We start from the raw sequence: 72,089 nt of genomic DNA, 5'->3' as shown, positions 1-72,089 counted from the left end.
GACTCGTCTGAGTCTTCAGCTTCCAATTGTGACCCCTTGTTTCTGTGTTCCCTCTCTGGAACATCCTGTCTCTATCCACCTTGTCTATTCCACGCATTATTTTGTATGTCGTTATCATGTCTTCCCTGACCCTCCTGTCCTCCAGTGTCGTCAGTCCGATTTCCCTCAACCTTTCTTCGTAGGACATTCTCCTGAGCTCTGGGACTAGCTTGTTGCAAACCTTTGTACTTTCTCTAATTTCTTGACGTGCTCGACCAGGTGTGGGTTTCAAACTGGTGCTGCATACTCCAGTATGGGCCTGATGTACACAGTGTACAGTGTCTTGAACGATTCCTTACTAAGGTATCGGAACGCTATTCTCAGGTTTGCCAGGCGCCCATATGCTGCAGCAGTTATCTGGTTGATGTGTGCCTCCGGAGACGTGCTCTGTGTTATGGTCACCCCAAGATCTTTCTCCTTGGATGAGGTTTGCAGCATTTCCCAATCTTCATGACTTTGCATTTGGCAGGGTTGAAATCGAGAAGCCAGTTGCTGGACCACGTGTCCAGCCTGTCCAGGTCTCTTTGTAGTCCTGCATGATCCTCATCACATTTAATCCTTCTCATTAGCTTCACATCATCTGCGAACAGGGACACTTCAGAGTCTATCCCTTCCACCATGTCATTCACATATATCAGAAATAGCACTGGTCCTAGGACTGACCCCTGTGAAGCCCCGCTCGTCACAGGAGCCCAATGTGATACCTCATCACGTACCATGACCCGTTGTTGCCTCCCTGTCAGGTATTCTCTGATCCATTGCAGTGCCCTTCCTGTTATACGTCCCTGATCCTCCAGCTTCTGCACTAATCTCCTGTGAAGAACTGTGTCGAAGGCCTTCCTGCAGTCCTGGAAAATGCAATCAACCCGCCCCTCTCTCTCGTTTCTTACATCTGTTACCTTGTCATAAAACTCCAGAATGTTTGTGACACAGGATTTGCCTTCCATGAATCCATGCTGGTTGTGGTGTTCCACCACTCTCCTCCTGATAATCTTCTCCATGACTTTGCATACTATACAAGTCAGAGACACTGGTCTGTAGTTCAGTGCCTCATTTCTGTCTCCTTTCTTAAAAATGAGGACTACATTTGCCGTCTTCCATACCTCAGGTAGTTGCCCAGTTTCAAGGGATGTATTGAAGATTGTGCTTAGTGGCATGCACAGTGTCTCTGCTCCTTCTCTAAGGACCCATGGGGAGATGTCCGCACCTCTCGCCTTTGAGGTATCGAGGTCACTTAGCAGCTTCTGCACCTCCTCCTCCATTGTTTGTATATCATCCAGCACCTGTTGGTATGTTCCCTGTTGGTGTTCCCCTCCGTGTTGTCTTCTCTGAGCCATTCCTGTCTCCACTGTAAATACTTCCTTAAATCTCATGTTGAGCTCCTCGCATCCCTCGTGATCGTTACTTGTGAGTTCCCCACCTTTCCTCAGTCTGATCACCTGGTCTTTGACTGTTGCCTTCATACTGTTGCTGGGCCTCCCTCCTTACCTGTGCATACTCGTTCCTGGCTCTTCAACTAATCTCCTTATTTTCCTGTGTTCTTCACCTTCTGTACTCTCTCCATTCTCTATTGCACTTGGTTTTTGCCTCCTTACACCGTCGGGTAAACCAGGGGCTCGTTCTGGTCTTCCCATTATTTTTGTTGCCCTTGGGAAAAAACCTTTCCTCTGCCTCCTTACATTTTGTTGTTACATATTCCATCATTTCATTTACCGACTTTCCTGCCAGTTCTCTGTCCCACTGAACCTCCTGCAAGAAGTTCCTCAAACCTATGTAGTCCCCCCGTTTTTAGTCTGGCTTTTCCCATTCAACTCCTGTTACCCTCTCCACTTGCAACTCTACTATGTATTCAAAGCATAGAACCACGTGGTCACTAGCTCCTAGGGGCCTCTCATATGTGATGTCCTCAATGTCTGAACTGCCCAGGGTGAACACCAGGTCCAGTCTTGTTGGTTCGTCCTCCCCTCTCACTCTGGTAGTGTCTTTACATTTTGATGCATGAGGTTTTCCAGTACCACATCCATCATCTTGCCTCTCCATGTTTCGGGTTCCCCGTGTGGTTCCAGGTTTTCCCAATCGATCTTCCTGTGATTGAAATCGTGTGTACTCACCTAATTGTGGTTGCAGGGGCCGAGACTCAGCTCCTGGCTCCGCCTCTTCACTGATCGCTACTAGGTCCTCTCCCTCTCTGCTTCCTGAGCTTTGTCATACCTCTTCTTAAAGCTATGTATGGATCCTGCCTCCGCTACATCACTTCCCAAACTTTTCCACTTCCTGACACCTCTGTGACTGAAGAAATACTTTGCAACATCCCTGTGATTCAGCTTCCAATTGTGACCCCTTGATGCTGTGTCCCATCTCTGGATCATCCTGTCTCTGTCCACCTTGTCAATTCCTTTCAGTATTTTATATGTAGTTATCATATCCGCCTATCTCTTCTGTCCCCCAGTGTCGTCAGGTCGATATTCCTTAACCTCTCCTCGTAGGACATGCCCCTTAGCTCTGGGACTAGTCTTATTGCCAACCTTTGCACTTTCTCTAATTTCATTACGTGCTTGGCTAGGTGTGGGTTCCAGACTAGTGCTGCATACTCCAATATAGGCCTGACATACACAGTGTACAGGGTCCTGAACGATTCCTTATTGAGATACCGGAATGCTATTAGGTTTGCTAGTCGACCATATGCTGCAGCAGTTATTTAGTTAATGTGCGCCTCAGGAGATGTGTCCGGTGTTATACTAGTTTTACAAACCTCATTAACAAACAATTAAGTGATACAGTCTAAAACCTTCGACACTAGACACGTGAAAGTACTAATATCTAGAACTGATTTTGGTGCTAGTGAAACTTTAGAATTGTTTATGTTAAAGCAAACTGTACGAGTATACTAATCAAAATATCGCAGCTGCGTCCTTTAACGAATGAATTTCTTAAACATACTGACGCTGTTATTTAGAAATATGACTAAGATTGGACAATGTTCGAAAAATCCTGACCTCGTGTAAATGATATTTTTCAAGGAAAAAAAAACGAATCAAATTGGATTCAGTTAAAAAAATATCAAAGACTTTTTGCAAGGTTTCGGTTAATGCAATTACAAGTTAAACTTAAGTTTCGGTCCGACTTGGACCATGTACAAGGTCGCACAGTGTGACTGTGCCGGTTATTTGTGTATTGTTCCAGTGACGGTATTGTGCCTTTTTGTTCTCTAGCTGACAGTGAAATTCTATATAGAAAGTCCCTGGTTATGCAGAATATTTCAAGCAATTTAGGTTAGGGTTGTCCCCAGGATGCTACCCATACTAGCCGGCTATCACCCAGGTGAACAGGGAGAGCAGGTTTCTTTAGGAAACATCCCCAAATGTTTCCACCCATGCTGGGGATCATACCACGGACCTCAATGTGTGGGCTGAGTGCGCTACCAACCGAGCTACGGGACACCTAAGTCAACATACTAGTCTACAATAAATCACAGTCCATGCATGGAATTCTACCTAAGTTGATGTAGAGTAAAGACTCCTATAGTTGGACGTGAATGATGGGACAGATGAAGAGAAGAACGTTTGTGAGAGAAGAGTAACTAGTGGTAGAATGATGGGACAGATGAAGGGAAGAAAATTTATGAGAGGAGAGTAACTAGTGGTAGAATGATGGGACAGATGAAGAGAAGAAAGTTTGTGAGAGGAGAGTAACTAGTGGTAGAATGATGGAACAGATGAAGAGAAGAAAGTTTATGAGAGGAGAGTAACTAGTGGTAGAATGATGGGACAGATGAAGAGAAGAAAGTTTATGAGAGGAGAGTAACTAGTGGTAGAATGATGGAACAGATGAAGAGAAGAAAGTTTATGAGAGGAGAGTAACTAGTGGTAGAATGATGGGACAGATGAAGAGAAGAAAGTTTGTGAGAGGAGAGTAACTAGTGGTAGAATGATGTGACAGATGAAGAGAAGAAAGTTTATGAGAGGAGAGTAACTAGTGGTAGAATGATGGGACAGATGAAGAGAAGAAAGTTTATGAGAGAAGAGTAACTAGTGGTAGAATGATGGGACAGATGAAGAGAAGAAAGTTTATGAGAGAAGAGTAACTAGTGGTAGAATGATGGGACAGATGAAGAGAAGAAAGTTTATGAGAGAAGAGTAACTAGTGGTAGAATGATGGGACAGATGAAGAGAAGAAAGTTTATGAGAGAAGAGTAACTAGTGGTAGAATGATGGGACAGATGAAGAGAAGAAAGTTTATGAGAGAAGAGTAACTAGTGGTAGAATGATGGGACAGATGAAGAGAAGAAAGTTTATGAGAGAAGAGTAACTAGGGGCAGAGAAAGATCCTGGGTTCGACGCAGCTGCTTGCAGTTTGTTGTTCCTGTGATTTAATTACAATTACAGTATATGATGACGTGGACTGGACAGGCAGCAGAGGTCAAGAAGGAAACAATGGCCTTCTTGTAGTAGCTAAGCTAGCGATAATATAAAATAACAAACACGGAGATGTAGACAGTATTGTGGTAAATATTTATTTTCCTAACAAGTTCATATAATTTGAAATATCTTGTGAAGTATTATTATACCTAAATCATTTACTGTATACTAAATTATTATTCACCAAGATGTGGCTTATATAACAATCCCATAAGAGGTTAATTTTAAGAAGCAAGCTATATCTTAAAATTTTTAAAATACATGATTTAATTAAATAGATAAATCATTCCTTGTTAAAGTTATTTATTGACTACAATAAATAATGTATTAAAATAGTATTTAAGTTGTAAATGAATATACATAACAATACGATTTCAAGTAGTGTCATAATATGAACAAGATATTTGTGAAGCATAACCTGAAGAAAGGAAGAGGAGAGTGAGTGTGTACAGTGATTAACCCTCAGCCTCCACGATAATATCCTTGGTGTGCCGCTCCAATAATTAATACTATCTGACAGGCGACAGCAACAGTCTTAGACCTACTAGCAACAATGTAAGACTTTTCCAAGACACCCAACAAGAGGTGTCCCATAATACTGGGTTCATCGCCTAATTAAAGTTCAGAGTGTTAGAGTACTGATGGCTTAACTAAGTAATTTGTAGATCCTAGGAATTATGCTGGATTCACAGTCGAGTGTTGGGAACGAATCCTCGTGTTCTTAACTGTTCGTGGTCACGCCTGACCTAAGAGCCGCCACTAACAGGTCATCTTACAGCTTTGTCCAATAGAGACTGCAATCCATATCTCGTTCTAAGTAGGTAGGGATCAGGGTGGTGTAAGGTTCAGATTATATGGAGTAGAATTAGCCAAGGTGTCGACCACATGGCACAAACACGAAGTATATGTTTCAGTCCACCAGAAACTGAGTGTACTGGGTGATCACTGCGTCGACAATGGACCAGGTGCCAGGTGTCATCAGAGACATCAGACTGGCAAGTACTCAGTACTCAGTATGCCTAGTAGAATAGCTGTCATGTCATAGGGAAGCTCACCTGTTTGGATTTGAAACGGCTGGAATATAAGTGGGCTGGACTGACGTGTGATTAATTAATGCCAGTCAAAGTAAAATCTCCTAATTAACGTCAGCAACCGTGATTGGTGCTACACAGTGACTTGTGCTATACAGTGACTGGTACTATACAGTGACTGGTGCTACACAGTGACTGGTACTATACAGTGACTGGTGCTACACAGTGACTGGTGTTACACAGTGCATGGTGTTACACTGGAATTGGTGCTACACTGAGACTCGTGCTACACAGTGACTGGTGCTACAGTGTGTAGTGCTATACAGTGACTGGTGCTGCACAGTAATTGGTGATATACAGTGACTAGTGCTACAATGGGACTGGTGCTACACAGTGACTGGTGCTACAGTGTATGGTGCCACACAGTGACTGGTGCTACACAGTAATTGGTGTTATACAGTGACTAGTGTTACACTGGGACTGGTGCTACACAGTGACTAGTGCTACAGTGTATGGTGCTATACAGTGACTGGTGCTACACAATAACTAGTGCTATAGTGACTAGTGCTACACTGGGACTGGTGCTACACAGTGACTAGTGCTACACTGGGACTAGCCCTGCACTGTGTATGGTACTACACTGGGACTGGTGCTACAGTGTATGGTGCTACACTGGGACTGGTGCTACACAGTGACAAGTACTACGCAGTATACCACCTGTGGCCGGTGCTAAACGCTGCTGGTACACAGTGACTGGTGTTACACAGTGACTGGTGTTACACAGTGACCAGTGCTACTCAGTATACCACCAGTGACCGGTGCTAAACGCTGCTGGTATAATTACTTCTACATAGTGACTGGTTGTTACACAGTGACTGGTGCTGCATAGTGACTGGTGCTACACAGTGACTGGTGTTACACAGTTACTTCTGCTACATAGTGACTGGTGCTACACAGTGACTGGTGTTACACAATGGTGTTACACAATGATTGGTGTTACACAATGGTGTTACACAATGACTGGTGTTACACAATGGTGTTACACAATGGTGTTACACAATGACTGGTGTTACACAATGGTGTTACACAGTGACTGGTGTTACACAGTTTATATATGACGGTTTAAAAGTTACTTCAGCCATCTCTGAATCTATATTTATATTACAATAACAAAATATTCCTTGAATATATATCACTAAATCACGTAGTTAACTTCACTTGAATGAAGTGACTTAACAGATCTAATATAATATTTAAGAAAGAGTATATAAAAGCACTTTTTTTATAAAGACTTCTGAAAGGGTCTTTAAGGAAGCATATAACCTACTCAGTGTCGCTTTAATGCCTAAATCTGACTTAATAGTGCTATCCAGCTTAGTCTTTTATTAAATATAATAACAACTAATAGTATCTGAGCTGACTATTCATCCAAATAATTACATAAATTAACTTTTCATATATACAAGCAAAGAATACTTATATCAAGACGGTTACAAATCTCATTTTGCCAAAAACACAGAAATGTGTTGGTTTACCACTTTCAGAAACTCTAGAAAATATATCTCATGTTCTGGTAATATTAAACATCAATTAGATATTTAAGAATGTTCGCGTTGTGAAACTTTTGTTAATAAAAAAGACACACAAGTGCTTCTCTCCGTCTTTTTTTTTTTAGCTCAGATTGTTAAAAAATTAGCGAAGTGTATAAAGACGAGTTACCAAGAAGTGAGTGTTATGGTCTTGTGAGTAACAGGAGCCATTGTTTCCTTCTCGACCTCTGCTGCCTCTCCAGACCACGTCATCATATAATGTATTTGTAATTAAATCACCTGAACAACAAACTTCCCAACAGCTGCGTCGAACCCAGGATCTTTTTCTGCCCCTAGTTACTCTTCTCTCACAAACTTTCTTCTCTTCATCTGTTCCATCATTCTACCACTAGTTACTCTCCTCTCATAAACTTTCTTCTCTTCATCTGTTCCATCATTCTACCACTAGTTACTCTCCTCTCATAAACTTTCTTCTCTTCATCTGTTCCATCATTCTACCACTAGTTACTCTCCTCTCATAAACTTTCTTCTCTTCATCTGTCCCATCATTCTACCACTAGTTACTCTCCTCTCATAAACTTTCTTCTCTTCATCTGTCCCATCATTCTACCACTAGTTACTCTTCTCTCACAAACTTTCTTCTCTTCATCTGTCCCATCATTCTACCACTAGTTACTCTCCTCTCATAAACTTTCTTCTCTTCATCTGTCCCATCATTCTACCACTAGTTACTCTTCTCTCACAAACTTTCTTCTCTTCATCTGTTCCATCATTCTACCACTAGTTACTCTCCTCTCAAACTTTCTTCTCTTCATCTGTCCCATCATTCTACCACTAGTTACTCTTCTCTCACAAACTTTCTTCTCTTCATCTGTCCCATCATTCTACCACTAGTTACTCTTCTCTCACAAACTTTCTTCTCTTCATCTGTCCCATCATTCTATCACTAGTTACTCTTCTCTCACAAACTTTCTTCTCTTCATCTGTCCCATCATTCTATCACTAGTTACTCTCCTCTAATAAACTTTCTTCTCTTCATCTGTCCCATCATTCTACCACTAGTTACTCTTTTCTCACAAACTTTCTTCTCTTCATCTGTCCCATCATTCTACCACTAGTTACTCTCCTCTCAGAAACTTTCTTCTCTTCATCTGTCCCATCATTCTACCACTAGTTACTCTCCTCTCAAACTTTCTTCTCTTCATCTGTCCCATCATTCTATCACTAGTTACTCTCCTCTAATAAACTTTCTTCTCTTCATCTGTCCCATCATTCTACCACTAGTTACTCTCCTCTCAAACTTTCTTCTCTTCATCTGTCCCATCATTCTATCACTAGTTACTCTCCTCTAATAAACTTTCTTCTCTTCATCTGTCCCATCATTCTACCACTAGTTACTCTCCTCTCACAAACGTTCTTCTCTTCATCCGTCCCATCATTCACGTCCAACTATAGGAGTCTTTACATCAACTTAGGTAGAATTCCATGCATGGACTGTGATTTATTGTAGACTAGTATGTTGACTTAGGTGTCCCGTAGCTCGGTTGGTAGCGCACTCAGCCCACACATTGAGGTCCGTGGTATGATCCCCAGCATGGGTGGAAACATTTGGGGATGTTTCCTAAAGAAATCTGCTCTCCCTGTTCACCTGGGTGATAGCCGGCTAGTATGGGTAGCATCCTGGGGGCGAACCTAACCTAAATTGCTTGAAATATTCTGCATAACCAGGGACTTTCTATATAGAATTTTACTAATGTCAGCTAGAGAACAAAAAGGCACAATACCGTCACTGGAACAATACCGTCACTGGAACAATACACAAATAACCGGCACAGTCACACTGTGCGACCTTGTACATGGTCCAAGTCGGACCGAAACTTAAGTTTAACTTGTAATTGCATTAACCGAAACCTTGCAAAAAGTCTTTGATATTTTTTTAACTGAATCCAATTTGATTCGTTTTTTTTTTCCTTGAAAAATATCATTTATACGAGGTCAGGATTTTTCGAACATTGTCCAATCTTAGTCATATTTCTAAATAACAGCGTCAGTATGTTTAAGAAATTCATTCGTTAAAGGACGCAGCTGCGATATTTTGATTAGCATACTCGTACAGTTTGCTTTAACATAAACAATTCTAAAGTTTCACTAGCACCAAAATCAGTTCTAGATATTAGCACTTTCACGTGTCTAGTGTCGAAGTAGCTAAATGTTTATAACTGACCATAATTTTTAAAGGGGTTGACCGGTAATCCAGCGGAAGGCCTCAGTCAGATGACCAATAGCTCCACTGGTGGGTCATGACTAAGACCCACGTTAGTAAACACTTGTCCTGTTTCCTGACGAACCTTACCTAAGTTTTAGTGTCGAAGGTTTTACACTGTATCACTTAATTGTTTGTTAATGAGGTTTAAAAACCTAGTTACTACACGGGGGTTATTAACGACACTTTTATCCAGTGTTTACAGTATTTACATTTAGTTGAAGAAACTACATTCTTGTCAATATGTTTTATATTACTTTCTACTCATATTTTCATTGCTTGTAAACATTTATCATCGATATTAAACATCAAATCTCGTTCAGAAGAATAATGTTTGTTTTGAAAAAAGTTGATTCTGTGTTCTTAGTCAAAAATTAAATTATGAATAAAAAACCCAAGTTCTCATTTGCATATATTCTGCTTGATGGAAGCGAGTCTAAAATAATTAACAACTTACATCTCTTGATGTTCATGTTCACTTTCTCTTCGTAGCTTCTCATTTCCCATCTACCACATCTTTATGTAGAGAATATACTATACTTTTATTAACTTTCCTAACATTCTAGATCCGTTAAAAAAATCTTTCTCATTTCTTTCCTTTGCATCAGTAATCCTCAGTTTCATAAACTCTACCTACTCTACTCTCTTAAATCATCTTTTTCACTGAAAATATATGTACATTGTCTTCCCTGTGATTTGTAATTCACAAAATCTTGATAACTCCCCCGATGATGTCCATGAGAGATGACTGCCGGAGATGAGACATGTTCTGTCACAGCAGCAGAGTGGTGGGGAAACTTACTGCGATCAAACCAGGAAATTATTAAATAATTTGATCAGGCAAACTGATAAAAGATTCTGTGAGTCCATACTTTAATGTCAGTGTAAGAAGACAAAGTCCAGAATCACAAGTGCGTGAAAATATATAACCAATCAGATTCCAACGAACAAGGAAGCTAGCAGAAGAATTAGAATTAATTATCTTTGAGTGAAAATGAAGTTAAAACGCAATTTGAAATGGACATATCAGCAAAGGCAAATACAAAAGTAAAGTCTTCAGAGCAGCAAAGATGGCACTGAAGAATCAGTTGACAGCATAGAGAAAACAATAGGAACACTGAAAAGTAGATGTACAATGAGATCAACAAAATCTTAATATCCCTACGAATAAACAGTCATTGACAGGGAGGAATATTAACCAAATAAAATGCTGAAACATTGAAGGTGCCAGTGAAGACGTGAGGAACCACTAGTGAAAGTTGGCACATCAGAGACATCACAACCAGATCCTGAATACCGACAATTATTAAGAGATGGATGTAGCATGGCAGTTAATGTTGACAAGTATGGAAGAGAGAGTCCGTGCGTACTAAATCTTTATTGCTGATAATGTTAAGATAAGATTTTCTTCGGATTTTTAAACACGAAGGGTTAGCCACCCAGGATAACCAAAGAAAGTCAGTGCGTCATCGAGGACTGCCTAACTTATTTCCATTGTGATCCTCATTCTTGTCCCTCAGGATGCGACCCACACCAGTCGACTAACACCCAAGTACCTATTTGCTGCTAGGTGAACGGGACAACAGGTGTAAGGAAACGCGTCGAAATGTTTCCACCCGCCGGGACTCGAACCCGGGCCCTCCGTGTGTGAAGCGTAGAGCATTATCAAGTGATGCAAGAAGTATTATGAGAGAACATTATACACAGGTAAGATGAGTGAGGCGATGATGTAGATGTTTGTGTGTTATATGCATACCTATGATTCTTTAAATTGTAATGAGACAGTCACTCGGCGATGTCTGGCTTTCATAATGAAATATTTCTTTAACTTACCAGTTAAAAAATAAAATAAGTTGAGCTATAACAGAGTGAAAGAAAACTCTATTCAGGGATGACTCATAATGACACGTTTGCAAACAAACCATACCACGAGCGGGGATTGAACTCGCGCTGGCCTGGAGTTTTGCGACTCACTCGCCACGAGTTCAGTCCTCGCCCGTGGTATTGTTTCCATTCATAGGCTTATAAACAGATATGACAAGGCCGGACCCAGAGCTGGAGATCAACCACCTCGAATTTATAGATACACACACACACACACACAGGTGTTTACTCACTCATTAAAAGATATTGACACTAGGAAAGCAGACACAGAAAACACCAGCCATTCGTCTCACAGTAACAAGGAAACAAAATATCACCTATGATACTATATGTATCACAGGTGATACATAAACTTTTCTCTCGCTGAGAGAAACATCACGTTACAATGATTAACGTATCATCCACGTGATATAAGACACGTGTCCTCCACGTGATGATAGTATGAGAGACGTGTCCCCCCAGTGGCATGAGACACATGCCCTCAGAGTGGCATTATGTGACACATCTCCCAGTGGCATTATGTGACACGTCCTCCCAGTGGCATTATGTGACACATGTCCTCCCGGTGGCATTATATGACACATGTCCTCCCAGTGGCATTATGTGACACATGTCCTCCCAGTGGCATTATGTGACATGTCCTCCCAGTGGCATTATGAGACACGTGTCCTTCGAGTGTTGTTAGAATGAGACACGTGTCCTCCATATGCTATTAGCATGAGACACGTGTCCTCCTCATGCTATTAGCATGAGACACGTGTCCTCCACATGCTATTAGCATGTGACGCGTGTCCTCCACACACTGTTAGCATGAGACACGTGTCCTCCACGTGTTAGCATGAGACACGTGTCCTCCACGTGTTAGCATGAGACACGTGTCCTCCACGTGTTAGCATGGGACACGTGTCCTCCATGTACTATCTACATGAGAAACGTATCCTCCCCAATATGATGTGAAATATGTGATCGATGTGAAACACGTCTCCTTGACGTGATATTAAATACGTATACTCGACAAAATGTGACACACGTGTCCTCGACGTGATGTTAAACACGTGTCCTCGACGTGATGTTCTTGACGTGATGCAGGTATGCTGGGAGGCAGTTAAACAGTCTTGGGCCCCGGACACTTATTGTGTTGTCTCTCAGTGTACTCGTGGCGTCCCTGCTTTACATTGGGGTAATGTTGCATCCCCTGCCGAATCTTTTGCTTTCATAAGGAGTAATTTTCGTGTGCACGTTTAGTACTAATCCCTCTAGGATTTTCCAAGTATATATTATCATGTCTCTCTCTCGCCTACGTTCTAGGGAATACAAATCAAGGAACTTCAACCGTTCTCAGTAATTTAGGTGCTTTATCGTACGTATGTGTGCCGTGGAAGTTCTTTGTACACTCTCCAAGTCAACAGTTTCGCCTGCCTTAAAGGCGGCAGTTAGTGTACAGCAGTAGTCCAGCCTAGAGAGAACAAGCGATTTGGATAAAATCATCATGGGCTTGGCGTCCCTAGTTTTGAAGGTTCTCATTATCAATTCTATCATTTTTCTAATAGATGCGATAGATACATTGTTGTGGTCTTTGAAGGTGATGTCTTCTGACATTATCACTCTCAGGCCCTTCACATAACAGTTTTAATTTCCTCAGGTTTTCCATATCTGAGTAGTTGAAATTTTTCTTCATTGAACTTCATATTGTTTTGGGTGACAAATTTGAAGATTTGGTCGATGTCCGCTTGGAGTCTCGCGGTGTCTGCGATGGAGGTCACTGTCATGGCAATCCGGGTGTCATCGGCAAATGAAGACACGGAGCTATGGCTTACATCTCTGTCAGATATGAAGATGAGAAACAGGATGGGAGCGAGTACTGTGCCTTGTGGAGCACAGCTTTTCACAGTAGCTTCCTCAGACTTTTCTCTGTTTACTATTACTTTTTGTGTTCTATTTGTTAGGAAATTATAGAGCCATCTATCATATACCAAATCTAAGGCCAAAACAGCATCCAGTATTGGACTCCTGCTTAAACGAGATGAGACTTACACTGATGACAGCAAAGAAATGAGTGAGATACTAAAGGAACAATATAACAAACTGTTCAGTGAGCCGTTAACCAGACTAAGGGTCGACAGCTTAAATTATTTTTTTATGACCGAGGCTCAAAATTTGGTTAAGTCAAGAATTTTAGATATAATCCTAATACTACAAGATTTTGAAAAAGCAATGAATGACACGCAAATGCACTCTGCCCCAGGCTCAGATTTGTGCAACTCTGTGTTCATGAAAAACTGCAAGAAACCCCTTTCAGGTGCCATAAATATTGTATGGGGTAGGGAGCACGGACACAGGGGTCATCCCAGTCACTAAAAACAACAAACATAGCGCCACACCACAAAGGTGACAGTAAAGCAATTCCAAAGCATTGCTTTACTGTTCTAAGAAAAGGTTCTAAGAAGCAAGATCGCCACTCGCTTAGATACCCATCAGTTGTACAACCCAGGGCAATATGGGTTTAGAGCAGGTCGCTCCTGCCTCTCACAACTACTGGACCACTATGACAAGGTCTTGGATGCTCTGGTGGCAAAACAAAATGCAGATGTAGTATACACAGACTGTGAAAGCCATCGACAAGTGAGACCAAGGTGTAACAGCACAAAAAATGCGTGACAAAGGAATAACAGGAAAATTGGTTAGATGGATTTATGACTTCCTAACAAATGGAACGCAAAGTGTAATAGCAAACAACAAAGGCTGAGGCGTCTATAGTGAAAAATTCTGTTCTACAAGGTACAGTCCTCGCTCCCATCCTGTTCCTCATCCTAATATCTGACATAGATAGGAGCCACAACACCCCGTGTCCTCCTTTGCTGATGAGACCCGAATCTGCATTACAGTGTCATCCACTGAATACACTGCAAACCTCCAAGCGGATATCAACTAAATCTTTAATTGGGCCCCAGAAAACAATATGAAGTTCAATGAAGACAAATTTCAATTACTCCGCTGTGGGAAAACACAACGAAATAAAAAATGAATCCGAGTACAAAATAAATCCCAATCACACAATAGAGCGAGGAACTAATGTGAAGAACCTGGGAGGGATAATATCAGAGGATTTCACTTTCAAAGATCACAACAATGTATCTACCACATCTACTAGGAAAAGACGGATAATGAGAACCTTCAAAACTAGAGATGCCAAGCCAATGATGATTCTCTTCAAATCGCTTGTTCTCTCTAGGCTGGAATATTGCTGCAAACTAACGGCCCCTTTCAAGGCAGGCGAAATTGTAGACCTGGAGAATGTTCAGAAAACTTTCACGGCATGTGAAAGCATGTTACTGGGAGCCCAAGACTGTTCAGTTGCCTCCCAGCATACATAAGAGGGATTACCAATAGGCCCCTGGCTGTCTTCAAAAAGGCGTTGGACAGGCACCTAAAGTTAATACCTGACCCCAATAGAAATAAGTCACTGTCTGACTTTTTTGGGTTATCCCAGGTTCTCTACACATATGCTGCTATGTATGATAATCTATGTAACTGTATTTGTGTATACCTGAATAAACTTACTTACCAGCCGGGCTGTTTATCGTATTCCAGTTTATGTGCGGCCAGCAGTAACAGACTGGTTGATCAAACGCTGATCCACCTCGAACCTTAGTCACAGGTATACTCTTGGTATACTCCAGGTATACTCTTGGTATACTCCAGGTATACTCCAGGTATACACTAGGTATACTCCAGGTATACTCTAGGTATACTCCAGGTATACTCCAGGTATACTCTTGGTATACTCTAGGTATACTCCAGGTATACGTGTCCACGCCGCAATGATGTGAAACACGTGTCATCTACGTGTTGTGAAACACGTGTCATCTACGTGTTGTGAAATACGTGTCATCTACGTGTTGTGAAACACGTGTCATCTACGTGTTGTGAAATACGTGTCATGTACGTGTTGTGAAACACGTGTCAGCTACGTGTTGTGAAATACGTGTTGTGAAACACGTGTCTACGTGATTCCATCTTAAGACTCTAGTAATGTGCAGTAATATCTGGAGTGTAACACCTAAGAGAGCACGTAAGCGACACCTAAAAGAGCACACAAGTGTCATCAAACAGCACACTGGTAACACCTTAGAGAGCACACAGGTGAAACTAAAGATAGAACACCGTAACACCCAGGAGCACACATGTGACACCTAAGAAAAGCACAAAGGTGACATCTAAGATATCACACACCTGACACCCAGGTATCACACAGGTGACTCCTAAGAGCTGACATTGTTGGCACATAAGAAAGCACAGGTGACACCTTAGAAACCATAGCTGGCATAGGAGAGAACACACATGTGACACAGTCACACATTACCTGGGCTGTAACACATATGAGCACACAGCTGACACATGAGTGAGCACTTAGGTGATACATGAATGAGCACATAAGTGAAGCATGAGTAAGCACACAGGTAACACATGTGTGAACACACAGGTCATGTGAATGAGCACACAGGCGATACATGACTTCGCTCACTGGTTACAAATACCTGAACACACAAGTGACACATGAGTGAGAACACAGCTGACATATGAAAGCACACAGGTGACACATGAGTTAGTTCACTGTGACACATGAGAAAGCACACAGGTGACACATGAGTGAACACACATGTGATACATTATTGAGAACACAGGTGACACAGGAGTGTGCACACATGTTTGATGTTCAGTACCTGGTGTGTAGCATATGAGAGCACACATAACACATGAGAGAACACACGTAACACATGGTAGAGCACACACAAGACATGAAGAGCACACATAACACATGGTAGAGCACACACAACACATGAAGAGCACACTTAACACATGGTAGAGCACACATAACACATGGTAGAGCACACATAACACATAAAGAGCACACTTAACACATGGTAGAGCACACATAACACATGGTAGAGCACACACAACACATGAAGAGCACACATAACACATGGTAGAGCACACATAACACATGGTAGAGCACACACAACACATGAAGAGCACACTTAACACATGGTAGAGCACACATAACACATGGTGAAGCACACATAACACATGGGAGAGCACACATTACACATGGTAGAGCACACATAACACATGGAAGAGCACACATAACACATGGTAGAGCACACATAACACATTGTAGAGCACACACAACACATGGTAGAGCACACATAACACATGGTAGAGCACACATAACACATGGGAGAGCACACATTACACATGGGAGAGCACACATAACACATGGGAGAGCACACATTACACATGGTAGAGCACACACAACACATGGGAGAGCACACATAACACATGGGAGAGCACACATTACACATGGGAGAGCACACACAACACATGGGAGAGCACATATAACACATGGGAGAGCACACATTACACATGGGAGAGCACACACAACACATTGGAGAGCACACATAACACATGGGAGAGCACACATTACACATGGGAGAGCACACACAACACATGGGAGAGCACACATAACACATGGGAGAGCACACATTACACATGGTAGAGCACACATAACACATGGAAGAGCACACATAACACATGGGAGAACACATATCCCACATGGGAGAGCACACATAACACATGGAAGAGCACACATAACGCATGGGAGAACACATATACCACGTGGGAGAGCACACATAACACATGGAAGAGCACACATAACACATAGGAGAACACATATACCACATGGGAGAGCACACATAACACATGGGAGAACACATATACCACATGGGAGAGCACACATAACACATGGAAGAGCACACATAACACATGGGAGAACACATATACCACGTGGGAGAGCACAAATAACACATGGGAGAGCACACATAACACATAGGAGAACACATATAACACATGGGAGAACACATATAACACATGGGAGAACACACAGGTAACTTACCTTGTGTACTCTCAATGTTGACTCGAAGCTGAAGTCGCAAGACAAGAGGTAATAATTTAGGAGGAAGAGGAAGAAAGTAAGAGAGAGGAGGAGGAGGAGGAAGATGGGTGGGGGTGAGGAAGGGAATAATCAATAATCTTAATTATTTATCACTTCTCAATTCATCCAAAACGCTGGTTGAGTCTTGTAAAACTACCTGGATTATCTCTCCCTCTCTGTGTGTCTCAGCGAGACACTGCGAGACAAGAAGCTCGTGCACATCAGAGGTTAAAAGAGGAGGAGGCACAGGAGGATGAGAGGAGTGAGCACGTGTGTTCAGTGTTCACAGTGTGTGGGAGAACACGGGAAGCAGCAACAACCTACACTCATCACCTTCCACACCAACACTGAGCTGCCACCTCGCCTCTCACAGGTATTTGTATGCTCCATACAGGTGCTACCTGGCAACCATGGCACCCTCCATGGTCTTGTTGTAGTGACCATGGCAGCCTCCATGGTCTTGTTGTAGTGACCATGGCACCTTCCATGGTCTTGTTGTAGTGACCATGGCACCCTCCATGGTCTTGTTGCAGTGACCATGGCACCTTCCATGGTCTTGTTGTAGTGACCATGGCACACTCCATGGTCTTATTGTAGTGACCATGGCACCTTCCTGGTCTTGTTGTAGTGACCATGGCACCCTCCATGGTCTTGTTGTAGTGACCATGGCACCCTCCATGGTCTTGTTGTAGTGACCATGGCACCTTCCATGGTCTTGTTGTAGTGACCATGGCACCCTCCATGCTCTTGTTGTAGTGACCATGGCAGCCTCCATGGTCTTGTTGTAGTGACCATGGCACCTTCCATGGTCTTGTTGTAGTGACCATGGCACCCTCCATGGTCTTGTTGTAGTGACCATGGCACCCTCCATGGTCTTGTTGTAGTGACCATGGCACCTTCCATGGTCTTGTTGTAGTGACCATGGCACCCTCCATGGTCTTCTTGTAGTGACCACGGCACCTTCCATGGTCTTGTTGTAGTGACCATGGCACCTTCCATGGTCTTGTTGTAGTGACCATGGCACCCTCCATGGTCTTGTTGTAGTGACCATGGCACCCTTCATGGTCTTGTTGTAGTGACCACGGCACCCTCCGTGGTCTTGTTGTAGTGACCATGGCACCCTCCATGGTCTTGTTGCAGTGACCATGGCACCTTCCATGGTCTTGTTGTAGTGACCATGGCACACTCCATGGTCTTATTGTAGTGACCATGGCACCTTCCTGGTCTTGTTGTAGTGACCATGGCACCCTCCATGGTCTTGTTGTAGTGACCATGGCACCCTCCATGGTCTTGTTGTAGTGACCATGGCACCTTCCATGGTCTTGTTGTAGTGACCATGGCACCCTCCATGCTCTTGTTGTAGTGACCATGGCAGCCTCCATGGTCTTGTTGTAGTGACCATGGCACCTTCCATGGTCTTGTTGTAGTGACCATGGCACCCTCCATGCTCTTGTTGTAGTGACCATGGCAGCCTCCATGGTCTTGTTGTAGTGACCATGGCACCTTCCATGGTCTTGTTGTAGTGACCATGGCACCCTCCATGGTCTTGTTGTAGTGACCATGGCACCCTCCATGGTCTTGTTGTAGTGACCATGGCACCTTCCATGGTCTTGTTGTAGTGACCATGGCACCCTCCATGGTCTTGTTGTAGTGACCATGGCACCCTCCATGGTCTTCTTGTAGTGACCATGGCACCTTCCATGGTCTTGTTGTAGTGACCATGGCACCTTCCATGGTCTTGTTGTAGTGACCATGGCACCCTCCATGGTCTTGTTGTAGTGACCATGGCACCCTTCATGGTCTTGTTGTAGTGACCACGGCACCCTCCGTGGTCTTGTTGTAGTGACCATGGCACCCTCCATGGTCTTGTTGCAGTGACCATGGCACCTTCCATGGTCTTGTTGTAGTGACCATGGCACACTCCATGGTCTTATTGTAGTGACCATGGCACCTTCCTGGTCTTGTTGTAGTGACCATGGCACCCTCCATGGTCTTGTTGTAGTGACCATGGCACCCTCCATGGTCTTGTTGTAGTGACCATGGCACCTTCCATGGTCTTGTTGTAGTGACCATGGCACTCTCCATGCTCTTGTTGTAGTGACCATGGCAGCCTCCATGGTCTTGTTGTAGTGACCATGGCACCTTCCATGGTCTTGTTGTAGTGACCATGGCACCCTCCATGGTCTTGTTGTAGTGACCATGGCACCCTCCATGGTCTTGTTGTAGTGACCATGGCACCTTCCATGGTCTTGTTGTAGTGACCATGGCACCCTCCATGGTCTTGTTGTAGTGACCATGGCACCCTCCATGGTCTTCTTGTAGTGACCATGGCACCTTCCATGGTCTTGTTGTAGTGACCATGGCACCTTCCATGGTCTTGTTGTAGTGACCATGGCACCCTCCATGGTCTTGTTGTAGTGACCATGGCACCCTTCATGGTCTTGTTGTAGTGACCACGGCACCCTCCGTGGTCTTGTTGTAGTGACCATGGCACCCTCCATGGTCTTGTAGTGACCACGGCACCCTCCATGGTCTTGTTGTAGTGACCATGGCACCCTTCATGGTCTTGTTGTAGTGACCATGGCACCTTCCATGGTCTTGTTGTAGTGACCATGGCACCCTCCATGGTCTTGTTATAGTGACCATGGCACCTTCCATGATTATATAGTGACCATAGCACCCTTCATGGTATTGTTGTTGAGACCATGGCACCCTTCATCGTCTTGTTGCAGTGACAATGGCACCCTTTATGGTTTTGTTGTAGTGACACTGGCACTTTCCATAGTCTTACTGTAGTGGCAATGGCACTCTTCATGGTCTTGTTGTAGTGACCATGACACCCATCATGATCTTACTGTAGTAACCATGGCACCCTTCATCGTCTTAGTGTAGTGACCATGGCACCTTCCATGTTCTTACTGTAGTGATCATAGCACCCTCCATGGAATTGTATTGACCATAAGGATATCATGGCCTCTGAGGTCACCAAGGTCACCAAGGTCACCAAGGTCACCAAGGTCACCAAGGTCACCAAGGTCCCTATGAATAATATATCTTTATTTCTACCCATACATGTACAAGGTATACAGACCATAAATGACATCAGTGACATACTGCTATATGGAAAGTCGCTTGTTATGTAGAACATTTCCTGCGAATTAGGTCAACTTTGTCCCAGGATGCGACCCACACCAGTCCACTAACACCCAGGATGTGACCCACACCAGTCCACTAACACCCAAGATGTGACCCACACCAGTCCACTAACACCCAGGATGCGACCCACACCAGTCCACTAACACCCAGGATGCGACCCACACCAGTCCACTAACACCCAGGATGTGACCCACACCAGTCCACTAACACCCAGGATGCGACACACACCAGTCCACTAACACCCAGGATGCGACACACACCAGTCCACTAACACCCAGGATGCGACACACACCAGTCCACTAACACCCAGGATGCGACACACACCAGTCCACTAACACCCAGCATGCGACCCACACCAGTCCACTAACACCCAGGATGCGACACACACCAGTCCACTAACACCCAGGATGTGACCCACACCAGTCCACTAACACCCAGGATGCGACCCACACCAGTCCACTAACACCCAGGATGCGACCCACACCAGTCCACTAACACCCAGGATGTGACCCACACCAGTCCACTAACACCCAGGATGCGACCCACACCAGTCCACTAACACCCAGGATGCGACCCACACCAGTCCACTAACACCCAGGATGCGACACACACCAGTCCACTAACACCCAGGATGTGACCCACACCAGTCCACTAGCACCCAGGATGTGACCCACACCAGTCCACTAACACCCAGGATGCGACCCACACCAGTCCACTAACACCCAGGATGCGACCCACACCAGTCCACTAACACCCAGGATGCGACCCACACCAGTCCACTAACACCCAGGATGCAACCCACACCAGTCCACTAACACCCAAGATGCGACCCACACCAGTCCACTAACACCCAGGATGCGACCCACACCAGTCCACTAACATCCAGGATGCGACCCACACCAGTATACTAACACCCAGGATGCGACCCACACCAGTCCACTAACACCCAGGATGCGACCCACACCAGTCCACTAACACCCAGGATGCGACCCACACCAGTCCACTAACACCCAGGATGCGACCCACACCAGTCCACTAACACCCAGGATGCGACCCACACAAGTCCACTAACACACAGGATGTGACCCACACCAGTCCACTAACACCCAAGATGCGACCCACACCAGTCCACTAACACCCAGGATGCGACACACACCAGTCCACTAACACCCAGGATGTGACCCACACTAGTCCACTAACACCCAGGATGCGACCCACACCAGTCCACTAACACCCAGGATGCGACCCACACCAGTCCACTAACACCCAGGATGTGACCCACACCAATCCACTAACACCCAGGATGCGACCCACACCAGTCCACTAACACCCAGGATGCGACCCACACCAGTCCACTAACACCCAGGATGCGACCCACACCAGTCCACTAACACCCAGGATGCGACCCACACCAGTCCACTAACACCCAAGATGCGACCCACACCAGTCCACTAACACCCAGGATGCGACCCTCACCAGTCCACTAACATCCAGGATGCGACCCACACCAGTCCACTAACACCCAGGATGCGACCCACACCAGTCCACTAACACCCAGGATGCGACCCACACCAGTCCACTAACACCCAGGATGCGACCCACACCAGTCCACTAACACCCAGGATGTGACCCACACCAGTCCACTAACACCCAGGATGCGACCCACACCAGTCCACTAACACCCAGGATGAGACCCACACCAGTCCACTAACACCCAAAATGCGACCCACACCAGTCCACTAACACCCAGGATGCGACCCACACCAGTCCACTAACACCCAGGATGCGACCCACACCAATCCACTAACTCCCAGGATGCGACCCACACCAGTCCACTAACACCCAGGATGCGACCCACACCAGTCCACTAACACCCAAGATGCGACCCACACCAGTCCACTAACACCCAGGATGCGACCCACACCAGTCCACTAACAGCCAGGATGCGACCCACACCAGTCCACTAACACCCAAGATGCGACCCACACCAGTCCACTAACACCCAGGATGCGACACACACCAGTCCACTAACACCCAGGATGCGACCCACACCACTCCACTAACACCCAGGATGCGACCCACACCAGTCCACTAACACCCAGGATGCGACCCACACCAGTCCAATAACACCCAGGATGTGACCCACACCAGTCCACTAACACCCAGGATGCGACCCACACCAGTCCACTAACACCCAGGATGCGACCCACACCAGTCCACTAACACCCAGGATGCGACCCACACCAGTCCACTAACACCCAGGATGTGACCCACACCAGTCCACTAACACCCAAGATGCGACCCACACCAGTCCACTAACACCCAGGATGTGACACACACCAGTCCACTAACACCCAGGATGCGACCCACACCAGTCCACTAACACCCAAGATGCGACCCACACCAGTCCACTAACACCCAGGATGCGACCCACACCAGTCCACTAACACCCAGGATGCGACCCACACCAGTCCACTAACACCCAGGATGTGACCCACACCAGTCCACTAACACCCAAGATGCGACCCACACCAGTCCACTAACACCCAGGATGCGACCCACACCAGTCCACTAACACCCAGGATGCGACCCACACCAGTCCACTAACACCCAGGATGCGACCCACACCAGTCCACTAACACCCAGGATGCGACCCACACCAGTCCACTAACACCCAGGATGCGACCCACACCAGTCCACTAACACCCAAGATGCGACCCACACCAGTCCACTAACACCCAGGATGCGACCCACACCAGTCCACTAACACCCAGGTTCCTATTGTACTGATGGTAAACAGGGACGCCCAATGTTTCTGCCCTCGCCGGGAATCGAACCCAGACACACAGCATATGAAGCGAGGACTTTTCCTACCAGGCACCGGACCTGGTCACCAAGGCACCTATGAAGGTCACCAAGGTTCATATGAAGGTCACCAAGGCCCACGTGAAGGACATCAAGGCCTCTGAGGTCACCATGGGCCCCTATGAAGATTATTTTAGCCTTCGTAAAGGTCATCCAGGCCCCCATGAAGGTCATCCAGGCCCCCATGAAGGTCATCCAGGCCCCCATGAAGATCATCCAGGCCCCCATGAAGGTCATCCAGGCCCCCATGAAGATCATCCAGGCCCCCATGAAGATCATCCAGGCCCCCATGAGGGTCATCCAGGCCCCCATGAAGATCATCCAGGCCCCCATGAAGGTCATCCAGGCCCCCATGAAGCTCATCCAGGCCCCCATGAAGATCATCGAGGCCCCCATGAAGGTCATCCAGGCCCCCATGAAGGCCATCCAGGCCCCCATGAAGATCATCCAGGCCCCCATGAAGGTCATCCAGGCCCCCATGAAGATCATCCAGGCCCCCATGAGGGTCATCCAGGCCCCCATGAAGGTCATCCAGGCCCCCATGAAGATCATCCAGGCCCCCATGAGGGTCATCCAGGCCCCCATGAAGGTCATCCAGGCCCCCATGAAGATCATCCAGGCCCCCATGAGGGTCATCCAGGCCCCCATGAAGGTCATCCAGGCCCCCATGAGGGTGATCCAGGCCCCATGAAGGTCATCCAGGCCCCCATGAAGGTCATCCAGGCCCCCATGAAGATCATCCAGGCCCCCATGAAGGTCATCCAGGCCCCCATGAAGGTCATCCAGGCCCCCATGAGGGTCATCCAGGCCCCCATGAAGGTCATCCAGGCCCCCATGAAGGTCATCCAGGCCCCCATGAGGGTCATCCAGGCCCCCATGAAGGTCATCCAGGCCCCAATGAAGATCATCCAGGCCCCCATGAAGATCATCTAGGCCCCCATGAGGGTCATCCAGGCCCCCATGAAGGTCATCAAGGCCCCCATGAGGGTCATCCAGGCCCCCATGAAGGTCATCCAGGCCCCCATGAAGGTCATCCAGGCCCCCATGAAGATCATCCAGGCCCCCATGAAGGTCATCCAGGCCCCCATGAAGGTCATCCAGGCCCCCATGAAGATCATCCAGGCCCCCTTGAAGGCCATCCAGGCCCCCATGAAGGTCATCCAGGCCCCCATGAAGGTCATCCAGGCCCCCATGAAGGTCATCCAGGCCCCCATGAAGATCATCCAGGCCCCCATGAGGGTCATCCAGGCCCCCATGAAGGTCATCCAGGCCCCCATGAGGGCCATCCAGGCCCACATGAAGGTCATCCAGGCCCCCATGAAGGTCATCCAGGCCCCCTTGAAGGCCATCCAGGCCCCCATGAAGGTCATCCAGGCCCCCATGAAGGTCATCCAGGCCCCCATGAAGGTCATCCAGGCCCCCATGAAGATCATCCAGGCCCCCATGAGGGTCATCCAGGCCCCCATGAAGGTCATCCAGGCCCCCCATGAGGGTCATCCAGGCCCCCATGAGGGTCATCCAGGCCCCCATGAACGTCATCCAGGCCCCCATGAAGATCATCCAGGCCCCCATGAAGGTCATCCAGGCCTCCATGAAGATCATCCAGGCCCCCATGAAGGTCATCCAGGCCCCTTGAAGGCCATCCAGGCCCCCATGAAGGTCATCCAGGCCCCCATGAAGGTCATCCAGGCCCCCATGAAGGTCATCCAGGCCCCCAAGAACGTCATCCAGGCCCCCATGAAGATCATCCAGGCCCCCATGAAGGTTATCCAGGCCCCCATGAAGGTCATCAAGGCCTCCATGAAGGTCATCAAGGTCCTCCATAAAAGGCATCGAGGTCCTCTATGAAGGGCATCAAAGCCCTCCATGAGGAGTATCAAGACCCTCCATGAGGAGTATCAAGACCCTCCATGAGGAGTATCAAGCCCCTCCATGAGGAGTATCAAGACCCTCCATGAGGAGTATCAAGACCCTCCATGAGGAGTATCAAGACCCTCCATGAAGAGTATCAAGACCCTCCATGAGGAGTATCAAGACCCTCCATGAGGAGTATCAAGACCCTCCATGAGGAGTATCAAGACCCTCCATGAGGAGTATCAAGACCCTCCATGAGGAGTATCAAGACCCTCCATGAGGAGTATCAAGACCCTCCATGAGGAGTATCAAGACCCTCCATGAAGAGTATCAAGACCCTCCATGAGGAGTATCAAGACCCTCCATGAGGAGTATCAAGCCCCTCCATGAGGAGTATCAAGACCCTCCATGAGGAGTATCAAGACCCTCCATGAGGAGTATCAAGATTCTCCATGAGGAGTATCAAGACCCTCCATGAGGAGTATCAAGACCCTCCATGAAGAGTATCAAGACCCTCCATGAGGAGTATCAAGCCCCTCCATGAGTATCAAGACCCTCCATGAGGAGTATCAAGACCCTCCATGAGGAGTATCAAGACCCTCCATGAGGAGTATCAAGACCCTCCATGAGGAGTATCAAGACCCTCCATGAAGAGTATCAAGACCCTCCATGAGGAGTATCAAGACCCTCCATGAGGAGTATCAAGACCCTCCATGAGGAGTATCAAGACCCTCCATGAAAGTATCAAGGCCTTCGTGATGGTCATGAGGAGCCTCAGTGAAGGGAAGGATTCCCTTAAGTGATCATTCTACATGTAGTGCGATCATTCTACATGTTGTGTGATCATTCTACATGTTGTGTGATCATTCTACATGTTGTGTGATCATTCTACATGTTGTGTGATCATTCTACATGTAGTGTGATCATTCTACATGTAGTGTTATCATTCTACATGTAGTGTGATCATTCTACATGTTGTGTGATCATTCTACATGTTGTGTGATCATTCTACATGTTGTGTGATCATTCTACATGTTGTGTGATCATTCTACATGTTGTGTGATCATTCTACATGTTGTGTGATCATTCTACATGTAGTGTGATCATTCTACATGTTGTGTGATCATTCTACATGTTGTGTGATCATTCTACATGTAGTGTGATCATTCTACATGTTTTGTGATCATTCTACATGTTGTGTGATCATTCTACATGTAGTGTGATCATTCTACATGTTGTGTGATCATTCTACATGTAGTGTGATCATTCTACATGTTGTGTGATCATTCTACATGTAGTGTGATCATTCTACATGTTGTGTGATCATTCTACATGTTGTGTGATCATTCTACATGTTGTGTGATCATTCTACATGTAGTGTGATCATTCTACATGTTGTGTGATCATTCTACATGTTGTGTGATCATTCTACATGTAGTGTGATCATTCTACATGTTGTGTGATCATTCTACATGTTGTGTGATCATTCTACATGTTGTGTGATCATTCTACATGTAGTGTGATCATTCTACATGTTGTGTGATCATTCTACATGTAGTGTGATCATTCTACATGTTGTGTGATCATTCTACATGTTGTGTGATCATTCTACATGTTGTGTGATCATTCTACATGTTGTGTGATCATTCTACATGTTGTGTGATCATTCTACATGTTGTGTGATCATTCTACATGTAGTGTGATCATTCTACATGTTGTGTGATCATTCTACATGTAGTGTGATCATTCTACATGTTGTGTGATCATTCTACATGTTGTGTGATCATTCTACATGTTGTGTGATCATTCTACATGTAGTGTGATCATTCTACATGTAGTGTGATCATTCTACATGTTGTGTGATCATTCTACATGTTGTGTGATCATTCTACATGTTGTGTGATCATTCTACATGTAGTGTGATCATTCTACATGTTGTGTGATCATTCTACATGTAGTGTGATCATTCTACATGTTGTGTGATCATTCTACATGTTGTGTGATCATTCTACATGTAGTGTGATCATTCTACATGTTGTGTGATCATTCTACATGTTGTGTGATCATTCTACATGTTGTGTGATCATTCTACATGTAGTGTGATCATTCTACATGTTGTGTGATCATTCTACATGTTGTGTGATCATTCTACATGTTGTGTGATCATTCTACATGTTGTGTGATCATTCTACATGTTGTGTGATCATTCTACATGTAGTGTGATCATTCTACATGTTGTGTGATCATTCTACATGTAGTGTGATCATTCTACATGTTGTGTGATCATTCTACATGTAGTGTGATCATTCTACATGTTGTGTGATCATTCTACATGTTGTGTGATCATTCTACATGTTGTGTGATCATTCTACATGTTGTGTGATCATTCTACATGTTGTGTGATCATTCTACATGTTGTGTGATCATTCTACATGTTGTGTGATCATTCTACATGTTGTGTGATCATTCTACATGTTGTGTGATCATTCTACATGTTGTGTGATCATTCTACATGTTGTGTGATCATTCTACATGTTGTGTGATCATTCTACATGTTGTGTGATCATTCTACATGTTGTGTGATCATTCTACATGTAGTGTGATCATTCTACATGTTGTGTGATCATTCTACATGTGTGATCATTCTACATGTTGTGTGATCATTCTACATGTTGTGTGATCATTCTACATGTGTGATCATTCTATATGTTGTGTGATCATTCTACATGTTGTGTGATCATTCTACATGTAGTGTGATCATTCTACATGTTGTGTGATCATTCTACATGTTGTGTGATCATTCTACATGTTGTGTGATCATTCTACATGTTGTGTGATCATTCTACATGTAGTGTGATCATTCTACATGTTGTGTGATCATTCTACATGTTGTGTGATCATTCTACATGTTGTGTGATCATTCTACATGTTGTGTGATCATTCTACATGTTGTGTGATCATTCTACATGTTGTGTGATCATTCTACATGTAGTGTGATCATTCTACATGTTGTGTGATCATTCTACATGTGTGATCATTCTACATGTTGTGTGATCATTCTACATGTGTGATCATTCTACATGTTGTGTGATCATTCTACATGTGTGATCATTCTATATGTTGTGTGATCATTCTACATGTTGTGTGATCATTCTACATGTATCATTCTACATGTGTGATCATTCTACATGTTGTGTGATCATTCTACATGTGTGATCATTCTACATGTTGTGTGATCATTCTACATGTGTGATCATTCTACATGTTGTGTGATCATTCTACATGTGTGATCATTCTATATGTTGTGTGATCATTCTACATGTTGTGTGATCATTCTACATGTAGTGTGATCATTCTACATGTTGTGTGATCATTCTACATGTTGTGTGATCATTCTACATGTTGTGTGATCATTCTACATGTTGTGTGATCATTCTACATGTAGTGTGATCATTCTACATGTTGTGTGATCATTCTACATGTGTGATCATTCTACATGTTGTGTGATAATTCTACATGTGTGATCATTCTATATGTTGTGTGATCATTCTACATGTTGTGTGATCATTCTACATGTAGTGTGATCATTCTACATGTTGTGTGATCATTCTACATGTTGTGTGATCATTCTACATGTTGTGTGATCATTCTGCATGTAGTGTGATCATTCTACATGTTGTGTGATCATTCTACATGTTGTGTGATCATTCTACATGTAGTGTGATCATTCCACATGTTGTGTGATCATTCTACATGTAGTGTGATCATTCTACATGTTGTGTGATCATTCTACATGTTGTGTGATCATTCTACATGTAGTGTGATCATTCTACATGTTGTGTGATCATTCTACATGTGTGATCATTCTACATGTTGTGTGATCATTCTACATGTGTGATCATTCTATATGTTGTGTGATCATTCTACATGTTGTGTGATCATTCTACATGTAGTGTGATCATTCTACATGTTGTGTGATCATTCTACATGTTGTGTGATCATTCTACATGTTGTGTGATCATTCTACATGTTGTGTGATCATTCTACATGTTGTGTGATCATTCTACATGTTGTGTGATCATTCTACATGTAGTGTGATCATTCTACATGTAGTGTGATCATTCTACATGTAGTGTGATCATTCTACATGTTGTGTGATCATTCTACATGTGTGATCATTCTACATGTTGTGTTATCACTCTACATGTTGTGTGATCATTCTACATGTTGTGTGATCATTCTACATGTGTTCTGATCATTCTACATGTTGTGTGATCATTCTACATGTTGTGTGATCATTCTACATGTTGTGTGATCATTCTACATGTTGTGTGATCATTCTACATGTGTGATCATTCTACAATTCAAAAGTAGAGTTACAAGTGGAGAGAGTAACGAGAGTTGAATGGGAAAAGCCAGACTATAAAAGAGGGGACTACATAGGGTTGAGGAACTTCCTGCGGGAGGTTCCGTGGGACAGAGAACTGGCAGGAAAGCCAGTAAATGAAATGATGGAATATGTAACAACAAAATGCAAGGAGGCAGTGGAAAGGTTTATTCCCAAGGGCAACAGAAACAATGGGAAGACCAGAACGAGCCCCTGGTTTACCCGACGGTGTAAGGAGGCAAAAACAAAGTGCAGTAGAGAATGGAAAATGTACAGAAGGCAGAGAACACATGAAAATGGGGAGATTAGTCGCAGAGCCAGGAACGAGTATGCACAGATAAGGAGGGAGGCCCAGCGACAGTATGAAAATAACATAGCATCGAAATTCAAGACTGACCCGGAACTGTTGTATAGCCACATCAAGAGGAAGACAACAGTCAAAGACCAGGTGATCAGACTGAGGACAGAAAGTGGAGAACTCACAAGACATGATCAGGAGGTATGTGAGGAGCTAAACAGGAGATTTAAGGAAGTTTTTACAGTAGAGATAGGAAGGGCTCTGGGAAGACAGCACAGAAGGAAACATCAAGAGGGAATATACCAACAAGTGTTGGATGACATACGAACAACCGAGGAGGAGGTGCAGAAGCTGCTAAGTGACCTTGATACCTCAAAGGCGATGGGACCGGACAACATCTCCCCGTGGGTCCTTAGAGAAGGAGCAGAGATGCTGTGCGTGCCCCTAACCACAATCTTTAACACATCCCTTGAAACTGGGCAACTACCTGAGAAATGGAAGACAGCAAATGTAGTCCCCATATTTAAGAAAGGAAACAAAAATGAGGCACTAAACTACAGACCTGTGTCTCTGACATGTATTGTGTGCAAAGTCATGGAGAAGATTATCAGGAGGAGAGTGGTGGAACACCTGGAACGGAACAAGATAATAAATGAAAAAACCAGCATGGGTTCATGGAAGGCAAATCCTGTGTCACAAACCTTCTGGAGTTTTATGACAAGGTAACAGAAGTAAGACACGAGAGAGAGGGGTGGGTTGATTGCATTTTCTTAGACTGCAGGAAGGCCTTTGACACAGTTCCCCACAAGAGATTAGTGCAGAAGCTGGAGGATCAGGCACATATAACAGAGAGGGCACTGCAATGGATCAGGGAATACCTGACAGGGAGGCAACAACGAGTCATGGTATGTGAGGAGGTATCACAGTGGGCGCCTGTGACGAGCGGGGTCCCACAGGAGTCAGTTCTAGGGCCAGTGCTATTTTTGATATATGCGAACGACATGATGGAAGGAACAGACTCTGAAGTGTCCCTATTCACAGATGATGTGAAGCTGATGAGAAGAATTAAATCGGATGAGGATGAGGCAGGACTGCAAAGAGACCTGGACAGACTGGACATGTGGTCCAGAAACTGGCTTCTCAAATTCTACCCTGCCAAATGCAAAGTCATGAAGATTGGGGAGGGGCAAAGAAGACCGCAGACAGAGTATAGGCTAGGTGGACAAAGGCTACAGCCCTCACTCAGGGAGAAAGATCTTGGGGTGACCGAGCACGTCACCGGAGGCACACATCAACCAAATAACTGCTGCAGCATATGGGCGCCTGTCAAACCTGAGAACAGCATTCCGATACCTTAATAAGAAATCGTTCAAGACACTGTACACTGTGTATGTTAGGCCCATACTGGAGTATGCAACACCAATCTGGAACCCACATCTGGTCAAGCACGTCAAGAAGTTAGAGAAAGTACAAAGGTTTGCAACAAGGCTAGTCCCAGAGCTCAGGGGAATGTCGTACGAGGAAAGGTTGAGGGAAATCGGACTGACGACACTGGAGGACAGAAGGGTCAGGGGAGACATGATAACGACATACAAGATACTGCGGGGAATAGACAAGGTGGGCAGAGATAGGATGTTCCAGAGAGGGGACACAGAAACAAGGGGTCACAACTGGAAGCTGAAGACTCAGACGAGTCACAGGGACGTTAGGAAGTATTTCTTCAGTCATAGAGTCATCAGGAAGTGGAATAGCCTAGCAAGTGAAGTAGTGGAGGCAGGAATCATACATAGTTTTAAGAAGAGGTATGACAAAGCTCAGGAAGCAGAGAGGGAGAGGACCTAGTAGCGATCAGTGAAGAGGCGGGGCCAGGAGCTGAGTCTCAACCCCTGCAACCACAATTAGGTGAGTACAATTAGGTGAGTACACATACACAGGGGTCAGTCCTAGGACCAGTGCTGTTTTTGGTATATATGAATGACATAACGAAAGGGATAGACTCAGAAGTGTCCTTGTTTGCGGATGATGTGAAGTTAATGAGAAGAATCAAATCGGTCGAAGATCAGGCAGGACTACAAAGAGACCTGGACAGGCTACAAGCCAGGTCCAGCAACTGGCTCCTTGAATTTAACCCTGCCAAATGCAAAGTCATGTAGATCGGGGAGGGGCAAAGAAGACCGCAGACAGAGTATAGGCTAGGTGGACAAAGACTGCAAACCTCACTCAAGGAAAAAGATCTTGGGGTGAGTATAACACCGAGCACATCTGAGGCGCACATCAATCAGATAACTGCTGCAGCATACGGGCGCCTGGCAAACCTAAGGATAGCGTTTCGATACCTCAGTAAGGAATCGTTCAATACTCTGTACACCATATATGTCAGGCCCATACTGGAGTATGCAGCACCAGTTTGGAATCCACACCTAGTCAAGCACGTCAAGAAATTAGAGAAAGTGCTAAGGTTTGCAATAAGACTAGTCCCAGAGCTAAGGGGATTGTCCTACAAAGAAAGGTTAAGGGAAATTGGCCTGACGACACTGGAGGACAGGAGGGTTAGGGGAGACATAACATATAAAATACTACGCGGAATGAACAAGGTGGACAGAGACAGGATGTTCCAGAGAAGGGACACAGAAACAAGGGGTCATAATTGGAAGTTGAAGACTCAGATGAGTCAAAGGGATGTTAGGAAGTATTTCTTCAGTCATAGAGTAGTCAGGCCGTGGAATAGCCTAGAAAGTGACGTAGTGGAGGAGGGAACTATACATAGTTTTAAGACGAGGTATGATAAAGCTCATGGAGCAGGGAGAGAGAGGACCTAGTAGCAACCAGTGAAGAGGCGGGGCCAGGAGCTATGAATCGACCCCTGCAACCACAAACAGGTGAGTACAAATAAGTGAGTACACTTACTTTAAAACATTTCAGATATATTTCATATTTGAAGACTGGTGTTCAAGTTAGCGGTGTGTTCGTCTTCACTCAAACTTCTCATTTCAATTCACTTACGACAGATAACATTAAATAAAAACGCCACCATTTTTTATGTAAATATTCACGCCCAATATTAAACATGACTGAAAACAGGAAAGTTTGTGTTGTTCTTATATACATTTACGCATTATAACAAAAAAAATGTTGTCAATATTTACTCACAGTAGAAAACGTTTAATGTTCTTCGCAAAAATCATTGATTAAAAACTGTCATGTAACGAAGGTCAGTTTTATTTGTTAATTTATATTTACAAGAGCGATTCTAAAAACAATTTACAGGTGAAGGTGTAAAGTCTTGTGGTATTAGGATAATATCAGAAATTTTTGAGTTAACGAAATTTTGAGTCTAGGTCATATAAATTCTTTTAAATTATCGACTCTTAGTCTGGTTAACGTCTCACTTAACGTTGAGTCATACTGGAACTTCAGTACCTCACTCATTTCTTTGCTGTCATCTGTGCAAGTTCCATCTTGTTTAAGCAGCTGTACGATACTCGATGTTGTTTTTATCTTAGATTTGGCAAAAGTAAAGAAGTATTTTTTTTTTAAATTTCATTTATGGCTTTAAGTTCTTCCTGTGTTTCTTGTCTCCTGTACGATTCCTTAAGCTTAAGTTCGATATTTCATATTTCTCTGACCAGTGCCTCCTTTTGTATTTCAGATAAACTAGTCCCTCTCAGAAACTCTGTGATTCTTCGCTTTCGCCTGTAGTTTACATCTTTTCGTCTTTTTTTTTTCCTTAAAAGAATGTGCCTTGAGTTAATTCTTTCCCGGCAAAGGTTCGGATCTGTGTTGTTTAAGGTATCTTCCTAGATTGTTTAATTTAAGACATGCTTGACTTGATCCTACTGTATGTTTTTGTTATTGTTGAATTTGGTGAAAGCACCCTCATAACAGGTTATTTTTTGCTGGTCAGAAACCTTGTGCAGACATGTTGGGAAGTTGCATCAGGAGGCTTGAGTACAACCACAATGATAAGGTTTTGGTTTTCAACCTTTACTGCCAAAACTTCAACTACATCATTTGTGGTGTTTAGTAATTCTGAGCAAATGAGCGACTCCGTGAAATACAGGCCAGCACCTCTCTTATTGCCTGTTTTTTCTGTCGCATGTGAATAAGTTATTACCTGGGATCCATATTTCATTGTCAGTGATCCTTTATTGGGTCTCTGTGAATGCCGCAAATAGTGCATTTGACTCTGTGAGCAGTCAACTGATGAAGTGTATTTTGTTGTTTGTTTATGGCTTTAGACCCTGTATATTTGCAAAGATAAATGTCCCAGGGTTGAGTCTGAGTCCGTGGAACATTGTTACCTCTTCCTTTCGGAAGAAGCCATGTGCCTCCGTGTACCTGTCTTGTGACTCTATGTCGGGGTATCTGTGGCGGGAATTGCACTCTCGCTTGGCTCCTTAGGTTAAGATGTGCACATCCCTCCACAAAACTCTACTTATACACTGCTCTTATCAGACCCCACATCACCTACACTCCACTTGCTTTAACTCTGATTGCAAAAACTAACGCTATGAAGCTTCAACGAATCCAAAATGGGGCACTGCGCAGGGTGCTGGACATGAGGTGGCAAGACTTTGACATACCAGCTCTGACCATCTTCTGGAAAACATTAAGTGGCAGACAGCTTGACAGACTTGAGACATACCGTGACTTATGGACTTCCTTTCTTGATGACACTATCAGACGCCCTTATACTCTTCAAAACCTCTTTCAGGCTCTTTTGAATCCTATTCCTCAATCACTTTACACTTAAGCCACTTTTTCTAACCTTCAAAGCGTCTAGTCTAAAACAATCAACATTTTTTATATAATCTTTTTTCATCATTTCTTTTGGATACCACAGCCATGGAAATGCGTCTATTCTGTAGTTCAATGAGGAACCTTGCCTAAAGTCGTTACGGGCCACCACACCGTCCGACCTTTTGCCGACTTCAAGACTTGTGTTCCCAAGTCTTGAAGACTTGGGAGCACAAGCCTTAAAACTTAAAATGCCTTTGCTGCTAGGTTTAGCCCCAGTATTTTTCTTTTTTTTTCTAAAGCTCTTTCCTGTCCCCCATCTATTCTTCAACTATCCCCACTTCTACCCTCACTCCTAGTGGGTCCTTACCTGTGAGTTCATTTAGTTCTAGTTATCTCTGGTACTAAGTAGGGGCAGATCGAGACCTTTATAAATTCTATATAGCTATAGTTCGCAGCAGGCTCACCTATGCGGGTGAGGTAGGTGGCTCAGCCATATACCTCTTTCCACCTGGACATTTTCTAGAATTCGGCCCTCCACAGTATGCTCGGGACGTTTCCCTCCACCCCAGTTGCAGCTTTGGAAGCAGAATCTGGGATAGTCCCCTTTCTCATCGGTGTGAATGGCGAGGGCCTGCTTGTGACTCCATGATATGGCCTCTGCCTTGTCTTCTCTGTTGCCGGTCTCCACAGGTGTGGGCAGCAGCCTCTGTTGTTCCACGTTTGGTTCAGACTTCCTTTATGGCCCTGGCCTACTTTTCGCTCCTGAGACAGTATACCAGGAGTATACCTGGAGGGTCTTCCAGGGGTCAATGGCCCCATGGCCTGGTCCAAGACTAGGCCTTGTGATGGATCAGGGCCTGATCAACCAGGCTGTTACTGCCAGTCATACGCAAACCGACATATGAACCACAGCCTGGTTGGTTAGGTACTACCCTTAGGTGCCTGTTCAGCTCCCTCTTCAAGACAGCCAGGGGTCTATTGGCAATCCCCGTTATGTTGAACAGTCTTGGGCGCCTGACACTTATTGTGTCATCTCTTAATGCACACAATAGAGCGGAAAACTAATACGAAAGACCTGGGAGTGATAATGTCAGAGGATTTCACTTTCAAAGATCACAACAATGTATCTACCACATCTAGAAAAATAGAATGGATAATGAGAACCTTCAAAACTAGGGATGCCTAGCTCATGAATCTCTTCAAATTGCTTGTTCTCTATAGGCTGGAATACTGCTGTACACTAACGGAACCTTTCAAGACAGGTGAAATTTCGAACCTGGAGAATGTACAGAGAACCTTCGTGGTCCCTCCATATCCTCGTCCGGCAGACACAGCTTTTTCTGCACTTCTTGCGAAATTCGCGCAGGAACATCTCCCTTCAGTGAGTACTAGCTCATGTTGGCATTCGGGGCAATGAAATGGTTGATCGAGCCGCCTCCCTCTCACACACACACACACACTCCCTATCATAACCTCCCCTGAACTGGGCTACAGTGATTTCAGAAAGGGTATTTGGAGGAAAATCAGCCCTTTCTATCAAGGGGACCTGGCACGCTCTCTCTCTTCTTCAGCACTGAGTTCAGTCCAGTCTTTCAACAGCCCCTGCCCGTGGGCTTGTCATCCCAATCGTTCAGTGGATGTTGCACTTGCGTGCCTCCGGGTAGGGCATTCACGGCTGGCGGCTCATCTACATCACCTTTGGATGACAAATTCTCCGTCCTTCCCATGGTGTTTCTCTCAGCCTGAGATGGTGGAGCACTTCTTACAATGAAGCCCCCCGTTACTATTGTGCACATACTTATCCGTGTGGCCAGGGCCGGATTAAGAAGTCTCCGGGCCCTAGGCTATTCAGATTGGCGGGGCCCCTTTGAGTTACGGGTAAGCGAAGCGACCCCTTCCAACTTGGGGGTGGGGGGGGGTCGGTGTGAGCCTGTTTAAGGTCTAATTAAATACATTCTGGCTATTTAGATTAAATTTAATAGGGAAAGTACATCAAGACAACCAAAACCATTTACCAACAGCCATTATAACTATCTTGTTAAATCATGCATTTTAAAGAGAATAAACTCAAGACAGCATAGTATTACTAGATTAGGCTATTAGTGACATCATGTACCTTTTATATTCAGCATAACCACTACAGCACTATTATTCCCTTTATAAATCACTGACCATTATTGTTATCATTGCATCATGCATAAGACTATCAAATCATATAAACTCAAGAAAGTAAAGAATTGTTTATATTCACAGGCACTTCTTAAATAAACTTTTTTCTGGATTTCATATTGGCAAAATTATCAATTATATTCTGAAAATCAATATTTCTTGTTAGATCAGACTCAATGGTCAATAAGGCTAGGTTACACAATTTGTCTTGGCTCATTGTTGAACGGAGCTGGTTTTTCACTCTTTTCAAAACAGAAAATGAACGTTCTCTTTCACAGTTAGTAGCTGGAAGAGTTAGGTAAAGGCGATACACTATGTCAACATTAGGGAAGGTTTCCGAGATACCTGCATTTCTTAAATGTTTCAAAGCAGCTGAGGGCGCACATTTTTCAGGTGGAGCTTTAATCTGATTCATATACCCAAAAAAAATGAACTATTTCTTCAACAAATGTGTCCTGAACATCTGCTGAAAGGTGTTGTTGCAACTTTAATGCAGCTTCTCTCAATTCTGCATCTGGCATAGTAGTAATTTTGAACAGAAATCCAAACTTGTCATTGAGATTCTGGTAGATTTCTTTTCTTTTCACCAATTCTGTAATCAGTGAATCCAGAATGACGAAGTATGTAGCTGTCTTACATTTCTGCCTTGGTAGCAACACAATTTCATTGTCTGGCTCTTCAAAACTGCGTTTCCTCTTCCTTGACCGCTGATGATCAGCCCGGTAACTGTAGTCTTTCACCAGCAGTTTAGCTTTCTCTTCAAACATTTCAAAAGCTTCATCATTGCGAAGTGAGCTTACAAATTCCACTAAGCCTGCATAGAGGTTAGCACAAGTAGCCATTTCAATTTCAATTTTTTGAAGTGTCTTGTTCGTGGCATTTAACCGTTCCAGTATACAGTCCCAAAGCACACAGAGTAAGGCCAATTCAAAATCTTCCAATTTTGATGCTAAGCTGGCTGTTTCGCTTCTTGTAGTTGCTGTCTGGTCTTCATCCTCTGCTATTTGGATCAAAGCAGAACGTATTTCAGCAAAGCTGTCTTTCAAAGCATGTGTTGCATCATGCTGCACTGACCACCTTGTTGTTGATAATGATTTGATGACATCTCCATGAATGGTTGACTTGAGTATACTCCACCGATGCGTTGAAGCAGAGAAAAAATTAAAGAGTGCTTGTAAAAGTCCAAAAAATGAAACTGCAGCGACACAACACTCCGCAGCACATGACCCAACAAGATTAAGAGAATGTGCTGAGCAGGGCACATATTCAGCTTGATACAGGCTTGCAATCCATTATATTTACCCGACATGTTACTTGCATTGTCGTAGCTCTGGCCACGGCAATCCATAATAGAGAGATCATGTTCAAGCAGAGTATCCAGTACTACATTGATCATTGTTTCTCCATCATGGCCTGAAAGAGGAATGAATTTTATAAAGTGCTCTATAGGCTTACCACTGGAGTCGACAAAGCGAACAATGAATGTCAATTGATCTGTATGTGAAATATCTGGTGTTGAATCTACACTTATTGCAAAGTATTTTGCAGTTTTCACAGCTGCTATGATGTTATTGAGGACCTTCTTAGTCATCAGTTCAATAAATTCATTGCATATAGTAGATTACATGTAAGATACAGTGCCTCTTCATGCATTCCCAAGGCGTGACACATGATTTGCTAAGAATGGATCAAATTATGCTAACAGTTCTATGATCCCTAGGAAATTGTCATTGTTTTCCAAACCAAAAACCTCATTTTCTCCACGGAAAGCAAGTCCTTTTAGAGCTAAGAATTTTACAACAGCAACAACTCTTTCTAGAACTTTTCTCCAGTAAGTGCGCTCTTTTTCAGTTTGATTTTCCAAATGAGAATCCAATAAGCCTTTTTTTCTGTGCACGAAATACACTGGCTAAAATGCAGCTCCTGTGAGTGGTGCTGTTTTCATGTTCCTCGAAATGCTTGGAATTTTTCCAGTCATTGAACCCCTGTGTGAAGGCATTTTCTTTGGTAGAAAATAGCTTACATGCTGAACAGTACACTTTTCCTGAGCTTTCAGAGTATACCATCCATGATCTTTTCACAGTTTCTGAATTTGCAAGCTTCCTATAAAACATAGATGACTTTAAACAACGACGACTTCCATCATCATAAATCCTTGCTGATTTCCTAAAGTCAATGTTCAGAGTTTGACTGAAGTTTTCTGCAATGAAAGCATTACGTAGAGAATCTGGGATTACATTTGGCCATGAAGCAGGATCTTTTAAGACAAATCCTGTGGATGAAATGTCCGTTGAGACATTGAGAGGAGGCACAAAAGAAGTAGATGCTGGCTGAGAAATAATGGAGGGAGGGCTTCCTGTATGATCTGACGTATCTGCAGATTCAACTGTACTGGTAACATCAGAAACTGTTTTCGTGAGCATGTCTGTGATCTTTCTGCAGCTTCCTACATCTTTCTTTTTCTGTTCTTCTTCTTGAATTTTCTTCTTTCTTTTCTGTGACCCACTCGCATAAGAACGTCCAACATCACGTTCACGAGATGCCATAATGAGGATGTATCACTGTCTGTAATCATGCAAATACAATTTTTTCATTATCAGTTATTATTAATTTTTTAATTATTATTAAATTTTTTCTGTCAATTGGGAGGATATGGCCCTTGTAGCCCCCTTTCCTCTGGCTGCGCATCTAAAAATTCAAAACGTTACCAGAAAGGAGTCATATACAGAACTTTTACCATAGATTAGGTTAGTGATTTGGGCTACGAATATTTTACTAATTCATCCTCCTTGATATCCAATTTACTTAAACAGAAATCATACTGAGCCCAAGAATAATGCACAATCGTATTTATATTACCATTTTCATAACTAAACTAATCATAAGAGGCCATGCGCTTCCTTATTTCAAATCTTACCTTACTAATAGGTATCAGTATGTTACCATTAAAGACACAGCATCAACAACACGGCCACTTGATACTGGAGTTCTGCAGGGAAGTGACCTTGGTCCCCTGCTCTTCCTCATATACATCAATGATCTTCCAAACGTATCCCAACACCTGAAACCCATTCTCTTTGCTGACGACACGACTTATGTCATCTCTCACCCTAATCTTGCCACCCTCAACACCATTGTTAACGAGGAGCTGATGAAAATATCGACTTGGATGACAGCCAATAAACTTACGCTTAACACTGACAAAACCTACTATATTATGTTTGGTAGCAGAGCAGGAGATGCACAAATTAACATTAAGATCGACAACACTAATTACCAGACATAATAAGGGCAAATTCCTAGGCCTATACCTTGACAACAACCTGAATTTCAGCACCCATATCCAACACATAACCAAAAAAGTATCCAAAACAGTTGGGATCCTCTCCAAGATACGATACTACGTGCCGCAAAATGCCCTTCTCACACTATACCACTCACTTATTTATCCATACCTCACCTATGCTATTTGAGCTTGGGGATCAACTACAGCAACACACCTAAAGCCAATAATAACCCAACAAAAAGCTGCAGTAAGAATAATCACTAAATCCCATCCCTGGCAACACCCCCCCCTCACTCTTCATATATCTAAACTTACTCCCTGTTCAGTACATCCACACTTACTACTGTGCAATCTACATCTACAGGACCTTAAACTCCAATATCAACCTTGACCTAAAACGCTTTCTTGATAGTTGTGACAGAACCCACAGGCATAACACCAGACACAAACATCTCTACGACATTCCCCATGTCCGACTAAACCTTTACAAAAATTCAATGTATGTCAAAGGCCCTAAAATCTGGAACACCCTACCTGAGAACTCTAGAACTGCAGACACATTCGTCACCTTCAAAACTACCATTAGAAAACATCTTTTCTCCCTGATAAACCCCATCAACTAACTACACAAATACCACCTGGTGGTTCACACTTACACTCACTCACCCATTTGACCATAAACAGAAATATTAATCTCAATCTTAAAATAATGAATCCTATGATACTCCAATACTGAAACTATGTACTGTGCCAAAACAAAAGCATTCACATTGCTAAACTCACAAACTAGTATTTAGTCACTTAGCCATAATACCAACTTACCTCATAATTTGTAATATTTTAAAATAAAGAATTAAACTAAGTCTGCCCGAAATGCCTAGCCATGCTAGGCGTTCTAGTGGTACACTCTGTAATCATTATTTAACTACATGTAAACCACACAACAACCAAATTCTGTAAATTCAACATTGTAATCTTTATAGAGAATAAACTTTGAATTGAATCATGTTTTGCATGATATATGGCCTACCACCATAGATAAGAACATGAGAATTAAAGAATGCAGGGACAATTTTCAGTTTCACCCAACCAACGATTTTCTGATGTCGCTTATGTGTTTCTGGGGAAATATGTAGTAAATTAATTGATGTTCTACATCACTTCCGTCGCAACTTGAAAACTAAGCATTTGTGACGGAAGTGATGTAGAACATCAATCAATTGAGATCTGTTATTGAAATGATAAAGACTTAAAGACAGGACAAAGTGCTTTTAAAACCTACAAACGGAAGTCAGTTTGCGTTTTTAGGTTTTTCTTTATAGTATTTTTACCAAAAATGCGTCTTTACTGGTCCATGCGTCTTTACTGGTCCATGCGTCTTTACTGGTCCATGCGTCTTTACTGGTCCATGCGTCTTTACTGGTCCATGCGTCTTTACTGGTCCATGCGTCTTTACTGGTCCATGCGTCTTTACTGGTCAAGTAACCCTATCAGGTACCTCCCTTAACATTTAGAGGCGAAAACAAACATTTATCCATACACATCAATGTCTATCAACAACACTTCAGTTAATTTGTCACAGTACAAGTCTAGATAACGTGTAATTACTACAGAAAATTGGAGAGGAATCTCCCATACTCACCCATTAGCGGGAAAACACAGCTGTTCTGATGTAAACAAAGGCGTGTTGAGTGTTGCCATTTTTGGTTAGGTTTATTTAGTTTTATTTTATTTTATTTCATTATTTATTTTTGTTTTGATTAATTTTTAAAAATCAATTTTACTCTCCAAACACTTGAACTTTTTAGGTAGGGACCCCTTTGCACTTGCACCATGTGCGCAGTCTTGGGCCGTGGGGCCCCCAAATGCGCGGGGCCCTAGGCAAATGCCTAGTTTGCCTATGCGGTAATCTGGCCCTGCGTGTGGCCTTGCGTACATTCGGGGTGCAGTCTTTGACCTTACCTCTCCTGCTCAATGGGGAGGGGTTTGACCCTCCAGACCGTCAGGAGATCCTAGCCTATAGCTGCTCCTTGATGGCCTCGGGGCACTAGAAAGCAAGTCATTACGTGTGACGTTTCTGAGGGGTTGTCCTAGGTAATTTACACATGTTACTACGTATGATAATTTTAATCACTAAAATTTGTGTCCCGTGGTTGGTAGGAAATAGTGAGTGTTCGTGGCTCAGTCCCCGGCAGGTGGAAACCTTACACCTGTTCACCTAGCAGTACCTGGAGAGAGTTCCGGGGGTCAACGCCCCCGCGGCCCGGTCTGAGACCAGGCCTCCTGGTGGATCAGAGCCTGATCAACCAGGCTGTTGCTGCTGGCTGCACGCAAACCAACATACGAGCCACAGCCCGGCTGATCCAGAACTGACTTTAGGTGCTTGTCCAGTGCCAGCTTGAAGACTGCCAGGGGTCTGTTGGTAATCCCCCTTATGTGTGCTGGGAGGCAGTTGAACAGTCTCGGGCCCCTGACACTTATTGTATGGTCTCTTAACGTGCTAGTGACACCCCTGCTTTTCATTGGGGGGATGGTGCATCGTCTGCCAAGTCTTTTGCTTTCATAGTGGGTGATTTTCGTGTGCAAGTTCGGTACTAGTCCCTCTAGGATTTTCCAGGTGTATATAATCATGTATCTCTCCCTCCTGCGTTCCAGGGAATACAGGTTTAGGAACCTCAAGCGCTCCCAATAATTGAGGTGTTTTATCTCCGTTATGCGCGCCGTGAAAGTTCTCTGTACATTTTCTAGGTCGGCAAATTCACCTGCCTTGAAAGGTGCTGTTAGTGTGCAGCAATATTCCAGCCTAGATAGAACAAGTGACCTGAAGAGTGTCATCATGGGCTTGGCCTCCCTAGTTTTGAAGGTTCTCATTATCCATCCTGTCATTTTTCTAGCAGATGCGATTGATACAATGTTATGGTCCTTGAAGGTGAGATCCTCCGACATGATCACTCCCAGGTCTTTGACGTTGGTGTTTCGCTCTATTTTGTGGCCAGAATTTGTTTTGTACTCTGATGAAGATTTAATTTCCTCATGTTTACCATATCTGAGTAATTGAAATTTCTCATCGTTGAACTTCATATTGTTTTCTGCAGCCCACTGAAAGATTTGGTTGATGTCTGCCTGGAGCTTTGCAGTGTCTGCAATGGAAGACACTGTCATGCAGATTCGGGTGTCATCTGCAAAGGAAGACACGGTGCTGTGGCTGACATCCTTGTCTATGTCGGATATAAGGATGAGGAACAAGATGGGAGCGAGTACTGTGCCTTGTGGAACAGAGCTTTTCACCGTAGCTGCCTCGGACTTTACTCTGTTGACGACTACTCTCTGTGTTCTGTTAGTGAGGAAATTATAGATCCATCGACCGACTTTTCCTGTTATTCCTTTAGCACGCATTTTGTGCGCTATTACGCCATGGTCACACTTGTCGAAGGCTTTTGCAAAGTCTGTATATATTACATCTGCATTCTTTTTGTCTTCTAGTGCATTTAGGACCTTGTCGTAGTGGTCCAATAGTTGAGACAGACAGGAGCGACCTGTTCTAAACCCATGTTGCCCTGGGTTGTGTAACTGATGGGTTTCTAGATGCGTGGTGATCTTGCTTCTTAGGACCCTTTCAAAGATTTTTATGATATGGGATGTTAGTGCTATTGGTCTGTAGTTCTTTGCTGTTGCTTTACTGCCCCCTTTGTGGAGTGGGGCTATGTCTGTTGTTTTTAGTAACTGTGGGACGACCCCCGTGTCCATGCTCCCTCTCCATAGGATGGAAAGGCTCGTGATAGGGGCTTCTTGCAGTTCTTGATGAACACAGAGTTCCATGAGTCTGGCCCTGGGGCAGAGTGCATGGGCATGTCATTTATCGCCTGTTCGAAGTCATTTGGCGTCAGGATAACATCGGATAGGCTTGTGTTAATCAAATTTTGTGGCTCTCTCATAAAAAATTAATTTTGATCTTCGACTCTCAGTCTGGTTAGCGGCTTGCTAAAAACTGAGTCATATTGGGACTTGAGTAGCTCACTCATTTCCTTGTTGTCATCTGTGTAGGACCCATCTTGTTTAAGTAGGGGCCCAATACTGGACGTTGTTCTCGATTTTGATTTGGCATAGGAGAAGAAATACTTTGGGTTTCTTTCGATTTCATTTATGGCTTTTAGTTCTTCCCGCGATTCCTGACTCCTAAAGTAGGTACCTTGGTGTTAGTCGACTGGTTAGGGTCATATTTCTTAGCTTTGTACCTAAATAAATTTATTTACAAAAACAAAGTAACGTCTTTCCTTCCTCCTTCTTGGTGCCCCGTGGCCTGGTAGCTAAAGCTCTCGTTTCACACGGCGAAGTCTGGGTTCGATTTCCGACGAGGGTAGAAACATTGGGCGTGTTTCTTTACACCGGTTGTCTATGTTAATCCATCGGTAAAATGGGTACCAGGGTGTTAGTGGGCTGGTGTGGGTCACATCCTGGGTGTTAGTGGACTGGTGTGGGTCACATCCTGGGTGTTAGTGGACTGGTGTGGGTCGCATCCTGGGTGTTAGTGGGCTGGTGTGGGTCACATCCTGGGTGTTAGTGGACTGGTGTGGGTCGCATCCTGGGACAAAAATGACCTAATTTGCCGGAAATGCTCAGCATAACAAGCGGCTTTCTATACGGTATTATGTAATTGATGTCAGATATGGTCTGTATACTTTGTACATGTACTTGTAGTAAATGAAGATATTATTATTATTATTATGGTACACTGGAAGAAAGGGTTCGATACAACGTAAGGTCTCAGTGGCCCTATAAACCAACAACAAGAACAGGAAGAGTAAGTTCATTTTTACCTCACTTTTTTTCAGCCTGTTTAAGTGTATTGTATAATATATGTAAGTGTGGTAGCAGCCTGTGTTTAGTTAGCAGTAAGTAGGTAACTGAGCCACTTGTGGATGACCTCATAATGACCCTAATCACTTCGTCTGACTTATTTTAGGTTATATTTGGTAATTTACACATGTTGCTAAGAGATAAGATTTCGTTCGGATTTTTAACCCCGGAGGGTTAGCCACCCAGGATAACCCAAGAAAGTCAGTGCGTCATCGAGGACTGTCTAACATATTTCCATTGGGGTCCTTAATCTTGTCCCCCAGGATGCGACCCACACCAGTCGACTAACACCCAGGTACCTATTTGCTGCTAGGTGAACGGGATAACAGGTGTAAGGAAACGTGTCGAAATGTTTCCACCCGCCGGGAATCGAACCCGGGCCCTCCGTGTGTGAAGCGGGAGCTTTAGCCACCGGGCCAATCAAATCAAAATTTTTATTTCTTTATTTAGTATACATTGTGTAGTTTATATGTGTTTATGTGTACCTGTAGCTAAATAAACTTATTTACTTACACAATGAAATATGTCGTACCGAAGAATTTATTAGGTTTGTAAATAATAATAATAATAATAATATCTTTATTTTACTACCCATACATGTACAAGGTATACAGTCATAGCTGACATCAGTGACATACTACTATATAGAAAGCCACTTGTTATGCTGAGCATTTCGTGCAAATTATGTCAGTGTCCCAGGATGCGACCCACACCAGTCCACTAACACCCAGGTACCCATTATTACTGATGGGAAATATAGACAACAGGTGGAAAGAAACATGCCCAATGTTTCTACTCTGGCTGGAAATCGAACCCAGGCCCTCGCCGTGTGAAGTGAGAGCGTTACCCACCAGAGCCCAGAGTTTTAGAGGCTAAAGTGCCAGGATAACCCAGTAAAGTCATGGGGTATAATATAGTTTACTACTACTGTTACTGCTACTTCTACTTCTGCTTCTACTCCTCGACGTCGAAGGTTGGGCATTAGTTTATATTTTACAATCTACACATTCTGTGTACACCACTGAATAAGTATTTTTAGTATAATTGTTATAATTTTTATTCAGGCTCTGGGTACATATAGAAATAAATTTAATATGGTCTTGAGGGCACATATGTATTATTACCTGGAGTTTACCTGGAGAGAATTCCGGGGGTCAACGCTCCCGCAGCCCGGTCTGTGACCAGGCCTCCTGGTGGATCAGAGCCTGATCAACCAGGCTGTTGCTGCTGGCTGCAACAAAAACTACAGTGTTTGAATTTAACCCCTGCAACCACAAATAGGCGAGTACTGAGGAACTAGGGTTTGATCCCAGGATGAGTGGAAATGCTCGGCATGTTTCCTTACATCTGCTGCCATATTTATCTAGCAGTAAGTAGTTAACTGGTGTGGGTCGCATGCAGTGGAAGACGGTTAAAAGATGCTAGGGGGACACTAAGCCAGTCAGTGATGACATAACTTATCAGTGGCAGCTCGTAGCTAAAATTAGTGGAGGTGCTGCTTCAGAAAATTTTTAGCCATTGCTTTAGTAATGTGTAAAATAAAAGAACCGAAAGAAAACTATGAATTAAATAAAATACACGAAAGCATGATAATCATCTCATTCTACACTTTATCACATTCAAGAATATGGTACATGGTTTTTAAGCACAACACACATCGCTGAGCCAATAAGAAACGCTGCCTTACACTTACACAACAGGGTCGGCACTGTGTTAGCGACAGTGCTCTCTCTACCTAACATCCAGAGTCTTATCTTGGACATGTGTGCATGTGCACAACACCCAAACACTGAGTCACTGGAACTGTGAAGCGCATAGTTTCATACAAGGATTTTTGTAATTTTTTCATGTACTGACATTAAGCTTAAGGATTATATAATGTACAAGTATAAAGAAAGAAAGAAAAAAGACTCATTATATTGAATGTTATCAATAATATCAAGTGAAAATAGGGGGTGCTGCAGTTCCGCAGTGCCTATACAAGAACCGCCACTGTAACTTTTATTATTTTTATTATTATTATCACACTGGCCGATTCCCACCAAGGCAGGGTGGCCCGAAAAAGAAAAACTTTCACCATCATTCACTCCATCACTGTCTTGCCAGAAGGGTGCTTTACACTTCAGTTTTTAAACTGCAACATTAACACCCCTCCTTCAGAGTGCAGGCACTGTACTTCCCATCTCCAGGACTCAAGTCCAGCCTGCCAGTTTCCCTGAACCCCTTCATAAATGTTACTTTGCTCACACTCCAACAGCATGTCAAGTATTAAAAACCATTTGTCTCCATTCACTCCTATCAAACATGCTCATGCATGCATGCCTGCTGGAAGTCCAAGCCCCTCGCACACAAAACCTCCTTTACCCCCTCCCTCCAACCTTTCCTAGGCCGACCCCTACCCCGCCTTCCTTCCACTACAGACTGATACACTCTTGAAGTCATTCTGTTTCGCTCCATTCTCTCTACATGTCCGAACCACCTCAACAACCTTTCCTCAGCCCTCTGGACAACAGTTTTGGTAATCCCGCACCTCCTCCTAACTTCCAAACTACGAATTCTCTGCATTATATTCACACCACACATTGCCCTCAGACATGACATCTCCACTGCCTCCAGCCTTCTCCTCGCTGCAACATTCATCACCCATGCTTCACACCCATATAAGAGCGTTGGTAAAACTATACTCTCATACATTCCCCTCTTTGCCTCCAAGGACAAAGCTCTTTGTCTCCACAGACTCCTAAGTGCACCACTCACCCTTTTCCCCTCATCAATTCTATGATTCACCTCATCTTTCATAGACCCATCCGCTGACACGTCCACTCCCAAATATCTGAATACATTCACCTCCTCCATACTCTCTCCCTCCAATCTGATATCCAATCTTTCATCACCTAATCTTTTTGTTATCCTCATAACCTTACTCTTTCCTGTATTCACTTTTAATTTTCTTCTTTTGCACACCCTACCAAATTTATCCACCAATCTCTGCAACTTCTCTTCAGAATCTCCCAAGAGCACAGTGTCATCAGCAAAGAGCAACTGTGACAACTCCCACTTTACGTGTGATTCTTTATCTTTTAACTCCACGCCTCTTGCCAAGACCCTCGCATTTACTTCTCTTACAACCCCATCTATAAATATATTAAACAACTACAGTGACATCACACATCCTTGTCTAAGGCCTACTTTTACTGGGAAATAATTTCCCTCTTTCCTATATACTCTAACTTGAGCCTCACTATCCTCGTAAAAACTCTTCACTGCTTTCAGTAACCTACCTCCTACACCATACACCTGCAACATCTGCCACATTGCCCCCCTATCCACCCTGTCATACGCCTTTTCCAAATCCATAAATGCCACAAAGACCTCTTTAGCCTTATCTAAATACTGTTCACTTATATGTTTCACTGTAAACACCTGGTCCACACACCCCCTACCTTTCCTAAAGCCTCCTTGTTCATCTGCTATCCTATTCTCCGTCTTACTCTTAATTCTTTCAATAATAACTCTACCATACACTTTACCAGGTATACTCAACAGACTTATCCCCCTATAATTTTTGCACTCTCTTTTGTCCCCTTTTCCTTTATACAAAGGAACTATGCATGCTCTCTGCCAATCCCTAGGTACCTTACCCTCTTCCATACATTTATTAAATAATTGCACCAACCACTCCAAAACTATATCCCCACCTGCTTTTAACATTTCTATCTTTATCCCATCAATCCCGGCTGCCTTACCCCCTTTCATTTTACCTACTGCCTCACGAACTTCCCCCACACTCACAACTGGCTCTTCCTCACTCCTACAAAATGTTATTCCTCCTTGCCCTATACACGAAATCACAGCTTCCCTATCTTCATCAACATTTAACAATTCCTCAAAATATTCCCTCCATCTTCCCAATACCTCTAACTCTCCATTTAATAACTCTCCTCTCCTATTTTTAACTGACAAATCCATTTGTTCTCTAGGCTTCCTTAACTTGTTAATCTCACTCCAAAACTTTTTCTTATTTTCAACAAAATTTGTTGATAACATCTCACCCACTCTCTCATTTGCTCTCTTTTTAATTGCTTCACCACTCTCTTAACCTCTCTCTTTTTCTCCATATACTCTTCCCTCCTTGCATCACTTCTACTTTGTAAAAACTTCTCATATGCTAACTTTTTCTCCCTTACTACTCTCTTTACATCATCATTCCACCAATCGCTCCTCTTCCCTCCCGCACCCACTTTCCTGTAACCACAAACTTCTGCTGAACACTCTAACACTACATTTTTAATCCTACCCCATACCTCTTCTACCCCATTGCCTATGCTCTCATTAGCCCATCTATCCTCCAATAGCTGTTTATATCTTACCCTAACTGCCTCCTCTTTTAGTTTATAAACCTTCACCTCTCTCTTCCCTGATGCTTCTATTCTCCTTGTATCCCATCTACCTTTTACTCTCAGTGTAGCTACAACTAGAAAGTGATCTGATATATCTGTGGCCCCTCTATAAACATGTACATCCTGAAGTCTACTCAACAGTCTTTTATCTACCAATACATAATCCAACAAACTACTGTCATTTTGCCCTACATCATATCTTGTATACTTATCCTCTTTTTCTTAAAATATGTATTACCTATTACTAAACCCCTTTCTATACAAAGTTCAATCAAAGGGCTCCCATTATCATTTACACCTGGCACCCCAAACTTACCTACCACACCCTCTCTAAATGTTTCTCCTACTTTAGCATTCAGGTCCCCTACCACAATTACTCTCTCACTTGGTTCAAAGGCTCCTATACATTCACTTAACATCTCCCAAAATCTCTCTCTCTCCTCTGTATTCCTCTCTTCTCCAGGTGCATACACGCTTATTATGACCCACTTCTCGCATCCAACCTTTACTTTAATCCACATAATTCTTGAATTTACACATTCATATTCTCTTTTCTCCTTCCATAACTGATCATTCAACATTACTGCTATCCCTTCCTTTGCTCTAACTCTCTCAGATACTCCAGATTTAATCCCATTTATTTCCCCCCACCGAAACTCCCCTACCCCCTTCAGCTTTGTTTCGCTTAGGGTCAGGACATCCAACTTCTTTTCATTCATAACATCAGCAATCATCTGTTTCTTATCAACCGCACTACATCCACGCACATTCAAGCATCCCAGTTTTATAAAGTTTTTCTTCTTTTCTTTTTTAGTAAATGTCTACAGGAGAAGGGGTTACTAGCCCATTGCTCCCGGCATTTTAGTCGCCTCATACGACACGCATGGCTTATGGAGGAAAGATTCTTTTCCACTTCCCCATGGACAATAGAAGAAATAAAAAAGAACAAGAGCTATTTAGAAAAAGAAGAAAAACCTAGATGTATGTATATACAGTGGTCCCTCGTTTTTCGTAGTTCTCGGGAATCATAGATTTCGGAAATCATAGGGATATTTTCGTATAAACATGGGCTCGCTAATCATAGGTTGACTCGCGAATAGTAGTTGGTCCGGGATGCGTCCGCACGGTGTGAGCCGGGGCAGCCTCCCTACCCAGCCAATCTGGCATTGTTTATCAGTGAGCGAAGGTCCCCTCACGTGCTCCTACGAAATATTTCATAATATTTCACTCATTTTAGTGCTTGCAAGTACTAAATAAGCTACCATGGCTCTAAAGAAAGCTCCTAGTGCCAAGCCTGTGGTAAAGAAGGTGAGAAATACAATTGAATTTAAGAAAAACATCAGCAGGAACAGCAACAGATCGCAGCTCAGAATCTTACTGCAGAGGAGGAGGAAGAGAGATGGAAGAAGGTGCCTTCTTCAGAAATTAAAGAGATTTTTGCTATGTGGGGTAAGATGGAAAGCTTTATGGAGAAACATAACCCTGACAAGGTTGTTGCAAGCCATGTTGGCAACATGTACAGTGACAAAGTCTTGGACCATTTTAGGGAAGTGTTAGAGATGCCAGAAACAGAGCTCTCTCCACAGTTATTCTGCGAGACAGGACTTCAGTGACTCTCAAGGTGGTCCTAGTGGCATTAAGAAACAGGGAAGAGAAGCAACCCCAGAAAAGCAATTGATACCTGAGGTGTTGATGGAAGGGGATTCCCCTTCCAAACTATAAACAATCCACTCTCTCTCCTCCTCCAGTCTCCCATACACTAAGAAGAATCTCCAATAAAGGTAAGTGTTATGCTGTTAATGTTTCATTCATCATTTCCCATTGTATTGTTTATGTACTACTTCTGTATTTCATGTAAAAAATTTTTTTGTTTTAATACTTCTGGTTGTCGGGAATGGATTAATTGTATTTATATTATTTCTTATGGGGAAAATTGATTTGAAAATCGTAGATTTCGATAATAGTAGCAACTCCAGGAACGGATTAACTACGAAAAACGAGGGACCATTGTATATATGCATGTGCGTGTCTGTGAAGTGTGACCAAAGTGAAAGTAGGAGTAGCAAGATATCCCTGTTATCTAGCGTGTTTATGAGACAGAAAAAGAAAACAGCAATCCTACCATCATGCAAAACAATTACGGGTTTCTGTTTCACAGTCATCTGGCAGGACGGTAGTACTTCCCTGGGTGGTTGCTGTCTACCAACCTACTACCTAACTTATATAATAACTTATATAATACATGTATATAAAAATGTATGAATGCTCCTTGGCAGATTTTGGCCATTAATTGTTTAAATTGTTCAGAATTATGTCAGTTTTTACAGTTGAAGTATTATTTTGTTATACAAAGAATATAAAATATAATCTGATTTTATAAAAGCCACCCAAGAATAATATATTGTAGCTTAATTAACCTTTCTTCACTGTCAGTAAAGTAAGATTCTTTTTGGATTTTTAACCTTGAAGGTTAGGTACCCAGGATAACCTAATAAAATCCATGCATCATCAGGAATTATTGGTATCATTTCCATTGGGGTCCTTTAATCTTTTTTCCCAGGATCTTTCTTTGTTGGGTTTATCAGGGCCACTGACAGCATGCGCTGTATCGAGCCCAGTTTCTCGATGGGACGAGAAAAAATTGTTGCCCAAGGCACAAAAGGAACAAAAGTTCCTTTGTAAATAGAGATAGAAACTTGAAGTTTCCAATTAGATCCGGTGGACCCCCTTGCCAAGCCCCAGCAGAGAGGGACGCCAACACCCCCACCTGAGTTCAGTAACTGGCTTCCCACCAAAGACCGTTAAGGAATTTCCCGTAGAGCAGAAAAAATGGAGCTGGCTAAAGTAAGCCAATGAACAGGTACCCCTCCTGTAGAGTGCCCGGCAGGCAAAATAGATGAGGACAAGCGTTCCAGTGAGAATGGGGGAAATTTGTCACCGATACTCGGGCAAGAGAGAGACGTCCACACCCGACAAAGGCTAGCACAGAAGCCTTCCCAGGATGTGATCCACAGCATTGGACTAACACTCAAGACCCTTCTTACTGTTATATAAACAGGAGCAGCAGACTTAATAAAACATGACCTATGTCTCATCTGTACTGGGAAATGATTCTCAATCCCTCAGTGTGTGTGTGTGTGTGTGTGTGTCTTTAAGCCCTTAACTGTCCAAACATTGATCTACATTTTACTGCTAGTGCTCATGACATCCATCACTGCACTATTTTTCCTTCCTTCAAATTTGGTGCCAAAGGCCTGAAGGCCCTAGGCAGTATAGAATGGGTCTTAACACTCAGTGTATGCAGTATTAACAGAATTGAAGATCACTTATTACCTTGTTGGAGTACCAGTTCAATTGAGCACCAGCTAGAGCAAACAGCATGGCGAACCCCAGGGATTCACTAATGCCATGTTGCATTAGCAATTCTTTTTTGAGAAAAGTGATGCTTACCCCGAGTAATGATGGATATGGCCATGAGTGGTCAAGGAAATATCGAAAGCCTAGATAATAACCCACATCTGGAGTATACCTGGAGGGGGTTTCAGGGATCAATGCTCATGTGGCCTAGTCTGTGACCAGGCCTCGTGGTGGATCAGGGTCTGATCAACCAGGCTGTTACTGTTGGCCATGCATAAACTGATGTACAAATCATAGCCTGGCTGATCAGGTGCTGACTTTAGGTGCCTGTCCAGCACCTTCTTGAAGACAGCCAGGGTCTTTAGTTAATACCCCTTATGTATGCTGGGAGGCAGCTGAACAGTCTTGGACCCCTGACACTTATTGTGTTGTCTCTTAGTGTACTCATGACACCCCTGCTTTTCATTGGGAGGATGTTGCATCTCCTGCCTAGACTTTTGCTTTCATAGGGAGTAAAAGGCTTGGCAGAGATGCAACATCCCTCCCCCAATGAAAAGCAGGGGCACCACGAATACACTAAGAAACAGTAAGTGTTAGGGGCCCAAGACTGTTCAGCTGCTTCCCAGCATTCATAAGGGGGATAACCAAAAAAACCCTGGCTGTCTTCAAGAAGGCACTGGACAGGTACCTAAAGTCAGTACCTGACCAGCCAGGCTGTGGTACGTACGTCAGTTTGTGTGCGGCTAACAGTAACAGCCTGGTTGATCTGACCCTGATCCACAACAAGGCCTGGTCACAGACTGGGCCATGGGGGCATTGACCCCCAAAACCCTCTCCGGGTATATTCCAGGTATATGACTAAGTCAGGTGAACATGTTCACCTGTCAGTGTGTTTATGACTTTGTTTACTATTTCCATATGTAACATTTGTGTGTGAACCAAGATTGGCCATAGAATCACAAGAACTACCATAAATTGTAATTATCAGAACATAAAAACTACATAAATTAAAAAAATGTGAAAAAAAAAAGGTACAGTGGAACCTCAGTTTTTGTTTTTAATTTGTTCCACAGAGTCTGACGGAAACCAAATTCGATGAAAACTAAAGAATATTTCCCAAAAGAAATAATGTAAATCCAATTAATCCATTCCAGACGCCCAAAAATATTTACAAAAAATACATTTTATAGAGAATAACTATAGTTTTAAATACAGAAAACAATGAGAAATATAAGGCACAAATTTTAATGGATAAATGAACATTTAAATTTATTTATTTTTTTATTTATTTTTTTATTTGGACATGATACATAGTTGTACAAGGAAATAAAGTGGTTTGGTGCACATGCCAAAAGTCCCTTGTATGCAGAGCATTATGGGCAGGCTTAAAATTAACTTAAGATTAACCCTTTGAGGGTTTTCGTCGTACTAGTACGTCTTATGCGTAGGGGTTTTTGACATACTAGTACTCATAAATTCTAGCGGCCTCAAATCTAGTGGGAGAAAGCTGGTAGGCCTTCATATGAAAGAATGGGTCTATGTGGTTAGTGTGCACAGTCTAAAAAAAATCCTGCAGCACACAGTGCATAATGAGAAAAAAAAAACTTTGACCATTTTTTTGGAATAAATCAGCGACTTTGCAGTGTATTTTCGTATGGTATTTATTGTTGTATTCTAGTTTTTTTGGTCTCATTTTATAGAATGGAAGACATATTACAGAAATTGAGATGATTTTGACTGGTTTTACAATGAAAGGTGCCTTGAAATTGAGCTCAAAGTAGCAGAAATGTTCGATTTTTACCAAACTTCAAAAGTAAACAAATCGTGCCAAGCGTGCAATACACGTCAACTGGTGAGTCTAATATTCTTTCACAAGTGCACCAATAATATTTATACCATTTTTTACACTAATGCAGTAGTCTGCATAACAGTAAATCTTATATTTTTTGTGAGAATAAAAATTCAAAGTGGAAAGCAAAAGAATATAAGAGGGGCCTTGAGACGTGACTAATGACTAGAGGAAATGTCATTTTAGTGCCAGGAATGTCTTTCTTGTTTATTCTGGACCCTATTCCGAAATTGGCATCTTTTGAAATTTGTGTGAAATTGGCAAAATTGCTAAATTCTGACCACTGTACTGGATAGTTGAATTTCATAAATGGGTGGTTTCTTGCACTCATTCGATAGAAAAAATGGAGTTCTAGCGAAATATTCATGTTTTTTGTCGACTAGTACAGTGAAATTGGCCGAAAATGGGGCTCAAAGTGGGCAAAATCGCCGATGCGTAAACATCGCTGAGACCGCTAACTTTGCGAGAGCATAATTCCGTAAGTTTTCTATCAAATTTCAAACTTTTGGTGTCTTTATGGTCGGGAAAAGATTCTCTATCTTTTCATAAGAGAAAATAATTTTTTTTTTTTTAAATTTGGCCGACCCTGAGAACGAGTTTCGGAGAGGGCCTGTCGACCCTCAAAGGGTTAACTAAGCAATGATATATTCAGTGGTAAAAATTACAGTAAACAAATTACAACATGAAGTATAAATGAGCATTTCAAATAAGAAGCATTATAGTTGTACAAATTTGTAGCATAACAATGTATAATATAACAAAATGATCAATATACTATATGAAGTTATACAATTTATTAATTAATCCGATCAAATTGAACAAAATCAATGATTTGTAGTGCAGAAACAGGTCATATGGTCATTAGATGAGTTACTGTGCATTCAGGAGAATGGAGTATTCTATTAGGTAATGTAAAATTAAAAAAAACATAGTTTGATAGGGTCACAGGTTATACATTTATGAGATAGTTATTCAGTATTTATTTAGTTAAGGGTGAGTAAGTGGTTTTTAAGAAGAGTCTTGAATTGATAAACAGACTGTTTTTTTTATATTCACAGGTAATGAATTCCAGATTTTTGGGCCTTTTATGTGAATTTAGTTTTTACATAGTGTGAGATGGACACAGGGAACGTCAAAGAGTGATCTGTGCCTTGTGTTATGGTCATGTGTTCTGTTGAGGTTGGTAAGGAGAAGTTTGAGGGGAGGGTTTATATCCAAGTTTAGTGTTCTATATATGTTGTAGGCACAATAATAAGTATGGATGTTTTGTATGGTGAGTAAGTTTATAATTTTGAATATTGGTGGAGTATGCTGCCTGGAGTGGAAGTTTGTTATCATTCTGACTGCAGCCTTTTGTTGGGTAATTAATGGTCTGAGATGATTTATTGTTGTTGAGCCCCATGCACAAATTCCATAGGTGAGATAAGGGTAAATGAGTGAGTGACATAGGGCCAGGAGAGCTGATTGTGGAACATAGTATCATATCTTTGATAGTATGCCTACGGTCTTGGAGATTTTCTTGGAAATTTGTTGTACATGTGTTTGAAATTTGAGTCTATTATCAAGGTAGACTCCTAAGAATTTTCCCTCTGTGAGCTTTGTGATAGGTGATTCGTTTATCATTATGTTAAGAGGAACATCTGTAGTTCTGTTCCCAAACTGAATGAAGTAGGCTTTGTCAATATTGAAAGTAAGTTTGTTAATCGTCATCCAGGTAGATATTTTCTGTAATTCGGTTTTTACAGTATTGGCTGGTATGACTGGGCTTGGGTGAGAGAAGACGTATGTAGTGTGGGTTTGAGTAGTTGCGATGCAAATAGTGTGGGTTTGAGTAGTTACGATGCATTTGGTAGGTCGTTTATGTAAATGAGAAAGAGAAGAGGGCCAAGGACACTTCCCTGTGGGACACCAACTGTAATTGGTTGTGTGGAAGAGTTTGCTCCATTTGTGTACACATACTGGCTTCTGTTGCTAAGGTATGACTTTAGGTAGTTGATGGAGTGCCCTCTTATACCATAGTGTGACAATTTTATGTGCAACAAATCACGGTCAGCTGTATCAAAAGCTTAACGTAAATCAATGAAGATCCCCAATGGGACTTCTTTTTTCTCGAGTGCAGTGTATAATAGCATCATTCGTATTTTTATTGGGCCTGAACCCAAACTGACAGGGGTTGAGTATGTTGTGGGAGGTGAAGTAGGAATGGATTCACTTATGAAATAATTTTTCAAAGATTTTAGAGAGAAGGGGTAAGTTGGATATTGGCCTATAGTTATTCAAGTCTGCTTGAACTCCTCCTTTATGTATCGGGGTGACCCTCGCTATTTTGAGAACTGTAAGGATGGTAGAGGATTCGATGGATTTGTTAAAGAGTGTTGCAATGATTGGTGACAGTACTTGTGAAGCTTTTTTGTATATAAAGATTTTTAAGGTATTTAACCGTTTGACTGTTTTGGTCGTATATATGCGTCTTAAGAACCACCGTGTTTTACGTATATATACTTATAAATTCTAGCAGCTTCAAATCAAGCAGGAGAAAGCTGGTAGGCCCACATGTGAGAGAATGGGTCTCTGTGGTCAGTGTGCACCATATTAAAAAAATCCTGCAGCACGCAGTGCATAATGAGAAAAAAAAACTCCGACCATTTTTTTAATTAAAATGCCGACTTTGTGGTCTATTTTCGTATAGTATTTATGGGTGTATTCTCGTTTTCATGGTCTCATTTGATAGAATGGAAAACATATTGTAGAAATAGAGGTGATTTTGATTGGTTTTACTATGAAAAGAACCTTGAAATGGAGCTCAAAGTAGGGGAAATGTTTGATTTTTGCCGATGTTCAAAAGTAAACAAATGATGTCATTGTCCAATAAATGTCCAACTAGCCATTCTAATATGCAGTCATGAATGGGTTGATATTATTTATACAATTATTACAATATTGCAGTAGTCTGCATAGCAGTAAATCTTGTATTTTTTTTTTAATAAAAATTCAAAATAGAAAGCAAGAGTAATATCAGAGGGGCCTGGAGACATGACTGATAAACAAAGAAAATGTTATTTTAGAGCCAGGAATGTCTGCATTGTTCATTCTGGACCCTGTTTTGAAATTGTCATATTTTTTAATTTTTGTGAAGTTGGCCAAATTGCAAATTTCTGACCACGTTATTGGGTAGTTGAAATCGGTAGAAAAAATTGAGTTCTAAAGAAATAGCTATGAGTTTGGTCGACTGGAACAATGGAATTAGCCAAAAATAGGGCTCAAAGTGGGCAAAATCGCCGATTTGTAAATATCGCCAAGATCGCTAACTTCGCGAGAGCATAATTCCGTCAGTTTTCCATCATATTTCGTTCTTCTGTTGTCATTACAATCAGGAAAAGATTCTCTATCATTTCATAAGAAAAAATCTTTTTTTTTTTTTTTTTTAATTTTGAGTCACCAGGAGACACCTCAGGATTTGGGGTTGCAACAGTCAAGGGGTTAAATCTCCTGCTTTGTTCTTTAGTGTGTTGATAATAAGGGAGCCTTCTGTTTGGTTAGTCGGAGTTAGGAATAGTGTGTTCAGGTAGGTGCCAGTGAGGTAGTCATTAGGTGGGGTATTTGAGCTTGAGATTTTTACCCACAAGGTTTTTTCCTATGGTGGAGAAGAAAACATTGAGTATGTTTGCTGTTTCAGTTGGTGGGAGTAGGGGTTCATCTGGTTTTGTTAGTTTGTTCTGTTTCCTGATATCTTTTTTGTTCCTAGAATTTCAGATAGGGTTTTCCAGTTATTTTTTATATCACCTTTTAAGCTCGATAATCTGTTCTCATAATACAATTTTTTTTATTTTTTTGCCCTTCTTATCAGGCTGGTTAGGATTGATGAGTAATGTTTTGTTTGGTCTCTGGTTATGTGACCCATTCTGTACTGTTTTTCATATAGGTGCTTTATATTTATGGATTTGAGGATGCTAGGCGTTAGCCAGGGACTGTTCAGTCTTTTAGCTGTGATCTGTTTAGTTTTTTTAGGGCAGTGCTTTTTATAGAGATATTGGGTCAGTTTTACCTTTATTGAAGAATCTTGTTTGAAGTTTGAAATGACCTGCTGGTCCATGGGCTGGATGAGAGGAGTGGTATTAGGGGACAAGAACTTCACTGTGATGAAACTAAATTACTCCAACAATTGGTCTTCCAAGTCTGGAGGATGAGCAGGAGCATTGTCCATTAACAGGAGGCACTTGAGTGGCAATTTATTTTCCACGAGGTATATCTTCACACTCAGGCCGAACACTTCATTGATCCACTCGATGAAAATTTGCCTCGTGACCCATGCCTTATTGTTGGCCTTCCACATCACCCACAATTTACTCTTGATAACATTGTTTTTCTTGAACACTCAGGGTTTTTGAGAGTGATACGCCAGTAAAGGCTTCACTTTGAAATCCCCACTAGCATTACCACAGAACAAAAGAATTAGCCTATCCTTCATAGGCTTGTGTCCTTGCAGTGCCTTTTCCTCCTGCATGATGTAGGTCCTCTTTGGCATTTTCTTCCAAAAGAGGCCTGTTTCGTCACAATTGAAGACTTGTTGGGGGAGGACTCCTCCTGCCTCTACGTACTCCTTGAATTCATCAGCAAATTCTTCGGCCACACGTTTGTCAGAACTTGCATAAATTCACTAACAGCATCACTCGTTCCTGGCACTCGGAACTTTTTTTGGCCCCATGGTGGCTTATTTAGCAGTCACACTCAATAAACAAGCACAAAAAACAATCAGTTATTACTAAATGTTTTTTTATGAACTTGCAGGGTAATGTTCACTAGACAAGAATCAAAGCCAGACTGACTCAGAATGCCTGTGTGGGATGCTTTGTGTGGGCGCGGGCACATGGACACATTCGGTACGGCGGACGAAAACCAAGGTGACGAGCGAAAACTGAGACAATATTTTGACGAAAAAAACCATCGAAAACCAAATTCTACAAAAACCAGGCCAAACGAAAACCAAGGTTCCACCGTACATTGGCAACATTTCTGCAAGTGGCAGGACTCCGTGTTGCTGACACATGAGCATCTAGTGCCAATTATGCTGCCTGGCAGCATAATTGGTACTAGATGCTCATGTGTTGATAAGTACCGGCCCTGATTATTTTTTCAAATTACATGCAGAAAATTGCCCTTTGTTTTATTTTTTGTTTTGTTTTTTCATAATATTAACAGTGCTAGCAGCAAAGCTTAGATCAACAGTTTGACACTTTAAGGGTTAGAGAACAAAAAAACAATTCTATGGAACAATACACAAATACCAGAGTATATATATAAAATATGAAATAGCTTTAAAACACTTGGAATTTTGGAAAGTTTCTGGACATAATGGAGAGTTGTGCTCACAGAGAATGTAAACAAACCGGGTGGGGCATGGTGACCGTATTAGAAAGTCAGGTGGGCGAGCCATATAGAGAGTCTAAGTCATAATTTGAATTGTCCGTATTAGCGGAATGCCGTAAAGCGGGGTCCTACTGTACTATGTAATTGTTATTTTATTCACATTTTATTATTTTGGTCTTCTAAGGCTATATATAATGAATACCTGTAATACAATGGAACCCCTACTTACGAGTTTAATCTGTTCCATGACCTTGCTCGCATCTGGATTTGCTCTTTTGCAGAGTCAATTTTTCTCATTTAAATTAATTGAAATGGAATTAATTCGTTCCAGTGGAATTCCAGGCACAAGAAAATACTTCAATAATTTCCCTAATATCAACTCTACAGCTTATTTATCTATCACGATTCATGTAATATGACATAATAAACAATATTAATAACATAGAAACATGATACTGTATATACACTAGAATGAATAAAATGCATGTCATTACGTATTTATTTATTTATTTATTTATTTTAGTCTTTGCAAACAGTACATTGAGATTTTATATTTACAATAGTGGGTTGCAGTACAAAGAGAGCCTCTATTATGCCTAGGCATTATGGGCCAACTTAACATTACAGTGGACCCCCGCATACCGGACGCATTGCATAACGTACAATCCGCATACCGGACGCTTTGATCGCTAAAATTTTGCCTCGCATACCGCCCAAAAACCCGCTCACCGCCCTTCGTCCGAGACGCGTCCAGTGTGCGGCCTGAGCCAGCCTCATATGTTCCGCCGGTGGCATTGTTTACCAGCCAGCCTCCGCGGTAACATCCAAGCATACAATCGGAATATTTCGTATTATTACAGTGTTTTCGGTGCTTTATCTGGAAAATAAGTGACCATGGGCCCCAAGAAAGCTTCTAGTTCCAACCCTACAGCAATAAGGGTTAGAATTCCAATAGAGATGAAGAAAGAGATCATTGATAAGTATGAAAGTGGAGTGCGTATCGCCGACCTGGTCAGGTTGTACAAGAAACCCAAATCAACCATCTCTACTATTGTGGGCAACAGAAAGGCAATCAAGGAAGCTGTTCTTGCCAAAGGTTTAACTGTGTTTTCGAAACAGAGATCGCAAGTGATGGAAGATGTTGAGAGACTCTTATTGGTGTGGATAAATGAAAAACAGCTAGCAGGAGATAGCGTTTCTCAAGCGATCATAAGCGAAAAGGCTAGGAAGTTGCATGAGGATTTAATTAAAAAAATGCCTGCAACTAGTGATGATGTGAGTGAATTTAAGGCCAGCAAAGGTTGGTTTGAGAGATTTAAGAAGCGTAGTGGCATACATAGTGTGATAAGGCATGGTGAGGCTGCCAGTTCGGACCACAAAGCGGCTGAAAAATATGTGCAGGAATTCAAGGAGTGCATAGACAGTGAAGGACTGAAACCTGAACAAGTGTTTAATTGTGATGAAACAGGCCTGTTTTGGAAGAAAATGCCAAGCAGGACCTACATTACTCAGGAGGAAAAGGCACTCCCAGGACATAAGCCTATGAAAGACAGGCTTACTTTGTTGATGTGTTCCAATGCTACTGGTGATTGCAAAGTGAAGCCTTTATTAGTGTATCACTCTGAAACTCCCAGACCGTTCAGGCAAAAGAATGTCCTCAAGGAAAATATGTGTGTGCTGTGGAGGGCAAACAGTAAGGCATGGGTCACTAGGGACTTTTTCTATGACTGGTTACACCATGCATTTGCCCCCAATGTGAAAGATTACCTAACTGAAAAGAAATTAGAACTTAAGTGCCTCCTGGTGTTAGACAATGCCCCTGGTCATCCTACAGACGTGGCAGAGCGACTTTATGGGGACATGAAATTCATTAAGGTGAAGTTTTTGCCTCCTAATACCACTCCTCTCCTGCAGCCCATGGACCAGCAGGTTATTGCAAACTTCAAAAAACTGTACACAAAAGCTCTGCTTGAAAGGTGCTTTGTAGTGACCTCAGAAACTCAACTGACTCTAAGAGACTTTTGGAGAGATCACTTTAATATCCTCAATTGTATAAACCTTATAGGTAAGGCTTGGGAGGGAGTGACTAAGAAGACCTTGAACTCTGCTTGGAAGAAACTGTGGCCAGAATGTGTAGACAAAAGGGATTTTGAAGGGTTTGAGGCTAACCCTGAGAGGAGTATGCCAGTTGAGGAATCAATTGTGGCATTGGGGAAGTCCTTGGGGTTGGAGGTTAGTGGGGATGATGTGGAAGAGTTGGTGGAGGAGGACAATGAAGAACTAACCACTGATGAGCTGATAGATCAACTTCAACAGCAAGAGGCCAGACCTGAGGAAACTGGTTCAAAGGAGGGGAGAGAGAAATTGAAGAAATTGCCTACTACAAAGATTAAGGAAATCTGTGCAATGTGGCTGAAAGTGCAAACCTTTATGGATGAAAATCACCCTCACACAGCTATTGCAAGCCGTGCTGGTGACTATTACACTGACAATGTTGTGAAACACTTTAGGGAAGTCATAAAGGAACGAGAGGTACAGGCCACTATGGACAGATATGTTGTGCGAAAGAAGTCCAGTGACTCTGAAGCTGGTCCTAGTGGCATTAAAAGAAGAAGGGAAGTAACCCCAGAAAAGGACTCGACACCTCAAGTCTTAATGGAAGGGGATTCCCCTTCTAAACACTAACACTCTCTCTCCCCTCCTCCCATCCCATCAATCATCACCAGATCTTCAATAAAAGTAAGTGTCATGTAATTGTGCATGCCTTTTTCAGTTTGTGTGTATTAAAATTAACATTTCATGTGGTAAATTTTTTTTTTTTTCATACTTTTGGGTGTCTTGCACGGATTAATTTGATTTCCATTATTTCTTATGGGGAAAATTCATTCGCATACCGAACATTTCGCATAACAGCCAGCCCTCTTGCACGGATTAAGGTCGCTATGCGGGGGTCCACTGTATTGGCTTACAGTCTACTTAACACTAAGGAGTATATCATAGTTGTACAGTAGGATAGTAATTATTTCATAGTTTTACAGTAGAATATTAATTGTGAATGAATCAAAATTTGTATAATACAAAGATATATTTATATTCGAACATACTTTTTGAGAAAACAATGATTCAATTATATTCCTGTCAACAATGGATAAAAGGTTCAAAGTGATTGTTTCAATTATGATGTGGGAGTACATAGGTGAGTATGTGTGTACTGAGTATTTAGCATTTAGTCTAGGGTGATTAAGTGGCTTTTGAGAAGAGTCTTAAATTGATTTTCAGATTGGGTTACTTTAATATCTTCTGGTAATGAATTACATATTTTGGGGCCCTTTATGTGCATAGAGTTTTTACACAGTGTGATATGGACACGAGGTATATCAAAAAGAGATCTGTGTCTTGTGTTGTGGTCATGTGTCCTGTTTAGATTGGTGAGGAGAAGTTTGAGTGGAGGGTTTATATTTGTGTGTATTGTTCTGTGTATGTAGTAGGCACATGAATAAGTATGGATGTTCTTAATGGTGAGCAGATTGATGGAGTATGTTGGCAGGAGTGGGAATTTGTTATCATTCTTACTGCTGCCTTTTGCTGGGTTTATTTGGGGTTTTAGGTGATTGGATGTTGTTGATCCCCATGCACAAATTCCATATGTAAGATAAGGGTATATGAGTGAATGGTACAGTTCCAGGAGAGCTGATTGTGGAACGTAGTACCTTATCTTTGATAGTATGCCTACAGTCTTGGAGATTTTCTTGGTGATTTGTTGTATGTGTGTCCGGAACTTAAGGCTACTGTCAAGGTGGATACCTAGGAATTTTCCCTCTGTGAGTCTTGTGACTGATGATCCATTTAGTGCTAAGTTAATTGGATCATTTGCAGCTTTGTTTCCAAACTGAATGAAATAGGTTTTATCAGTGGTCAGGGTAAGTTTGTTAGTCATCATCCAGGCAGATATTTTCTGTAATTCAGCATTGACAGTGTTTGCTAGTATGACTGTGTTTGGGTGGGAAAAGACATATGTAGTGTCATCTGCAAATATATGGGTTTGAGTAACTGTGATGCATTTGGTAGATCATTGATGTAGATGAGAAATAGGAGTGGTCCAAGGACGCTTCCTTGTGGGACTTCTACTGTGATTGGTTGGGTGGAAGAGTTTGCATCATTTGCATACACATATTGAGTTCTGTTACTAAGGTATGATTTTGGGTAGTTGAGGGAATGGCCTCTGATACCATAGTGCATTAATTTGGAGTACAGCAGTTCATTGTGGACTGTATCGAAAGCTTTACGTAAATCAATGAAAATGCCCAGTGGGACTTCTTTCTTTTTAAGTGTGGTATATATTAGTTCTAGCATGTGCTTTTATTATTCCTGAATCCAAACTGACAAGGGTTTAATATGTTGTGTGAAACAAGGTAGGAATAGATCCGTCTATGAATTAATTTTTCAAAGATTTTAGAGAGCAGTGGTAAGTTAGATATTGGTCTATAGTTATGCAAGTCAGCTTGGTCACCTCCTTTATGGATCAGAGTGACCCTCGCTATTTTGAGGATTGTTGGGAAGGTAGATGATTCAATGGATTTGTTAAAGAGCGTTGCAATAATTGGTGACAATACTTGAGAAGCTTTTTTGTACATAAAAGCAGGCAAGTTGTTTATGTCTCCTGCCTTGTTTTTAAGGTTGTTTATGATGAGCATAACTTCAATGGGGTTGGTTGGAGCTAGAAATAGTGTATTTACAATGCCTGCACTTTAAAGGAGGGGTTTGGGATATTGGCGGTTTGGAGGGATATGTTGTGTATCTTTATACGTATATGCTTCTAAACTGTTGTATTCTGAGCACCTCTGCAAAAACAGTGATAATGTGTGAGTGTGGTGAAAATGTTGAATGATGATGAAAGCATTTTCTTTTTGGGGATTTTCTTTTTTTTTGGGGGGGTCACCCTGCCTCGGTGGGAGACGGCCGACTTGTTGAAAAAAAAAAAAATATGAGGTAGTCTGATGGACGGGTGTTTGTGTTGGTATTTTGTTTGCTATGTTTTTTCCTATGGTGGAGAAGAAAACATTAATTCTGTTTGCTGTTTTGGTTGAAGTGAGTGGGGGTTCATCTGATTTTGTTAGTTTGATTGTTTTGTTTTTGGATAACTTTTTAGTTCCAAGAATTTCAGATAGTTTTCCAGGTTTTTTTCATATTACCTTTGATGTTATGTAATCTATTTTCATAATACAGTGGACCCTCGACTAACTCTATTAATCCGTTCCTGAGAGCTCATCGTTAATCAAAATTATCGTTAGTCAAGTTAATTTTCCCCATAAGAAATAAAGGAAATCAAATTAATCCGTGTATGACACTCTAAAGTATGAAAAAAAAAATGTTTTTACCACATGAAATATTAATTTTAATATACACAAACTGAAGAAGACATGCACAGTTACATGACACTTACCTTTATTGAAGATCTGGTGATGATTGATGGGATGGGAGGAGGGAAGAGTGTTGATGGTCTTAGTGTTTAGAAGGGGAATCCCCTTCCATTAGGACTTGAGGTGGCAAGTCCTTTTCCGGGGTTACTTCCCTTTCCTTTAAATCTCTCAAACCAACCTTTGCTGGCCTTAAATTCACTCGCATCACCACTAGTTGCTGGCATTCTTTTAATTAAATCGTCATGCAACTTCCTAGCCTTTTCACATATGATCGCTTGAGAGATGCTATCTCCTCCTATCTGTTTTTCGTTTATCCACACCAATAACAGTCTCTCAACATCGAGTACTTGCGATCTCAGTTTCGAAAACATAGTTGCACCTTTGGCAAGAACAGCTTCCTTGATTGCCGTTTTCTTGCCCACAATAGTAGCGATGGTTGATTGGGGTTTTGTGTACAACCTGGCCAGCTCAGAGACACGCACTCCACTTTCATACTTAGCAATGATCTCTTTCTTCATATCCATAGTAATTCTCACCCTTTTTGCTGTAGGGTTGGCACTAGATGCTTTCTTGGGGCCCATGGTGACTTATTTTGCAGGTGCAATCACTAAAAAGGCTGTGATAATATGAAATGTTCCGATTGTATGCTTGGAAGCGACCAAGGTGGCTGGCTGGCTTGTAAACACTGGCCAGAAGTGGACTCGTCTCAGATGGAACGAATAGTGTTGGTCGAGTTTTTTAGCGCTAGTCGAGGCAAAATTTTTGCGTTAAAATGTATCGCTAGTTGGATTTATCGTTAATCGATGCCATCGTTGGTCGAGGGTCCACTGTACAATTTTTTTGACCTTCTTATCAGGCTGGTAAGTGCTGATGAGTAACTTTTCAACTGTTCTCTAGTTATTTGACCCATTCTATACTGTTTTTCATATTTGTGCTTTGTGTTAATGGATTTGAGGATCCTTGGTGTTAGCCAGGGATTATTCAGTCTCTTTGCTGTGAACTGTTTAGTTTTTCTGGGGCAATATCTGTTATGTGACTAGTGGTGGTGACTGCGACCATTGTTGTTGTTGGGGGTTTATTGGGCCACCACAGCGGCCGTTCCTGTTCCTGACTGCATGTGTAGAGAACCTAGGATAACCCCAAAAAAAGTCAGACAGAGTGACTTATAAGTGCTACACTCTTAATGCTACACTTAGTTGCTACACTCTTAATGCTACACTTTGCCACTGCTACCTCATGATGTCTGCCACTGCTGCTTCATGATGTCTGCCACTGCTGCTTCATGTCTGCCACTGCTGCTTCATGTTGTCTGCCACTGCTGCTTCATGTTGTCTGCCACTGCTCCCTCATGATGTCTGCCACTGCTGCTTCATGTTGTCTGCCATTGCTGCTTCATGTTGTCTGCCATTGCTACCTCATGATGTCTGCCACTGCTGCTTCACGTAGTCTGCCGTTGCTGTTTCATGTTGTCTGCCACTGCTACCTCATGATGTCTGCTCCCACTTTTGTTAGTGTGTTGAAGAGCTTTCCAATATGTGAAGGTTGAGGGGGAGTGGCAATCGGGCAGGTATGGGATGGTGACGTCATTTGTTTACTGCAGTATTGTAAAAATGGTATAAATAATATCAGTGCATTTGTGAAAGCATATTAGACCCACCAGTTGACAGTTGGATGCATGACGTGATCTGTTTACTCTTAAAAATCTGCAAAAATTGAACATTTCCGCTACTTTGAGCTCAATTTCAAGGTACTTTTAGTCCGAAAGCCATTCAAAATCATCTCTATTTTTGTAATGTATCTTAGATTCTATCAAATGAGACCAAGAAGCAAAAACATGGTCAGAGTTTTTTTCTCATTGTGCACTGCGTGCTGCAGGATTTTTTTTATACTGCCTACACTGACCACTCAAACCCATTCTCTCATATGTAGGCCTACCAGTTTTCTCCCGCAAGATTGGAAGCCGCTAGAATTTTGGCATAATACAGCACCAACACTGGCTTGCAAGCTGTAATACAGTGGACCCCCGGTTAACGATATTTTTTCACTCCATAAGTATGTTCAGGTGCCAGTACTGACCGAATTTATTCCCATAAGGAATATTGTGAAGTAGCTTAGTCCATTTCAGACCCCCAAACATACACGTACAAACGCACTTACATAAATACACTTACATAATTGGTCGCATTCGGAGGTAATCGTTATGCGGGGGTCCACTGTATTATGACACTAACAATGACAAGGTTAACAACAAACAAAAAACAAACAAGCAGGCAGATTATCTCTGTAAAGCTAGATTGCAAATACAAGTGCACGTATGAGAATAAGAATACAGTGGACCCCCGCCTTACGAACGCATTGCGTTACATTAAATCCGCCATACGAAGCATTTGAATGCAAAAATTTTGCCTCGCCTCACGATAAAAATCTCGCCTTACATGATTCGTCCGGGACGCTTCCCACGTGTGGCCTCAGCCCCAGTGTTTACAAGCCAGCCAGTGCGGTCGCATCTACGCATACATTCGGTACATTTCACATTATCCCAGTGTTTTTAGTGCTTGTAACTGCAAAATAAGTTGCCATGGACCCCAAGAAAGCTTCTAGTGCCATCCCTGTGGTAAAAAGGGCAAGAATTAGTATGGAATTGAAAAAAAGAGATTAAGGAAATGTGTGCAAAGTGGGTTGAACTGCAAACCTTTACGGATGAAAATCACCCTGACACAGCTACTGCAAGCCGTGTTGGCAACCTGTACAATGACAATGTTATGGCCCATTTTAGGAAAGTCTTAAAGGAACGGGAGGTACAGAGCTCTATGGACAGATTTGTTGTGCGACAGAGGTCCAGTGACTCTCAAGCTGGTCCTAGTGGCATTAAAAGAAGAAGGGAAGTAACCCTGGAAAAGGACTTGTTACCTCAAGTCCTAATGGAAGGAGATTACCCTTCTGAACATTAACTTGCACACTCTCCCCTCCTTCCATCCCATCAATCATCAACAGATCTTCAATAAAGGTAAGTGTCATGTATTCTATTCTTAGTAGAGTATTAACTGTGCAGGTCTTCTTCAGTTTGTGTGTATTAAAATTAATATTTCATGTGGTAAAAAAATTTTTTTTTCATACTTTGGGGTGTCAGGAACAGATTAATTTGATTTCCATTATTTCTTATGGGGAAAATTAATTCGGCTAATGATAATTTCACCTTACAATGAGCTCTCAGGAATGGATTAATATCGTAAGGTTGGGGTCCACTGTACGTATTTTTATACATATTTGAGGTTGAAAGAGTTTTAAGCATTATTAATTGTTACATGATCAAATGAAGGAAAGGAGATATATTTTTCTACATTAGCTTTAATAGATAAAGAGACTCAGGAGTTATCAGGTAGGGAGCTCCAAATTTTGGGTCCTTATACGCACATCGAGTTTTTGCAAAGGTTATGCCAGACATAGGGGAAATATCATTGAGATTTTTGTATTGAGCATTATGAGTTCTGTGGCAATTATCAAGAAAGAGTTTTGGGTTTGGATTAGTATTAGATTTTACTGACTCACGAAATCGTAATGACACGATTGCAAACAAACCATGCCAAGGATGGGGATGGAACCCGAGATCAGAGTCTCAAAACTCCAGACCATCACGTTAGCCACTGGGCCAGCTAGCCATAAAGAGATTCATCCAACTAGGTATATTTCTACACTATAGGAAGGTTAGCATAGGCACCACTGTGACCACTTCCATTTGTGGTCACAGTGGTGCCTATGCTAACCTTCCTATGGTGTAGAAATATACCTAGTTGGATAAATCTTTTTGTGGCTAGCTGGCCCAGTGGCTAACACAATGGTCTGGAGTTTTGAGATTCTCTGATTGCGGGTTCTATCCCCGTCCGTGGTATGGTATGGTTAGATTTTACTGTCCTGTATGTGTAGTAGGCACAGTAGAATGAGTGAATGTTAAGTATATTAAGTAAGTTTAGACTTTTGAAAAGTTTGAGAGTGTGTTATCTGGCAGTAAAAAGAGTAATCATTTGTACTGCCACTTCTTTGTTGAGTTATTATTAAAATTTGTTAAGTTATTTATCTATTTCTTGGTTGCATTTTTCAAAAGCAAGTCAAAAGTGAGAAGCTCATTGCATCATGAAATAATCACTGAATGTCTTGATTGCTCATCTCTGGTCTTTCACAGGTCATTTTTGTAGCAGCAGAGGCAAACTTGTGGTGTCAACAACCAGTATCAACACCTTTGAGACATGGTGTAAAACTGGAGGAACCAAGAGTACATATAATCACTGCAGTAGGTAGACCTGCTGTCAACTGTTTCACAAAGTTTGTGTAAATGTAGCTGAAGTGTCAACACAGTGTGTTTAGGCTTTCAGACATCTTGTATAAGTAGACCAATAGTGTATACACACATTTTTATGAAGCTTGTTTAACCTGAAGAAATACTGCATATACTAAGAATTATACAAAATACAAAAGAAAATCATTCAGTGTGTAGAGTACTTTCTACAAAAGCAATCTCTGTACCCAGTGCTTCATCAAATTTTTAAATAATGGCAAACAACTGTCTAAAAATACTCAAGGTAACTGATGAGAAAGGTGCTGGTAGTCCTAATTTTTCAACTTCATCCAGAAAATTTACTCTGATAATTCACAAGAGAGTTCAAGCAGTAGGAAAACGTAAGTGTTCACTATGTCTTAAGACCTTTGCAAATAAAAGTTATCTTAAAATCCACATGAAAAATCACCATACAGAACAGAAACTGTATCATTGTAATTTCTGCCCAACAGATTTTAAATATCAAAGTAATTTAGCAAAACACGTTACAAATATTCATACAAAAGAGAAGCCCTCTCATGCTTCAGAGTGTTCAAAAGACTTTTCAGTAAAAGCAGAGCCAGTTTCAGTAAAAGCAGAGCCAGCAACACATTCAAGAGCTGATCTAAGTAGTAGTACATTTTTTCTATGTACAATGTGTTTGGAAGAGTTTTCAAATCTATCTGATCTAGCAAAACATACCCAAGCAGTTCATGTAAGAGAAGAGCTCTATATATGTTCTGAGTGTCCAAGAGGATTTTCAAGAGTTTCACTTCTATCACTACATATGAGAGCTTATCATCAGATTGCAGAGGGTCTGGAAGACTTTCCAAGAAAGTCAGATCTAGCCAAACATATACAAGCTGGTAGTGTAGGAGACAAACTGTACCAATATTCAGACTTTACAAAAGGATGTGATCTAGCACCACATTTGAGAGATCTTCCAAGGAAGAACTTACACAAGTTTCCTGAGGATGTAAAAGACATTTCCAAAGCATCAGATCTAGTGATACAGAGTACAGATGTTCAAGCAAGTGAGAAACCTTGCTTTTATCAATGTGCAGAGTGTCTGAAGCATTTTTTACGAAAAGCACATTGTGCAAGACATATTAGAGCTGTACATTGCAAAGAGAGAAAGTTTGAGTGTCCAGAGTGTTGGCAAACATTTCAAGATAAATCTGCTTTAGTAACACACATGAGAGTTCATACAGGGGAGAGACCATATCCATGTGAAGTGTGTATGAAAGAATTTAAGCGAAAAACTCATCTTGACATACACATGAGAGGTCATACAGGAGAGAAACCTTATTATTGTGCTGTGTGTAAGAAAGGCTTCTCACATAAATGCACTCTAGCAAGACATATAAGAGGACATAGTGAAAATAATTGATGTAAAGTCTTTAAGAATCTCTTGACTAAATTTTGCATAAGAACCTATGTTAAAAATAATTTGATAAAGTAAAAAAAGTCATACCAAAGAGAATTTACAATATTTTTATGTATCTTATTTACCAGAAATTTAAATTAAGTATGGTATATTTATATATATGAATACAAAAGCAGGATTGATATAAAGTAATATTCAGATACACAATGCTCAGTCTATGAAAGTGATAAGATAAGATATAGATTTACAATGATAAAGCCCTTTTGCACTACTGAATTATGTGTCCTAATTGTGAATTCCCAGACAATGTGTATTCCCTCGGTTAGGAGACAGATAGTGTAAAATACCAACATGATGGTAAAAGACGAATACACTGTAAATCTGTTGTTTATTGATGATGTTTTAACAACGCTGTATAACCCTAGTGGGTTTAGCGCTTAGTTTTGATTCTAATAATTGATGATGTTTTGCTCATACAGTAGGCTTTATTAAGTCACAAACAAGTCATAAATATATGTTTGTGATTTGATAAAGTATATTGTATGGGCAAAACATTGTCAGTGAGGGACCACTTTATATAACCAGACCCTTTCATATACCTTTGAGGAGCCTCGAGACTTTCACTACTCTCAGATCCCGGCCATGGGCTAGGGTTGTCTGGTGCTTGCCAGGTCAACCAGGCTGTCGCTGCTGGAGGCCCGCTGCTTCACATATCTATCACAGCCTGGTTGATCAGGCACCTGGTGAAGATACTCGTCCAGTTTTCTCTTGAAGGCTTCTACACTTGTTCCAGCCATGTTTCTGATATCTTATGGTAAGATGTCGAATAGTTTGGGACCCCAAATGTTGATACAGTGTTCTCTTATTTTCCCCACCACACCCCTGCTCCTCACTGGGTTTATTTTACACTTCCTCCCATATCTCTCACCCCAGTATGTTGCTATGGCAGTGTGGAGATTTGGGACCAGGCCCTCGAGTACTTTCCAGGTGCAGTGGACCCCCGGTTTTCGGACGTAATTTGTTCCAGAAGGTCGGCCGATAACCGAAATGGCTGATAACCGAATTAATATTTCCCATAAGAATTAATGGAAATTAATCCATTAATTAATCCATCCCAAACAAAAATATTTACAAAAAAATAATTTTTTTAGCAATTATGTAAGTATTACATACCTTTATCGAAGGCTAATGCTGGCTTCTGGAAGATA

The 72,089-nt window shown here is 42.3% G+C and overlaps 2 protein-coding genes across 5 annotated transcripts in view; one reads left to right on the top strand and one right to left on the bottom strand.

The window, feature by feature from the left end:
* LOC128693430 (CCN family member 2) overlaps positions 1–17,542 on the bottom strand; it is a 627,795-nt gene extending 610,253 nt beyond the window's left edge. For both annotated transcript variants that reach the window (XM_053783103.2, XM_070097430.1), the window contains exon 1: positions 17,139–17,542. The gene's annotated coding sequence lies outside the window, so the exon portion shown is untranslated. The remainder of the gene's footprint in view (positions 1–17,138) is intronic.
* Positions 17,543–44,605: 27,063 nt separating this feature from the next.
* Positions 44,606–70,988, top strand: LOC128693586 (zinc finger protein 271-like). 3 transcript variants are annotated; one of them, XM_053783384.1, is made up of 2 exons: positions 44,606–44,733; positions 69,363–70,988. In XM_053783384.1, exon 2 carries the CDS (start codon positions 69,730–69,732, stop codon positions 70,882–70,884), a length of 1,155 nt encoding a protein of 384 aa, XP_053639359.1. In that variant the 5' UTR covers positions 44,606–44,733; positions 69,363–69,729; the 3' UTR covers positions 70,885–70,988. The 3 variants fall into 3 exon arrangements, with proteins under 3 accessions (XP_053639359.1, XP_053639360.1, XP_053639361.1); XM_053783385.1 differs by lacking the exon at positions 44,606–44,733 and adding an exon at positions 44,734–44,791; XM_053783386.2 differs by lacking the exon at positions 44,606–44,733 and adding an exon at positions 59,184–59,296.
* The last annotated feature ends 1,101 nt before the right edge of the window (positions 70,989–72,089 follow it).

Source organism: Cherax quadricarinatus, chromosome 57 (genome assembly GCF_038502225.1).
Source record: "Cherax quadricarinatus isolate ZL_2023a chromosome 57, ASM3850222v1, whole genome shotgun sequence".
In the NCBI taxonomy this organism is placed as follows: Eukaryota; Metazoa; Arthropoda; class Malacostraca; order Decapoda; family Parastacidae; genus Cherax; species Cherax quadricarinatus.
This window is presented reverse-complemented; position numbering and strand designations above follow the sequence as displayed.

What these genes read in the sequence shown, in the direction of transcription:
- LOC128693586 (XM_053783384.1), top strand. Translation starts at nt 69,730, where the DNA reads ATGGCAAACAACTGTCTAAAAATACTCAAGGTAACTGATGAGAAAGGT.